At 50.0% G+C, this 69,792-nt stretch overlaps 2 protein-coding genes across 2 annotated transcripts; one reads left to right on the forward strand and one right to left on the reverse strand.

Moving 5' to 3' along the window:
* Positions 1 to 9,286: 9,286 nt before the first annotated feature.
* LOC147412860 (acrosin-like) lies at positions 9,287 to 11,757 on the reverse strand. Its single transcript, XM_086480966.1, has 5 exons — positions 11,675 to 11,757; positions 11,162 to 11,362; positions 10,558 to 10,823; positions 10,126 to 10,271; positions 9,287 to 9,634 (listed from the first exon to the last, which is right to left on the reverse strand). The coding sequence occupies exons 1-5, from the start codon at positions 11,743 to 11,745 to the stop codon at positions 9,287 to 9,289; spliced, it is 1,032 nt and encodes a 343-aa protein (XP_086337092.1). The 5' UTR covers positions 11,746 to 11,757.
* Positions 11,758 to 42,494: 30,737 nt separating this feature from the next.
* On the forward strand, positions 42,495 to 55,554 carry LOC147412861 (coiled-coil domain-containing protein 40-like). Its single transcript, XM_086480967.1, has 19 exons — positions 42,495 to 42,513; positions 43,061 to 43,086; positions 43,986 to 44,154; positions 44,337 to 44,527; positions 45,050 to 45,133; positions 45,222 to 45,441; positions 46,275 to 46,429; positions 47,254 to 47,376; positions 47,779 to 47,900; positions 48,623 to 48,866; positions 48,974 to 49,156; positions 50,397 to 50,642; positions 51,380 to 51,593; positions 52,140 to 52,309; positions 52,434 to 52,525; positions 53,128 to 53,248; positions 53,912 to 54,100; positions 54,312 to 54,470; positions 55,231 to 55,554. The coding sequence occupies exons 1-19, from the start codon at positions 42,495 to 42,497 to the stop codon at positions 55,474 to 55,476; spliced, it is 2,973 nt and encodes a 990-aa protein (XP_086337093.1). The 3' UTR covers positions 55,477 to 55,554.
* Positions 55,555 to 69,792: the final 14,238 nt, after the last annotated feature.

The following is a 69,792-nucleotide window of genomic DNA, read 5'->3' on the forward strand; positions in this document are numbered from 1 at the left end:
TTAAAGAAAGAAAATATTTAGAAAGAAAAACGAAGATAACAGCAATTTATTGGCACGGATTAACCCGAATGCCGTGCCCAAGGCTACTGCAGTTTGCCAGAGCAAGCTATCTCTTACGAGAAAGGCAAAGGATAATTTGACTCCTTAGCCGCCAGCATCATCCCACGTTCAAAACAGATCACAGACTTTGCAGGGTACAGATACCCATTGTCTGGGCAGCACAGCACGCTCCGGTCTGTCGTCTTCTAGACCCTCATATTGTACAGGTTCAGCTCTATGTGCCGTGCGCTCACTTGGCTCAGGACAAAATCAACCTTGGCACATTCCATTATGCCTTTAAAGTAAGGATGGATAGCACATAGCTCAGCTGGACCATAGCTCCGGGGTACAGCTCCTGTCCTCTCTCGTACTTTAATGTCATACGTAACAAAAGGCACAATTTCTCTGAAATAATTTATTTTTCACACATCTACTTCCGCCCAAAACAAAAAGTGGAAGCAATCAGATACCGATAACTGCAAAATAAAACAGCTTAAAAAACCCAACAAACCCATCTTGATAAATACCGGTAAAGAAAGGACATCTAACTAGATCACAGACACACACAAAGTGCCAGATTTCTGCCAAACCACCAGGAATATTGTGACGGGCCACCTGACTGCACCTGGCTCTGAAGATTCCTCTGAAATTCCTGCTTGTTCCCAACAGAGCACTGCACATCGCCCAGCCGGGCACCTTGGTCACCTCTCGTGCGCGTCTTTGAAAGAAAAACTGCCCTCGCAGCTCTGCTGTTGTGTTACCAGCCCTTCCTCGCTGCCAGCAGGGTGCTTACTGCCAGATCTGCCACACCGGGGCGTGGACAGCCCAGTTGCAAACACTGACCCTAAAAAGGTGTCCTGCCAAGACCTCTCAAGGAGCTACCCATTTCAAACGGCTGTCCCTCTGCCTTTCCGCCTTTGTGCCTGTTCTTGAAACACCAGAAAAGGCCTCACATTCCTTAATGCATCTTTGAAGCCACAGCCAAAACCCTGAATGTTTAATAGATAATTCACACATCACCTAACACTGCACACTTAATAAGGCAACACAGGAGCACTTTTCAGCAGGAAAAGGAATTCAATCCAAAGAAAGCAAAGGGCAGGCTGCAGGGCAGCGTGTCACCTCGTACCTCCTTCACCACACGCAAAGCTTTGGCCATGAGCAGCCTACATGAGCCCAGCCAGTAGGCTGAGGCATTAAAGACGTCTTTAGGGTGAGGAAGATCGAAGTGACAGTCCGTCAAGTCTCAGATTCTGTACTTCCCCGACACAGACAGGGTACCGTAGACTTCCCTCTCCTGTTGACAAAAGGAAAGCAGAAAGGGCTTTCTACCCAGGTGTTTGCAGAACGCCTTTCCACTGGACTTGTTGCGAACATCAGCCACAGAACAGGTCTTCTTGGTGTCACAGATGGCGGGACCCACGACCCACACAGCTGGCCTTCAGCATACGGCCACAGTCACGTGACAGCCCCGTCCTTCATCCAGGCCTGGCCTGATAAATTTCTAACAAGGAAACAACAGCTCAGGGGATCGGGCAGGTCTTTCAGCTGTACAGATCACCGGTTCCAGAGGGAATTAACTGCCTGTGTAAAAGTGGGGAACAGGGACAGGAGGAATAAGCCTTCCTGCAAGCCGCAGGGCCCAACCACCTCGCAGTCCCAGTGCTGGGATCTGCAACGCTGCCGGCAGTGCTGCAACACCAACTGCAGCATCTGCTCTCCTACCGTGGAAGCCCACGTGGAATCAGAGGAGAAGGAACCAGCCCTTCGCACGCTGCTGCTTCTGCCTAAAGGGTTCTCCCTCTGCCTGAGGAGACGCTGGTCCCTCCTAGAACGGCTGGTGGCTGAACAGCTCCTGGTGAGGCTGGAAGCGCTCAGACGACTACAAGTCAGTCCCATCACAAACGGCTGTGCGTCAAGTCTGTTCAGCACGGCCTTGGCTGTCATTCAGAAGGCAGGGGCTCACTGAATGAACGTGCCCAGGGTGTCAACAGCAGTTTGAAGCACAGCTCTCCTCCGACCCGAGCTGACGGACTGTTCCAAAAGCCAGCATTGCCATTTCCAGGGGCAGATTACAAGGGACCAGGCTGGCCAAGGGCTCGCTCAGATCATGAGCTTAAAACCTGCAGACCTCAAGTACCTCCCTACGGAGGGGCTGACAAGCAGCGCGGTTAAATACAAAAACAGGCCGTAGGAGGAACTGGGGACTTATTTTGGCTCAGACGCTTGGAAAGGGTTTGTCGTCAACTGCTGTAGAAAAAGTAATTCTAGAAATGACGGTTAGTTAAACCTCAGCTCAGAACAAAGAGATTAAAAACTCGTCTGTCAAATGAAGCAAGGTCACAGTCCCCCAGGCCTGAATCTAGGAGCACAAGGCAGCACCTGTACCTACACGTATGCACATGAAGACACGTTCATGTGCACACATTCACCCAGAACGAGACGAGACTCGCTGCCGTGAGCTCACCACGCCCAGGGTTCTGGGGTGCTCTCCAACACCCTACTGCCTGCCAGGGAATCTCCTGGCTAATGACTAAGCTGGGATGGTGCTACGGTAACAAAGACCAGCTCCTGAACTCGCCTGTCAGCTCAGCAGAAGCGCATCTCGCAGACAGGAACACACTCTGAAGCAAGACACCGGTGTAGCGGGCTCTGCATAAGCAGCTCATTACCACTGTTAACAGCACGACAACACTCCCAGAACAGACCACAGTCCTTACCAGGTTACTTACCCGAAAACACGCATGTGAAGCAAGGAAGTAAAGTTACTATAAAATAATAACATGGGTAATGGCTGTACTTTACATAGTAACGGTATCCTTCAGCCAACGCAGCGTAGCAGCTGGCTTGTGAGGATGGAGGGCTGCTGAGCCTCTCTGCAGCTAAACCCAGAGCTGATCGCGGCTGAACGTTCTCAGAACTGCAGGCTTCCCCCTTCTGCTGTTCCCGAGGCTCGGCTCCCGGAGCCAGCTCGAGCTCTGGACGCCTTGCTCCTTTTCTGGTCCACAAATGAACACCTCCAACACTTATTTTCTTACACATTCTTCTGAACCGCTTATTTCTGGATCGGGTCTGCTTAATGCTACATGCCTTGCGGAGAGCATTCCGGGCTTTCCGAACGCTCCTTGCTTACAACCGCCTTATGCAGCTTGGTGGCTGTTTTCCAAATTTCATTTTTGTTCTAAGGGTACAATCCCATTTCAAGACAGTTTGCAGAAAGTCGCGTGTCACGTGCTGACTTTACCAAAACGCAACAAGAGACTGATTCACCATTGGGGTTTCACCGTTACTCAGTTCTAACACACGCTGAGAGATTCTTCTAACTGCATCACTGCCATGCACACCACGATTACATCAGCAGTGACAGCAGCGTCCTCTGAAGGGGAAAACGATCCTCTGAAGCAGAGACGAGCAACTGAGCAGTCTTTTTAATGTCAGAGGGACAGCAGCAAGAGACACACCTACACACACAAAAAAGCTCACCAGCTTTGTTATGTCCTGACCCTCTTCAGCAACACAGAACTTCTGACGTGCCATGGAGGAAGAAAGCGACGTTCCACCAAAACACAGGCTGACGGACAATTTGCCCCACGGGTTATCTGGTAATTCCTACTTAGACAGGACAAAATAAGATTAGAACAGGCACAGTGTGACTGAGGTTTTAGAAACAGCGACCCAGAAGTTCCAACCTGTCAGTCCTATGCGCGCCCCACTCATTCGCCAACAGGACGAAACCCCCAAGGATGGTCGTTAATGTCAGGTAACGACACAAATGGGAACGTGCCCGTCCCTGGAACGGCAGCCCCGACCACTCGGTCCAACACCGAAACACCATCCCACGTTCGCTCACTCAGCGATAAACCCTTCTCTTCCACAATATACCATTAGAAATTAAATTATCTGAAATTGCAGGTTTTCAGACAATACAGATTATCTGTTTCCCTGTAGTGTCATACATTAATTTAAGCATGTCCATACTCGATTACGCCCAATTTTAATAACTTAAAATTGAATTTACAAGAATTTATGCTGTGGTAGGTAGGATGCTTGTCAGAACGACAACACAGAATACAAACAGCACCATAAAGCATTTTTGACCTCTAAAGGACGCATTTCGGGCCTGAAAATTATAACAAAGGTAAAGTCACGGGAGAAAACTTTAGTTTGGGATTTTGATCTTTCTACGCAACACATTTACTGCTGTACTCCTTCACCTATTATTCCTGATGCAAGTTAAAAGGAAATTAAAGCAAGATAACAGAAAGTAAGCCTCATTCCACACCCGTGAATACATTAAGCTACCTGAACATGGATTTCAACCTCCTCATGTGTAAGTAGTTCTTGAAGGCAATCCACTGCACCTTGCTGCCAAAAACTGCCGATCTGTTGGGTGAAAGCAAGAAATTGCCACACGTTAAGACGCTGACACTAAGCCCCACACCATCCTCAACACAGGGGCATGAAAATAGGTGACTACCATTGAAAAACTTGGTTGAAAACACCCATCACTGCTTTGATTTGTCTACAACAGTTTAAACGTTACCTGCTCTTTGGGACACTAAAACTTTCCGTGTGACAAAGCCCACCAGCCAGTTCAGACGTTGAAGTGGCTTAGAAAGAGACGCTGCTTGCCAAGGCTGACCTTTACCCCAGGCCTAACAAGGTCTGTGTGCACAATCACCCAAAGCAGAACCCAAAGACACAGAATTACACTCGGAGATAACAGACAACAGGAAACACAGGACACTTTAAAGACTTCTGTGTTTCCCTGCAATATCTGTCTGCGTCCCAATCCCCAGGCCGATAAGCCTGTCTGTCTGAATCTATCAGTTGAACTGCTCCCAGCAATAAAAAGGTTTTCTTTAAGAACAAGTTCAAAAGTGAGCCAGTCGTTTCAGTAATTCACCTTTACTAAATGCACCATTCAAATGGGACTAAGGTGTGATGACACCCGAGAACGTTGTTTACATACCAATTACCGACTAACAAAACCCCTAAACCACTCACTCCCATGAGTTGAGCAGCGGTAACAGAGGGTTTCCCTCACAGCTACCTGCAGAATGACAGAAACTTTTGCAGGACTTGAAGACTGACAATTTTCTGGCTATTTTGCATTAAGAAATCCAGGCCCCCCTTCTTCTCGCTGCTACTGCAAAACAAACTACCACTCCTGAGTATCATCCTGCCAACTACCGCAGCGTCCCCTCTCACAAAGATTTAATTCCAAGGACAGCTGCTTCTGAAGCATGGTCACTTCATAAAGCAATCCGGCGGCTCCTGGTAAAAGCCTGCCTTGCTGAAACCATCCTCCAGCTGTTCTCCCCATCCTTGCAGGCAAGAAAACACGCCAGCAACTAGCCTCAACCTTGGTGGGACTCAACAGCGTACCAGTTTGAGTAACTATCAGCTAAAACCTCTTCCAAGTCACCGTTGCTCACCGGTACTGTCTTGTGGAGCTCACAGGGTATGCAAAACGCAGGAACACCAGCATACAGCGCGGCTGGATACAGAAGACACGGAATAACCCTCTCCATGTAACCATGGTCTATGTACTGTACCTATAGGAAAAGAAAAGCTTTCCTGAAATAATTCAGTCAAGTTTACTCAGAGAACGCGTTCATTGACAGCATTCACTTCTCTGGGGGAAAAAATAACGGTCTGCTGAGAGCAGGTGATGTGATGAGGTGGAAATGAAGGAAAGGATTAAAAAACTGCTATGGCAGGTCAGAAGTTCGCTTTCCAAACTTGTCTTGCAAGAGACCCCACGTGTTGTGCAATAACCCACAGCAGTTTAGAAGTGAAAGACATAAAGAATGCGTGAACCAGGCTGGAGTCAGACTTGCAAATCTACGTTGAAAGAGGGCAAGCAGACTCAAGAGTTTAGGTAGGATTAACTGCTCATTCGAAAAAGGAGCTCTGTACCTGTGCAGCAGAAAGCATTCAAAACACACAGCCAGCCCCGACTCTCTGGGTGGGGGGAAGCTAAACCCAAGTATTTTCAAAGCGTTCCACACATGGTAACACCAACAGCAAAAGAAGAAAAAATCTGCAAGGGATTACTTACAGGGGATCAAGGGGAGCTTTTTACTTAAGAACATTTATCATCACCAGGAAAACAACGGGAAAGATTGTGACAACTGAGATAGGTACGTAGAATTCATCTTTAACAGAAACGTTAACATCCGGACAGTTACCACACTTTTAAGCAGAATGAGCATCTGGATAGTCAGGTCAGCTGAATGAAAAAAAAGGTGTGATCATAAACTGACGGTAGATGACTGGATTATTTGCCTTTTTTTTTTTTTTTTTTTTTTTTTTAACATACACGTGCGCCTGTTCATACACACATGCCCCCTCCCCCCATATAATCAAACTTACCTGGAGATAGGCACTGCTGAGTCCTACAACTCTACCTCGATACCACATGGCATCTGGTCCTCTTACAACACCAGCTTCTCCCTTTGCCCAGCAGTAGGGTTGCAGAAGACCAAGGCACTGGAAGTTACTTTGTATGTCAGTCATCAATTGGTTTAGTGCCGTTTCTGGGGGTGGGGGGAGGAATAAAAAAAAATCAATTCAAGATAGTCTATAACATAGTAGTGCAAATGATTTCAGTCACCAAACCCCAGCAGATTCAGGTGAAGACCTGTATAAACAGAAACCACACGTGCTGCTCCAAAGAATATTTTCCAACACTGATACAATCTGTATGTTCGACGTCCAGCATATGCAAACACGCTACTGCTCAAAACAAAAAGCAAACTGCATTTCCAATTGGGAAGCCATTAGTATTTCTGGACTCTCATCTCAGAGAAGGAGAGTCTGTAAATTTTGCAATCGACACCTTGACAGCACTAGTACAAGAGCCTCTCCATGAGCAATGTAACAGATTGCCAGAGACAGCAGCAGGACACCATGAACCACCACCAAACACACGTCCAGACGACCCCCTGGAGACCGGGAAACTGGGTACTGAGCTCACGCGGAAAGGGGAAAGTCCAGCAGTAGCTGAGAACCAGGCTAACTCCCAAGCATCTTTAGGCCTGCACCTTCCTCAACAGCGGCAAAACATACCACCAGCTCCGCGTTCCAAAGCCAAGCACTCGTGGCTGCACCCCAGACTGCCCAGAGAAACATTGTCAAACACATTTGACATTTTTGTCTGCTGCCTGAGCAGCAGTTGCTGATCCTGGGAAGGGAATGCCAGGCCTGTGAGGTCATTGTGCCCCGGACAGAGCAAGGACGAGAGCTGAGCAACTTGTTCATCTGGCAGAAAACAGCAAAAGGATAAGAGATGCTGGTATCTGCTTCTCCCTTCTAGAAACCTTGTGGGGGGAGATAACAGCCAAAGGAGGGAGCCTTGCCGGAGGCAAGAGGGCTCTGTTTTGTCTCACGAGTGCTGTGCTGTTCTCCGGTGCCAGGGACGAGCCTGAGAACCGTAATCAAGAAGGATCGATCAGCATCGATGGAGCCAAGAAGAGGCGGAGATATAGAGGAGGAGCAAGGGCTGCTGCTGGGCATAAAAAAGGGCTCCTCAGCACCCGAACTTTGGAAGCTCCCCCCACCAAGGATCATGATGATCGTTAGGACCGGCAGGATGCTGTCTGGACCTGGGACCATAGGGACGCCTTGGACCCGTGGTGGTAGCTATCCATCTCTGTCTTCTTTTCACTTTACTTTCTCCTTTTCTTTCACCCTCTTTCCCTATCACACACTACTTTATCGGCAAACAATAAAGTTTCGCTGTCTGATTGTAGCAAACCCCTTTGGCATGGTCACCTTAATTTTGGACTTTCAGATCACAGCAAACGAACCATCACGAGTCCACGGAGTGGACCGTGACACACCAATTGCAGCGAGAGAGAGGAGTGAGAATATGGGAGAGGAATAGCCCTGCAGGCACCAAGGTCAGTGCAGAAGGTGGGGGAGGAGATGCTGCAGGCGCCGGAGCAGCGATTCCCCTGTGGCCTGTGGTGAAGACCACGGTGAGGCAGGCTGTCCCCCTGCAGCCCGTGGGCGGTGGAGCAGATGACTGCCTACACCCCGTGGAGGGCCCCCACGCCGGAGTAGGTGGGTTCCTGAAGGAGGCTGTGACCCTGTGGGAAGCCTTTACCAGAGCAGGCTCCTGGCAGGACCTGTGGCCTGGGGAGAGAGAGAAGGCCACGCTGGAGCAGGTTTGCTGCTGGTGACCCCATGAGGGGGCTCACGCTGGAGCAGTCGGTTCCTGAAGGACGGCACCCCATGGAGGAGACCCACGTTGGAGCAGTTCGTGGAGAACTGCAGCCCCTGGGAAGGACTCACGCTGGAGAAGTCATGGAGGACTGTCTGCCGTTGAGAGGGGACCCCACACTGGAGCAGGGGAAGTGTGTGAGGAGTCCTCCCTCTGAGGAGGAAGGAGCAGCAGGAACAACAGTGATGAACTGACCACAACCCCCATTCCCTGTTCCCTCCCGCCCCGTGCCGCTGGGGGGGAGGAGGGAGAGAAATCGGGATCAAAGTTAAGCCCCGGAAAGAAGGGAGGGGTGGGGGGAAGGTGTTTTAAGATTTGGTTTTATTTCTCAGTGCTTCTCTCTGAGTTAATTGGTAATAAGTGACATTCATTCTCCCATGTCAAGTCTGTTTTGCGCATGAGGGTAAATGCCGAGTGATCTCCCTGTCCTGATCTCAACCCACAAACCTGTTGTTCTATTTTTCTCTCCCCTGTCCAGTTGAGGAAGGGGAGAGTGATAGTGGCTTTGGTGGGCACCTGCCATCTAACCAGGGTCAAACCACCCCAGCCAGGCCCCAAGCACGGGCTTGCGTGCCTTAACGCGTGCCCCCACAGCTGTCTGCGTGGCACGTTGTTGTCTCCTGTCCTCTTGCGAGCCTCGGTGACCCGTCTTCTCCATCCCATGGGGGCTCCCAGCCCCCTCCCCTCTGTCCAGGCACCGTTTCAGCCCTTTGGTGTGACGCTTCCCCTTTGTGCCCGACTTGTCTGCCCGCAGCCTCCTGCCGCAAGGGCCTGCCGTGGAAGTCCTTGCCTTGCACAGGAGACTGAACTGGACTGAAGCGTGGTCAACAGTGACAACTGGTGACTTTATTTCAAGAACTAAGTCGAGCGCAGCAAGTGTGTGCCCGGAGAGGAGCGTGGGCAGGACAGAGCAGGCCTCTGGCACTGCGGCTGCCTTTGGATCTCAGCAGGCTTTGCCCCGGGAGGAAAGGGTGGTGCTACCCTGCAGTCTGCACTGGCTCCTGTTCCTCCTGCTGCTCAAGCCTTTATCCCCCTTAGGACCTGCAGGAGCTCCTGCAGCAGGTTAAAGAATTCCAGCAGCTTCTGCCGTGGAAACTGACAGGGCCTAAACCTGCCCGACTGGGTTGGGATCGGCCTTGGCCTCTGCACGGGGGCTGAGGTGAAGACTGGCTGTGGCGTTGGAGAAGCCGTTCCTGCTGGGCGCAGTCCCATATGCGCCAGGATCCAGTCGTAGAAGTGCTGCGTGGAGGTGTAGACTCCGGGCCGCTTGGCTCTGGCGCAGCCTTTCCCCCAGCTGGTCACCCCCACGAGCCAGAAGTAGTCGGCGTGCTTGTCTTGGCAGACCAGAGGACCACCGCTGTCCCCCTGCAGCGGAGCGGAGGAGAGAGAGGGGGTTCCAGTGTTGTTGGGTGGCCCCGGCAGCACTGTGGCTGGCCCCTTCTCTCTCCCAGCACCTGCCAGAGCTGTACCCACTGCCCAGAAAGGCTCTGCTCAGGTGCTGGAGCCTGTAGGACCTTGTCTGGGAGGGGCTGGTGGGCCTGCAAGGTCGGGCGCTCTCCTGTCTGCCCCAGTGGATCCTGGAGGTGTGGAAGGGGGACGTTCCAGGACTGGGATCCGGAGCTCTGGGCTGGGGCAAGAGCACTGGGTGGCCTTTCTGGGCAGAGTGCCGGGGCTCTGGGACAAGGCGGGCGCTGGGCAAGGGCCTGCAAACGGGGAAGGGGAGGCAAGCCCCGACAGCGGTGGGGACCCAGCGGCGGGAGGGTGACTTGCCGAGCGCAGCACGCGCCAGGGGACGTTTGGGCGCTGGCGACAGGGCTGCCTGTGCTGCTGGGGGCTGGCGCGGACAACACTCCTACCTGGCAGGTGTCGATGCCGCCCTGCGGATAGCCGGCACACAGGTTGTGGGGGTGGATGGCCCCTCTGTACCAGCGGCTGCTGTTGCAGAGCTTGGCATCGATGAGGGGGACCTGGGCCTCCTGCAGGACAGCGGTCGATCCTCCAGCTGTGAGCACAGGAAGGAGTTAGCAGCCAGCAGCCCTTCTGTTCCCACTTCTCCTCCCCTGTGTGGGCAAAGCCATTCCCTAGGGCTCGCCTTTGCCGCTGCAGAGGCCTTGTGCCGGGCTTGCCCTTCTGTCTCGCCTTGGCTAATAGCTCGGGCCCATCTCTCCATGGCCGTACATCCCCACAGCCCAACTCTGGCTTTCGCCGCCACTGCTGCCATAAGCCCAGCCCATCTCCCCAGTGTGCCGAGCTTGCCCTCGGGACACGAGCACTGTTTGGGAACTCACATCTTGCCGTGGTGGCACCCCACCCGCTGACGTAGCAGTTTGTCAGCTCTGACACTCTCAGCGAGGCGTCGGGCACACAGGCCAGCTGTACGTAGTAGCCGCACTGGACAGGCTGGTCCAGTTCCAGCAAGGCGATGTCATTCCTCTCCGTGCCGTTACGGTAGTGTTCGTGAACCACCAGCCGCTTGATGTTGCGCACTTGGGTCTCAGGGCCCGGCTGAGCCAAGTGGGTGGCCCCGATCACCATGCGCCACATGGTGACGTGCCTGGAAGGCAGATGGAGAGAGCGGTGAGAGGGAGCGGAGCCACGTGCTGCAGCAGCCCCGCGGTTCCCTGCCTTCTGCTTCCCAAGGCAGGGAGGAAAGCAGCGCTGCGGAGGGTGCCACTGCCCTAGCACGCCTTGGGCACCAGGAACGTGGAGCTGGAGGCTGCTAGGAAGCGGTGGCATGAGCCCAGCCTTCTGCGGAGCAGTCTCTCAGCTGGGCTCACCAGTGCCCTGGCACTGGGCGTACTGCAAGGCACCGGGATGGTAGGAGCTCGTGGGGCTGCGGACAGGGCGCCTGCTGGTGCTGTGGGGACAGCCCCCTTCCCTGCTCCTCCTTACCTGGCCCCGACGAAGCAGTGGGCTGCTGTGAGGACCCACTGCGGGCTGATGATGGACCCGCCGCACACATGGCCCGTGCCCACTTTCCAGGGGTTCTGGATGCTGACGATCCAGGGCCAGGCCCCTGGCTGGGCACCCGTGCCACCCACGACGCGCGACGTGCCGGAGGGAGCCGCCATGGGCCGGAGCCCACAGGTCCCGCTGTAAGAAGAAACTCATGAGTGTGCTGCTGGATGGCTGTGCTGCTGTTGAGGCTGAAGGTCAGCCGTCTTCCCTCCCCCCGAGGGGCTGCACGGACGGCAGGGCCAGGGAACCCCATGGCTGTGCCTCCAGCCCTCTGTCCACTTCAGCCCCGTAGACGGCTTGTGCCAGCAGCCTGGGTGCTGGCAAGGAGCTGAGGCTCCCACAGGGGTTCGGGAAGCTGTGGGGTGGCCACAGGGGACACGCGGGCCCCCTCCAGTGAAGCCCGTCAAGGGCTGCCCGAGCTCCCTCCCAGAGCCTCGGCCCACTTACCCACAGCTGTCCCACATGCCGTGCGCAGGCCGGCACACGGCCAGCAGGATGAGGAGGGCGAGCACTTTCATCGCTGCCAGCGGCACGTGTCAGCGTCAGCTGCAAGAAGGAGGTCTGGTTGCCTCCAGCGCAGCCGCCGACGTACTGCCCGCAGCAGTCTCGCTGCCTCCGATGGCCTTGGCCCTGGGGCTGATGTCACAGAGCCGCCGTTTCTGGGTGTGGGGCACGGTGGCCTCTCGGGGGGGTGGAGGTGGGGGTGTCAGCAACATGGGGGGTTTCCAAGCAAGAGGGGAGGCAGAAGCTGGGATCGGACCCCCCTGACGGACCCCTGCTGAACACTCTGCCTGCGGGATGAGGGCATGCAGGCCCCGTGGCAGGCAGCGGCGCCTGCCTCCGAGCGCTGCCTGCTCACAGCCAGCAGGAAAAGAGCAAGCGTGGCAGCACGGCCTCTTTGGGAAGTTCACTGCCACCCTGCTCTCCGCAGCCGTTCGCCTCCAGGTCCTTCCCAAAACCCACACACCAGAGAACATAACTGCTCTGGGCAGGACGCACTTGTTGGGTGTTGAAGAGCCAGTCCAGCCATCGCCGCGGCGGGCAAGCAGCGATGTGCAGCCAAACAAGCCAAGCATCCCCAAGCAGGGACAGCTTCCCTGCACAAAGCCCAGTGAAACACAGATGCAGCACAGTCCACGCTGGCTAGGGCAGCCACAGCAACACCCTCTGGCAGGCTTCCTGTCCTCGCTGTCTAGGAGGTCTGTCGCCCTTCCGAGCCAACCCTGGCAAGGGCGATGGGGCGCCTGGTTCGTGCGGCCCAGGACGTGCAAGCTGAAGCTCCAGACAGAGAAGGATGCTCCTGCTCTCAGCCGCACATGTCATTCTCCACGGCTTTGGGAAGCCCTGCACCAGCCTCATCTCACCAGTCCGCCTTCTGCAGCTGTATGGCGGAGCCTTGCCTTGCTCACGTGCTGGAGCGCAGGGCAGTCACGGGAGCACAGCAGCAGCCAGCCACCGTGCGTGGCATTTGCTGAGCAGGGCCGGGTCCCTGGAGGGGAGAGAGCAGCGGCTTGAAGAACGGCAGCCTCCAAGCTCGTGAAAGGTGCGGGAGCTTCCTGCCGTCATCCTGGCTTGGGTGGACAGACAGAAGGCACTGTAACGGGCAAGGTTTTGGTAGCTGAGGGGCTACAGGGGTGGCTTCTGTACGAAGCTGCTAGAAGATTCCCCTATGTCAGATAGAGCCAATAACTAAGTGCAGGAGCTGCGTGAGGACACTGACACGATCAATGTGATCTAACAAGTGAACCTTTATTTCCGTGTTTTTCAGTGCAATATATAACCCTCGACCACACCCAATAAATACTGATTGGCTTCATCGCAAATAATCGGCCCATAGTCCAACCCGATTGGCCATATTGCGAGTCATGTTCAAGTCACGTTCACAGATGTTCACACCCATCTTCTTCAGGAATTAAAACTACGTCATTAATGGCGGCTGTCTCTTCTCCTGCACCTGCAAGATGTTGATGCCCCCTGCACCGGAAGTTGTTTATGCTTTCCGCAGTTCCGGTACGTCCCAGCCCAGGCTCTCTGAAAAGGCTGGATTGTTCACATGTCCCTTATTTCATAAATGTCCTCCCACAACTAAGAGATGGGATTTAGGCAAGAACAAATCAGTCAGTAAAAACATGGTTTTGAGGGAAAGATCCTTGTAAATCTCTAAGCTAACGGATGTAGTTTCTATTTTTTGTTTTAGAAAGCATAACACTTTTTTTCTTTGTTGTTGTTTTTTTTTTCCTTTGTTTTGTTTGGTTTGTTTTTTTTTAGGATAATCATGATTTCACCCAACACACTTGAAGCAAAGTATTTTCCTTTTACCTTTTCACATTTCAGTTCAACAGGTTTGGGGTTTGTTGCTGTTTCTGGACCGGTCTTAAAAGACTGCTCCTTCGTGGCTCCTGTCAAGAGTACGAACGTGCTGCGGGAAATCAGACCCAGGAAACAAGCACAAATCTGTTCCACATAGTTCCTGAAACTTATAAGCTATAGTTTCCTGGTGGCAAGGCAGGGATGTTGTTAGTAATTCTGTTCCCTTCCTTCAGCTGGAAAAGCCCAAAACCTCAGAAACTTCCGTTCAGCATGAGATCAGGAGTGCCAGAGGCACGACAAATGCTGTGATTCTCTGGGGAGGCAGAGACATGACTGCTCCCAGGCACTGCAAAACCTGAGTGCCCAGGAGACAACAACTAGAAAGAGCTCTTTTTTCCCACTACAGGCAGCAGCAGGATCTTACTTCCTTTCTCCAACAATTTTTTTTTGGTTGTTGAAGCTACTATGAACTTAGTATATTTGAAATTTCAAGTCTTTCAGGAAATCTGGCTGAACTCACTCACTGGATTCACAGGTTATTAAGGAAGGACAGCCAGACAGGCCTTGTTTCCCATGGCTGGAAACTTACCCAAGTCCAACACCAGAGATGGCCATGCCCAGAGTGTATCCTAGACTGAGAGATGGGAGATACTTATATGGATGTCTTTCAGGCCGCCTGATCATCTCGTTGTATGCTCTGGTGGTCGCTTCTGAATTGTGTCCACTTTTGAGGCTTAAAAACAGTGCCTTGCTCTGAGTATCAACATGCAACGCCTACTGGATCATAAATACTCTATTTTCCAAAATAAGAAAATCTCATCAGAAGCAGGCACAAAAATATTAATTCAATAAAGAAGACTTACATTAATTCACACCTGAAAAAAAAAATCCCCCTCTTTCTCTTCCACATAATTTTCAAAGGAAAGGAAACCCTCAAAGTTCTTTCTAAGAGTCCCAAAAGAAACTCCAAGGAAATAAATATTATTTACTTTGCGTATCCTGCAAGACAGTAAGCAACCTCCCAAAGAGGGTCCACAGACTCCTTTCAGTATCAAAAATTTCCCTTGCAGAGACAAAAGAAAAATAGATCTATGAAGAACTACTACGGTTTAAAACGCTGTGAGAGGCAGACCATTAATGCCTGTCCCTATCACCATACACAAGTGAGCACCCCGGGTTTTGTGTCCTTCACCAGTTTTATCGCGCGCTTCAGCGTTTCTCTGGCTTTGTGGACAGGGTTATCCCCAACCTACAAAATTAAAAATAAACTGAAAATCTTTACTGCTAAACCCAGTACTAGTTCTTGGTAAACACAGTCCAACTTTGCTTACGAAAATTACTATATTGAGACAATATATTTTATTTAAGGGTTTAAATGCATATAATAAATAAAAAGGTTGCTTACATTACCCCAAAATAGCACAAATTAAAGGAAGGGTGATCACAAATTCTTAAGAACTAAAATAAAGGAAAATTTGGTTTAAATGTCTTTAGGCATGGTAGCAGTGTAAGGAGCATGACAAGATTGCTTAGGATCATTTTATCTGGTTTTTGGATTCTTCTGATTCTTCCTTTTATGAAAACCATGAAACAGCCACTGTTTTATTTTATTTCCGCTCTTACAACTGTAATCTACTTTTGGAGAGAGTTCTACAGAAATGCCAACTCCAAATGCTCTTTTCATGGGAAGAATAAAAAATAAAAGACTTTTTTTTTAAAGAAAAGATTTCAAATAAATCCCAAGTTGCTGATTTTCAGTACTACAAATAAAACCAGCTTTTGTGAAGGTATTTACATTAAACATGTTTCAAATAATACTACTGTGTTATCTGACTATGCTTTATTAACAGTGTCTTTTCCACAGTTTTTCTGCATTTTTACCTGCAAGGCTCACCTCAGTGCAGGGCACTCTTCCAGAACAATTAGCAGCGGAGTCACGACATGTAACACCAGCTGTAAATTCCAGACCCGACTGCCGAGCTGCAGGCATTCCAGTCACAGCCTTGTCAGGCTCATAAGCCTTCACGGGCTGTTTCACCGCTGTCCTCGGCTCCAAGATCCCTCCCAGCACTCCCGCCAGCACACCCTTTCTTCTTGAAGGCTGCCACAAAGGGAACCAAGGAAAAAATCACGTTCAAAAGCCCAACCTAAAGAGTGAGCAGTAAAAGCAAACCCCAGAACTGTTAAGATAATCGCTGTTCAGAGGACAAATTAGTTTGCAAGGTGCCTCAGGCACCAACGGTTTGGCTCTTCCCATAACTACCACGAGCAACCCCGAATGCAGGCAAAGCTCTCAAGGGCAGGGTAAACAGCTGCTTCTTTGTTCTCCTCAGCCCCACTCACCCACTGGTTAGATACCCTTGTTAACTGAAACGGGACTTCAAGAGTTAACTGTTCATTCTCCAAATGGTAAATGCTAAAGGAACATTGTCATTTAAAAATCTTGCAAATATTCTTTACTTGAAGTTTGTGGTTTACGTTAAATAGGTGTATGCTGGTGACTGGCTAATTATTTGAAAGAGCTCCAGGCCATATTTATTACTTCCTTACCAAGCAGCCAGCAGACACCTCATATAAAACGAGAACAACAGAAAGCAGGTCAGGGAGTTTCATCTCCCGAACCACGACACTTTGTCTAGGAAAACATTCTGCTCTACAGGCAGAGGAAGAATGAAGTGTTACACACAGATAGTTACTGTTTGATCCCCAAACTGCACAAGTAAAACACAGTTGAATTATTGATGAAATGAGCCTTCAGTGTACATGAAAGCATAAAGTGTAAATATTTCCTGAACTGCCAGAAGTTCAGCCGTCTGACAAATATCAAAAAACATGGGGAAATGGGAGACTGAACCTCCCCCCCTTCTGTCTGCTCGTAATGCAGCAAAAGAGAAACCACAAGATCAAGTTGAAGTTCAGCTGCTCGGCCAACAGGAAGGGAAAGTGCCTGTCACAGAGCCCTGATATCGTCACCTTGACAAAAGCTCCTCCACTGGGTGACACTGGGGTATCATCTCTAATCTGGTACAGTCAGTCAAGAAGGGCTCTGAGAGATGCACGGCCAGATTGGAATGCATCCTGTCTGATAAAGAGGAAAATGAAATATGAAGACAATTCTTTCATTTACAGCCCGAGCAAGGAAACCCACCAACTCACATTAAATGCTGGTAACACTACCAAGGATACAGTCACAATTATAATCTCAGCCATAAACAAACATACTCTCATTCAAAATTTCTTAGCTACGTACAATTACAAATAACATGTTATAATGACCCATGAGATTTCGAATCAACAGAATCGCTGTTAAGCTCCATCAGAGAGGCCACACAGTAACTCATTGTATCTTTCCATTTTGCATAGTTAAGACCAGAATGAACTACAACTGTCAAAAGAGAACAACAATCATTTATTAACACACAGCCGAATAATACCAGTCCAGTGTTGAAAACAGGGAGTACATTTATGTGACATTCTAACTTATTCTGAAGCAATAGGAAAAACCGGCCTCACCACAAGAATGGGACAGCTGTACACACATGGACATACAGAGCTGATTTTTTTTTTTTTTTTTTAACAGAACAGAGTCTAATTCTCTGTTTAATTAAAAATAGATATTGATGTGCATAGGTATATGTGTGTGCATACCCTCCCCCCCCATTAGATTTTTATCATCTCTATTGTGTAGCAGAAAATGGTGCTATTCACACCTGCCCCTGGTTTCCAGTGACACCCAAGGGTTCTCAGTCCCTCTGAAAAGATGCTAAAGTCTCCAGGGAATTCAAGTTTGTGAGAAAAGATGAACCACTCACTTCCCTAAGCTTTCAACCTGTCCCAGGCAGGCTGAAAACCAGTAGCTGTGCGCTATCCCAGCGGAAGGCTCTAACGGCTGGAAGGCTCACATGAGAACAGCACTGCCGCAGGAGCGGGATTCTGGCTCCGGTACTGAGGGAGCACGTTGCAGGGCTTTCCCTTGAGCTCGCTGCTGGATGCTGGGTGTCCCAGGAACACAATTCGTTGGCTTTGCAATACGCAGCACCAGGGACTCCACACGATACTGCACAACAGGTTGGATACAGTCACTGTAATTTCAGAAATGCAGAGTAAACACGGCTGTATCCAACTGTGCGAGTACACACTAACATTTCCTGAATTTAAAGTACGGACAACCAGTTTTCCAAAATAAACAGCCACACTCTCGCTTTTAAGGTACATTTTCTATCACATACGGTGGAACTTTTCCATGTGTTTCCTCATCATTTAGCCCTAATAACTGAAAATCAAGTACTTCTAATTTTTACCTATGGAAAAATAAACACCCAACAGGCTGCAACAACATGTGCGGATGGCCATGCTGCAGTCAGGGAACAAGCGTTTACTAAACTGTATTTTTGCTGGACTTGCAGAACACTGAAGAAAACACAGTATAACATGCGGCTGGTGAGCATTTTCCCGGTCATCATTCCAGGAAAGAGGCACTGCATTATTATTTCAACATCTGGGAAAACAGAGAAATGACACGGGAGCTGTGTCAGCTGGTAATTGTGCCTCCAAGCTTTTAACCGTGAGGAGTAACTAGAACGTGCTTTGCAGCAAGAGAACTAAGGGGAGAATCCAAGTTAGCCCAGTTCAAAAGTCTGCTGCTTTGCTCTGGGTATCGTGCTTTCTGCCTGAGGATGCCACAAGTAGTACAGGAAGCATAAAACCCCAAAAGTTTAAGAACTGTCACCTTGTTCGAGACATCACAAAATGTTGCATGTGGAGGTAGCAACATGAGAAAAACCAGCCCTATTTATTTATTACTCAATGCTTTAGTAAGGCTTTAAAAGCGCTGATAGCCAGGTATTCACTGTGTCCATTCACAAGAAAAAACAAAGTAGCTGAAAATTACACACATGGGTGGCAAAGGACTGAAAATCCCAAAATATCAAAGAACAGCCCCATGTAATCCTGGTTCTGTTCTTTGTAAGCAACTCAATCACGGCTCAAAAGCCCTCTGCCTGACGCACTACACATTCAAGTATTGTACTGAATGGCTTCGGTCTAATTTCTTTAACTCTGACGTTATCAATGAACTCAGAGAACCAACAGCTTTAACCAGACCCTGCTACCTCACAAACAGGTTGGGGTTTGAAAGTGTAGCTCTGCAGCAGCATGAGCTGCTGCTGCTGCTGCCTTGCACTAAGCTGTGTCCAGTGCTGCGCTCAGGTGTGTGATGAGGTGCTCAGGGACTGGATCTGGCAAGAGCGAGGGGTTTGGGTTGGTTTTGTTTTCTTTTTTCTAGTGTTCAGCAAGTTCTTCAGTCATCTGACTAACAATCCCTAGGTCTATGACCATCTCCCTCTTAGATTTGTTTAGTCTACTATGGAATATTCAAGATAGCTTAATAAAATAAAAGAAAAAAACACCTTTAAAAAAGGTCTTGTAAAACTTTCAACACTGAGGAAGAGCTGAAAACTTGGTTTTAGTTTTGATTCCATTAATTTCTACTACGTGGAAATGACTCAGGTATTCCTTCTTGTCACTGAAGACAACAGAATGAGTTAAAAAATTTCAACAAAACAAGGAACAAAATCTGAAATACAAACTACTTGGATAAACCTATGTTAAGGCAGGTTTATTAAATGCAATTCTTCTGTCACAGAACAGATTGACAGAACAGTCGAGGTTGGAAGGAGCTTCTGGAGACCATCTAGTCCAACCTCCCTGCTCAAAGCCTATGACCTCGTCTAGTCTTTCAGTTGGCTTTGGATTTTTTAAATTTGACTCCAGTTTCTACACAAAGGTATGTTTCACAAATTCGTTTTCACAAACGTATGATTTTTGTGTATAGGAACTGATGTGTTTTGCTAACCCGTTGGAGCACGGGTGGAAGGAGCCATCCCCCGTGCTGCCCGGCACCGTAATACAGAATCCCTGCTTAATAACACTGAGTTGTCAGTGAGTTTTCTTTGAGTCAGTTACAGCACTGCTTCAGCAAATGCTTCCCAGGCTCTGGAGGTGAAGTGGCCTCAAGAAAAACTCACTTTGGGTAAACATCAAGATTTTAACTATGCAGAGGCAAATTAAGCCTCAAAACACACATTTAAAGAGATATACGGACGCACAAGTCAGCAGAGCGTGTGATTCTGTGATTTTTCTGAACACAAATGGCACTAAACACATGACTAAAACTTTCTTAAAACATATACTTAAACCAAAAAATGGCCCAAGTTTCAGATGCTCAAATGCCTACAACTTCTACAGCCTAAACTTAAGAACATAATAGGTGTAGAACAAGGCTTGAATTTTCCAAATTTGCCAGAAGTAGGGAGGTACTGAGAAGCTACTATAAGCTGTCTTAAAACAAGAATTTTCACCATAGTGAAAAAAAACCCCACTGAAACACAAAATCCAAACCAGTCTGTTTTTTTTTATGGGGTTCTTCTGGTTGGTTGGTCGGTTTTGGTTGTGGTTTTTGGGTTTGGTTCATTTGTTGGCTGCATTTTTAAATGACAATCAAGTTGAGGACATCAATACCAAGTACAAAAAAAACCCCGCAAACCACCCCCTCTCCCCACTCCCTCTCCCGTAAGTAGAAGTAGGATGAGTTGCCTCCTCTTGTTGTCCCACAAATCCAACTCTTCTACAATCCTTTCCTCCATGTATCTAAAGTATAAAACGAGCTCGATCTTGTTTAAAAAGCAGTGACCATCAAGACAGAACACAAAGGCTTACAGCACCGTCAAGACTCAATGGTTGAAACCGTTTCCTCAGTTGCAAGTCGTGCCATCCCCTTACCACTATGTACCTCACAGAAACAGTACTTTCCCCTTCTCTCACAGAGGAAAATAAATTCTAGATTGGAAGGTAAAAAAGAACGGGGGGGCGGGGGGGGTGTTTGAAGCGGGTAAGCAGAAGCCTCAGCTCTGACCACGGAGGCGAACATGAGGTTTATCACTCACGACGCTGCTCCTGGATCCCACGCTGCCACCGGGAAGGCGAACTCACCCGGGAAAGTCGAGTTTCAGATTGATTTCTGCCCGAGGGAAGGAACCGCAGGGAGATCCTGCCTACGTCAGCTCCCCAGCCACATCCCCCACGGCACCACACGAGCCTCCCCAGCTCGCGCGCTCCGTTTTGAGATGAAAAACAGCTAAAAAGGAGCTACAAGGCGCTGGCCCAAGGGCACCTCCTACCTGCCAGCTCTGCAGCCTCGTCAGAGGGGGGGGTCAGGCCCCAAGCCCCGGCCGTGGCCGATGACCCTGTGCCCGATCGCGGCTTTGTCTCGGAGCCGCGCGTGCCTCCCGCCCGCCGCCCCGCGAGCGCGTTCATCGCCGCAGCGGGGACCGAAGGCGGAAGCAACCGGCGGGACGCTCGCAGCCCCGGGACCGTTGTCCCGCAGGCGCCGGCACGGCGGGAGACGCGGCCCGGACGCGCCCGCCCTCCCCCGGGCAGCGGAGGGGCCGCCCCGGCCCCGCCCCCCGACCCCCCCCGCCCCGGGCCGCCCTCCCCGCGCCGCGCCGGCGCCTGCGCTCTTGCGCCGCTCGCACTTGCGGTGAGAGCCCGGGGGAAGAGGCGCTGCCGGGGCCGCCTCGCCGTCCGGCGGCGGGGCCGGCGCTGCGGCTGCCGCGACACCAGCCCCGGCCCGGGCCGAGGGAGCTGCAGCCCCGCGGCCGGGAGGCCTCTCCCGGCGGGAGCGCCGCTGCGGGGCCCCGGAGGGGAGCGAGGTAACGCGGCGTCCGCCCGCGGGGCCTCCGGTCCCGCTCTCTGCGTCCCTGCCGCCGGGCCCGCTCCCCTTCCCTGGCCGCCCCGTGCCTTCGGAGAGCCGCCTGCCGGGGACGGCCGCGGCGGGGTGGAGGTGAGAGGGTTTCATCTCGGCGCTGCCGGGGGGGGAGGCAGGGAGGGAGGGAGGGAGGGAAGTGCTTGACGGCCCTTGCCGTAACTGCAGACCGTGGGGGCTGGGAGCTGAACTGGGAAGCCGCAGCTTTCGGGACTTGTCACCTTGGCCGTGACGCCGTACTCGAGGTCACCTCGCCGGGAAGCGAGGGAGGGCAGAGCTGAATCGTTGGACTCGGAGATGCGGTTGTGTTTAACTGAAGCAAAATGACAATCAATGCCCCTGGTTGTGCTTTCTTACAGCACACAGTGGGTTTTCCTTAGGAGAACCCTCGCTGTTGAAAGCTGTGGGAACGGAGCCGATAGTTTTGAATTCAGGTCGCCTCTTAAGTGGCAAATAAGTATGTTCCATGGGAAGATAATGTTCTAGCTTTTGGCTTTGTAGGTGAGGTAAAAATTTCAGCTGTTGAGCTGCAGCAGGCACAGTTCTCTGTAGCTTCAGTAATGCCAGTGTCAGTAACCCTTGCTGCTTATCGGCGTGGGTTTTGAGGGGAGATGGTATTTTACTTGGTATGAAGGACTCAACACTGTTTTACTGTCTGCAGTCACAATTTGATGCTCTGTTGACCATTTGCAGTGTGTTCAGAAGCGTTCTTAGCCTCACCTTCCTTCAGAGAAGTCCTCTCTGATGTCTCTGGTGTACCTACTGTTCTACAGTTTCCCAAACCTCAACCCAAATAAAAAGGCAGTACCTAGGAATCGTTCCCTTTTGGGTGGAGTTTCTAAACAGTTTTGTGTAGGTACCTCCAGCAAAGAAGATAAAAATAGCCATTTCAGTTTCTAGGTGCTTTGCCTGAAGTTTCTGCAAAGCTTTAAGCTCGCTCACGTAAATCAGTGAGGCTTTAGAATTATCTCTTGTTTTATTTTGTTTTGTGGTTTTGTTTGGATTTTTTTAAACACAACTTTTTCTGTGTCCCTTGAAACAACTCTCCTGGTAGAGGTGGAGGGGGAAGGACTGGGAAGAGTCATGGCTCAGGGGTGACGTAGCCAGGCACGCTGCTGGATGCAAACTCTAACAGACTGAGGCCCATGGACTGCAGTTAGACAGCCCAAACTGCTACAGCCCCCCAAGGTGTTCCTGGTGCTTCTGAGTGTGGCTGTGCTCAAGGCAGGAGTGTTCGGCCTTCCTGTGAACCGCCAGTTGAGCCCTGTGTTTGAGGGTGCTGTAACACTGGGTAGTATGATGACTTGGGGAACTTTTCTGCCCAGTTAGAATCCCACAACTTTGCAAAGGCAGTAACTTTTGTAATTACGTCTTTTTTTACGAGGTGCTTGGTGGACGAGGAGAAGCTGAGCCTGGAAAGCTGTGGCTGAGCAACCCCGAGGCGATGCTTACGGACTGGTCCCACGTGTGGGATTGGAGAGACGGGAGCAGGTCAATTAACAAACACCTCCATCTCGGGGGGACATGAAACAAGCTTTTTTGGCAATGAAGGGGGAGGGGAATGGCTAGCTTCATCTAACTAGAGACAGGCTGATTCAAAGTGTGAAAGTCTCCTCGAAAACAAAGAACCCTGAAGTAGTGGAGAACTTGCTGTGCTTCAGAAGGTTTGGTTAAAATTTAGGCACTCACGAATAAGAACCTCTAAATACCTGTAGCCTGTGCACGTAAATACAATGTAGGCAGAGATGTTTCTTGGAAAAGCTTTACACCTCTACCGTGCTTTACCAGTTCGGCAGTGTCAGCAACTGGAGATTTTAAAAGCTCTGATTCTCAGATCAGAGTTCACGGTACAGGTTTCTGGGTGTGCGCTGTGTGTTTTATTCTGGCAGAAGAACAGGCCTGTATGCTGTGACCCCTGGGGTACCTTGTGGGTGTAGCTATCAGTACACCTTCAAGGTGAAGAGTGTGTGTATGTCCAGAGAACCCAGTTATTTCCAGGCCCACCCAGTTTCCTGGAGGATGGTGAGGACTGTGCAAGGACTGAGCTGTGAACGGAAGGAGTTTGCCATCAGCTGAAGTAAGGGTCTGCGGGGTTGTTTTGTGATTAGGAAAGATAATTGGCTGCTGGTCTTCCAGTTCCTCGAGCCCCTTGCTTCTGTCAGGAAAAAGGGCAGCTGTCTGGTACAAGACCAGTTGTGCTGGTGGGTTGCTGGGGAGGTGTTCAAACCAGGGCTCGCTTGCCAAGGGCAACGTCAGGTGGTGAAGAGGGAGACCCCCGGGTCCGAGTTGCCGGGGCCAGGAGCAGCAGTCGGTCTCTGCCCAGACTTCTGGAATGCCGTGGGGACAGGTTTGCTCGTGCCAGGCTGGGGTCTGTTAGATACAGCCTGCGCTCAGCCACAGGGAGTGGAATTTCGGGGTGGGATTACTGTGCAGCACAGGGGGGCACAAATTCTTGTGTTTTCATCTCCCCCTTTAGCGTAAGACTTAAGTTTTTATACGGTGCTGACTCAGCAGCCTATTTCAGCAGCTTAGAATTAGGAAAGGTTGTTTCACAATTAAAGCCACTGAATTTCGTGCTGCTAGTCAGAAGCTGGAGATGTGAAGTAATTCGAATTCAGATGTTTCATGTGGCTGTAAATGATTCCTGGGTTGTCACCTGGGGGGTCAGTCTGTGGGCGCGGGGGTGGAGGCGGCACAGCAGGAGGTGTGTTCCTGCGGGGCGGGTGGCGAAAGGGTGAGCGTGCGAGGGGAGACCTCTGGGCGTAGTCACAAGGGAGACTTGTGCAGGACGTGCAAAGTGGGGGTTTTATGGTGGTCCTACGCTAGCGTGGTACAAACTGCCTACAACGGCGGGCACCGGTGCTGCGCTGCAGAAGGGAACGTCCTAACCCCTGGCCCGTGTTGCCCCCGAGACTTCCTCATGTCACATCCCACTTCTTCGTTGCCCCTTCTCCATGGGCTCAGGGTTACAGTCTTCCTATGTCTGAAGTGTGTTTCTGACCGTCAGAACAAATTTCTAACGGGTTTAATATTTAGGAAAATGAATGTAATACTTATTGTAGTTTACTCATGCATTAATTACCGAGTTGGAAAAAAAGCCGTGTTCTTTGAGATGTGAGCCATGTTCAGCATCCTTGTTGTGATCCATTTTATACTCACGTTGTGTAATGCTGACCTTGGGGATGAAGGTATTTCTGCGTGTTTTATTGACTTACATCTTGAAAGTGAGGTGTTGATATGTACGTTAGATGTTAGGCAGGACAAAAACATAATAAAAAAGCACAGTAATGGTATCTTTCCTCTCACCCAGTTATTATGGTAGAGCAGTTTTTTTTGTTGGGGTTTTTGTTGTTGGTGGGTGGTTTGTTTTTTTTTTTTGTATTTAGAATGGTCTGTCTGTTCCCTGTTTAGACACAGAGGCATGTGAGATGTTAAAGCTGTTGTGACCTGATGCATCTACAGCTCCAAATTAAGTGGATGAGTGGGTTAATTGATACAATATTGAAACAGAGGAGCCTATTTTATTGTAGTTCTGATTTTGCATACATACAAGATATGATGTAATAATATTTATGCAATGCATGAGTAAATATTCATTATTAAAAACTGTAGAGCCTGAGGTTGTCTGGCAGGTATCAGGCTTTCTGTGTGTGTGAGGTTAACTCCTTCAGGCTCATTTTCTTTTAAGAAAATGTTTAGGCTCTGCCATATCACGAATGCGGCATCACAAAGTAAAGAGTGAAGTAGTTTAGTTGTCCAGCTGTTAGAAACACAGTAGGAAATCCCTGGCTTCTCAAGCCATAAACTGTGATATTAGTTTGCATAATACAGGCGTTTCTAATTTGTCTTGGTTAGAGAAGACCCTTCACTGTAGTCTGCAAAAGAAGTGTGATTTGGCCATTTTCTATCTGTTTCCATGTGAAACTTTTTAATGGCTTTTTTTGCTTTCTATACCTTTAGTGATGATTGCTAATAAGCTTCAAGAACTTCTTATTACATCTGTGTTATTTTTTTTTTTTTTAAAAAAAGGAGATAAATGTAATTCTGTCTCTTTTCAGAGGTGTTGGACCCACGCAGTCATTGTCAGAAGTCCTGTAGGTGACTTCAGAGAGGCACCTATCCAATTATTTGCTTGAGAGTTGAAATACAGAACGAAATCAAGTGTAATCGCCTGTGTCCATGCTGACATATTCTTTGAGGAGAAAGAAATAGCAGAAACAACTTCTAACCTGCTGTACAAGAGAGCGGAGTGTCCTTCCTGTTTGGCTCGCAGGCAGCGCGATGCTTGTCTTCCCTGGAGTTGGTAGGGATCAGAACGACCCTTTCTCACGGGGTCTGACGTGTGTGTCTTGCCTGCAGGAAGGCGCTCAGCTGCCGGGCTGCCTGCCTGCCAGCCACCCACCCTGCCTGTACAGGCTGCTGCTCCTCTGGCGTGGGGAGCTCTGCACCAGCCTCCGTCTGTGTCAGGCTGGGTGTCCAGGCTGGGCAGCTGCTGGGGAGTCAGGGTCAGTCCAGGCTCCTCGTTCCACCTGCGCAGTGAAGGGGCGGATGGGCACGTGGAAGCGGCTGATGCGGATGTTCAGAAGCCGAACGTCCAGCAGTGCTGCAGCTCGTGGCTAGTGCCAGCTGTGGGCGCTGGCTCTGAAGCTGCCTACCTAGTCTTTCTGCCTCTTCTTCTGGAGGGGTTGTGCTCAGCGAGGTGTATGAACAAGGCCTGCCAGTGTTCTTCTCTCTGAGGGCTTTTGTGTGCTCCTGTGCTCAGCCATCGGTTTGTAAAGGTTTGCTGGTACAATCTAGGAAGTTAAAGTGGTTTGTGCTGTGGTGGTTGGGGGAAGTGAAACCCTGACTTTTAATTGAAAATGGTGGAAGGATCAGCTCCTCGAATGGACTGTGCTGGCACTAAGGTTTGACAACTTCTGTAGGTCTTCTGAAGGAGAAATCTCGTTGCATTTGGCAAGACTATGGGCGTCATCTCTTGATGTCCTGCATCTTTACGTAGTAAGAGCTTGAAAGGCAAGGCATCAAACTTTTGTTTGAACCCAAAAATCCGCCTACGATTTTCTGTTGTTCTGTAAAATACAGAGAGTAAAATTTTGACTACAGTAGCAAAGTGAAGTGAAGCACCACTAGAATTCATGTTTGAATGCATCTTAGCTGGTTGAGCCGTTTTATTCCATTTTAGCCCTTCGGTGCTTGGAGCAGACTGGCTTGTCTGTTGACACAGTGACTTGGACAAAAGTGTAATTTCAGAAATGCTGTAACGCTGCCGTGGTGGTAATACAATGAAAGCAGAGTTAAATTCATGCTTTGAGGTGTAAGGTTGTCGGTATTATTTGATGCGGTAGTCTTTGTATCTCTAAAGGAGTCTCACAATGTTGCTGCTTATATATAGAAACAATAGCTTGTAATTCACTAGGCAATGCTGAACTATGAAACAAAATTTCGTTACCTTCTAAGGCAGTATTTCCTTTCAACACACAAAAAAAACCCTTTGAGAAATTGCAAGGCCTGTTTATTAGAGAAAAATCATAATGAAAATGGGGTTTTCTGTTTACATACGGCCTTTTGTTTAGTTGGTGATTCTTGAATTGTTCTTGTTGCTAACTTGTGGTGTATGGAGGTATCAAAGTTTTGATTTATTTCCTGCCAGCTCTTGGCCATTTCAAGCTCTTGAGTCTTTCCTCAAGATTTCCGTGACTGCTTCAAAATGAGTATGTGACTGTTCAGTTGGGCGTTTCTGTCAGGTGCTTATTCAACTGCAGGAAGACAGAACCAAGCTGTAAATCCAGCCGTAAAGAAATCAGGGGGAGACTAGATGTCATGTTAGGGGAGACATTAACAAATGAGCCGACGTTGCTAAATTACTGCTTTGCTTAACAAGCCTGAGTGCAAAGCATCTGAGGACACTGAGAGTAAACAGCATACAAGATACCTGTTGGGGTGTGATGAGTGTTGTAAAACAGATAGGTGAAGTGTTTTTAAAAATCAGAATTCTGATTTGAGGCTGCTACGTGACAAATTTTACAGAAATAGGTACACATTTTAAAATTGCATTTGAAGGGTGTTAGCCTGAGAAATGTGTGTTCAGTTGACAGGAGGGCCTTTGGAGAAGGCAGATTAGGAAGTTACCTAAAACAAAGCAACGTGTAATTTGAGGAATATTATAACTGCTGTCCTTAACTGCCACCTTATGTATTTGTTTCTTTTTGAAGGGTTTTGTATTTTACATTACGAAATCACTGATCCAAGAATGAATCTTACTTCAGGGCAGCACAAACACTCAGCCAAAGAGGAGGATATTCTGAAGTCACTCTTGTGTGCTTTTGATGGCGAGTTTTTCTGAGGCTAGGTGTGATTCAGAGTAGGGGTTTGCAGTCAGCAAAATCTGAATGCATTTCAGGTAGGTGTCTAAGTTTGGTGGTTTCTCCTTGGTTTTCTGAGAGGGGAAAAAAGCAGAGGCAAGTGCTCCAGCTCTAATCCGGCTCCCTTCTAGCAGCAGTAGCTCTGGTCTGGCTCAGTGAGGGGGCCTGCTTCTCTTCTTTCCTCTGTTCTTCCCTTCCCTCCCCTGGCTGGGCTGTGTATCTGATGCCATCCAAGTGTCTGTCTCTCCTCCACTGCTGCTCACTTGAGAAGGAACGAGCTCATGGCAGGAACTCGCTGCTTTCTACACTCAGCGCGGGAGTAACTTTTCGTTTCCCGCAGTGCTCCTGCCCCGTAGCCTCCTTGGTTCACTGTCCCAGTGCTCACGGCCCAGCATCGTTCCAGTTGCTGTCACTTCCCGTGTTCCGTTTTTCAGAAGTGGGCACTTCTTGTCCACAGCCTTCCAGTCCCTTCTGCGGTTTCATAGGGAGGGGCTGAGGCTGCAAAGCGGATACAGGCATTGTGGTGCGGCTTATGCCTCTGCCTTCCTTTCTCACACCCTCTCCCAAACTACCCCAGCGTCCAGCTCCGGACAGGGGGTTATTCTGCGGGCTGCAGCGTGGCCTCGCAGATTGTCGGCATCGTGCAGTGTAGCTCCGCTTCCAGCACACCATTTCTGCGCCTCGCACGGGCAGGCTTCTCGTGCTTCTGAAGAGCTCTTTGGAAAATAGCCTCCTGTCCTTTTGTTTCTTTTTTTTCCTCCAGAGGTTTATAGCTTCTGTGAGCTGTGAATAGGGCTGGAGTAGGACTGAGGAATTGGAGACCGTGTAGTTATTCTGAGATTGTTTTCAGTGTTGGAATTTTGTCAGTGATGAGATGGGAGGTCATTAGCCTCTACCTTCCCTGGTTCTTAAAAGGATGTGTTGTCTGGTGTGTCGTGGGGGTGTTTTTTGGAGAACCTTCTCCTTTTTTGAGGCGTTTGTTCCATACTTTGTATAGATTGCCTGCTGAGTTGTTTGAGCAATGAGAGGCTGCCTGAATAGACTGCGAGATTCAGCTCTGCTGGCATGAAACTCGTTCAGTAGCAAATTTAGTACCCATCTGTGGTACCGTATATACAGCTTGCTTTAGTTCTGTTTCTTGAATAAACCTTAAAATACTGTGAGAAAATCGATGTTCTAGAATGCAGATATTGCTTTCATAACCGTTCTTCGGTTTGCCACTGTGGGTCACCTCTTGATCAAGTCACTGAATATAGTTGTGCTTTTGTAATTCAACCAAAAAAACACATGTATAACTGACACTGCATGCTTAGAACTCCATCAGCTGCAGACTTCAAAGCGTTTCACAAAGTAGCTGCATCTATACTGGGTCTAACATATAACTTGGGACTGATGTTTATGATCAGTGCCCCTGGAAGCAGGCTAACAGCTTATGTCTCTCAGCTACAACTTCCAGTTCTGTCACATACTTCTTAAGGGTGCTCTTTGGCTGCTTGTTGAAACATCTTCTTTTTCAGGGTGTAAAGTGAACCTCCTCAAAATAACATGCTGGCCTGAAAACAGTTGTCTGTCTTATGTTGTCTCTCTCTGTACAGCCTGTTTGTGTGTCCGGGTGAACACAGTCGCATCCAAATGGTGTGGAAAGGTTGCCAAGTAGCTGTCTTGAAGTTGATGACCCTGCAGCTGTAAAAGTTACTGGCAGGTTTTGGCACTGTTAGTGAAAACTGATTTAGATTTGAAAAGCAGAAGAAAAGAAAGAGATTAACTCCAGAGCCCATGTCAGCTTGGGTTTGTTCCTCAGTGACAGGTTCTTTTCCTGAAACTTGCAGAGAAAGTAGGAGCAGACTCTGCTTATTTCCATCCCAGTTGTGCCTCTGTGCTGTTTGCTGCCTAAACCAGTGTGTGCTACAGCAAGGCTGTATGTCCTGTTTCAGGTGCAATATCAGTACGCGGTACCCAGTGGGAATGTTGAAAGGGCTGTGGGATGTTGCAGCTAATCCATAATGCTTGGCATTGCTCCTCAGGGGAGGTTTGCAATACAGGTTTTCTGAGTTGTGTATGATGAGATGTACAATGAGTCTTTCCTTTTGTGTTTGAAACTGCCGAGGTGGGTTTCTGTGTAGCACAGTTCTGGTTAAGCAGTGGGAACTGGAAACTGATTTGGGCCTCACTTCTGCGGGTCCTGCCTTCAGATCAGTAATGAACACGTTTTTATTGCTGCCACCCCTATTATATTTGTCATCCAGTGGAGGAGGTTGTTTTCTGGAGTTCTCGATACAGCAGCTTTTGTATTTCCTTTTAAAAAGCTGTATGTTTAACCTAGCTAAAATGTTACAAAAGACTTTCATCACAGGTGAATCTTCCTTCATGTTCTTGTGTGGTTTTATCCATCGACCGTTAAGCAAACGGTTTTGTGGCATTCACATTTGTAAGCAGTGAAACCTGGTGTGCTGTCTGTGGGAAACTGAGAGAGATTACAGGCAGTTTCTTACATTGAGGTAAAATGAAGCTGGTTTTATAAATACTTGGTATCAAATATTTGGATTTTTGAGCTGTTTGAATTAGCTTTGTAGTACTGAGGCTTAATCATCTTTACTGTTAGGTGTAAACAGCAGCAGGAAAACTAACCCAGTTCTGCTGCGAGTATTATCTGTTCCTCTGTTTCCTACCACAGAAGTGGGTTTTTTACCCTCAGGTTCAGGTTGGAAGGGACCTCTAGAGATCATTTAGTTGGTCCAGGCGCCCTGCTCCCATCAGGGTCACCTAGACCAGCTCCAGGGATGGAAACGCCACAACCTGTCTGGGTAAGTTCCAGTGTTTGACCACCCTCATAGAAAAACAAAACAAACAGCAAGGAGCGGGGGGGAAGAAAGAAACCAAACCCACCCAAAACTTCCTTTTTAAGTTTCTTGTGTTTCCAGTTGTGCCTGTTGCCTCTTGTCCATTCACTGGGCATCACTTGGGTGAGTCAGACCCACTCTTTTTTACTGCTTCCCATCAGGTTTTTATACGCATCGATAAGATTCTTTCCCGCCGCCCCCCGTCCTTCTTGAGGCTACAAAATCCTGGCTCACACAGCCTTCCCTTGTATGCCCGATGCTCCAAGCCCTTCATCGGGCTCCAGTATGTCCGTGTTTGCCTTGTACTGGGGAGCCTAGACCTGGGCCCAGCACTCCAGATGTGTCTCACCAGTGCTGAGCAGAGGGAAAGGGTCACGTCCCCCGACCTGCTGGTGCTCTTCCTAATGCAGCCCGGGACACTGTTGGCCGCCTTTGTGGCCGAGGCGCGTTGCTGGCTGCTTCACCCAGGACCCCGGGTCCTGTTCTGCAGAGCTGCTTTCCAGACAGTCTGCCTCCAGCCCGCAGTGAGGGACGGGGTTATTCCTCCCCGCGTGAGGACTTTGCATTTCCCCTTGTAGGGCTTCAGGAGATTCCTCTCTGCCCGTTTCTCCGGCCTGCCGAGGTCCTGCTGAATGTCAGCGCAACCCTCTGGTGTGTAAGGCACTCCTCCAAATGTTATCATCTGCAGACCTGCTGAGGGTACACCTGTTCGCTGTCCAGGCCGTTAATGAAGGTGTTCAGCAATATTGGCCTCAGTGTTGACCTCTGGAGCACCACTAGTGACTGGCCTCTGTGTTGCATTACCACAAGGCTGCTTCTCCTCGCTTCAGTTTCATTTCTCTCTCGGCTGCATAACAGCCAAATCTGGTTTAGAGCTCTCCAGGGTGTGTTTTGTTGTTACCTCTTCCCTTTTTTAACATGCCGTCCTCTGGGGTGAACGTGTACGCGCTGCATTTCATTTCTGATTACAGCAAGGCTTGTTTTGTAGCTTTTAGAAAACGTCTATGCAGATATCTTGGGTATGACTAAAGTAAAAGTGATAAATCCTGGGGCTGTATTTTCTGATTTTTGATGGTATGTATTACCTGAACAGAAAACACAGGAATGATCTAAAATAACTGAATATAAGTCGTCATTTGACTAAGAAGGTGTTCTGTACCAGAAATACAGTTTTAAATTGTCCCATGTTTTCTTTACTTCAGAAGAGTGGCATATGTTGTGCATAAAATAATTTAACTTGCCATGGTAATTCAGGTCATTCTTTATTATGTTCTTTTTTAGTGGATGGTTCTTAAGGAATTTGTGCATTCACATGTATGTTTGTGAACCTGCAATGCCCATGCAGAGATGGATTTAGTACCTTTACAGTCTAGATTTCTGGTTTGAGTCTGATGCCTGAAACACCCCCAAAACCCACCAACAAAACCGCCCACCATAGGATATGTGGGAAGAACAGACTAAAGCTCTGCTAAGCATTTAGAGGTTGTGCCAGCATGTCAGGTTTTGGTGAGCTTGTGTTCTTATGCCAGCAGTTGGAAACCTAATCAAGGAAATACATAGTCGTTTTTAACCACGGCTATATTAAAGATGAAAGACTTAAGAACAGAAATGAGTTGTTTTAGACAGTGTAATGGTGGATAGTCCTCACTCCAAAAGAATTCTGTTCTCTATAAAAGGAGGAGTTAAAAGGTGTAGGAAGAGTGATATGTTACGAAAACAGATGGCATGGCAATATTGTTAGTCGTCCTTTTGAAGTGGGATTTTGTAGGAGGGATTGCCCGAGTGGACAAACAGGAGGAGGGGAGGATGTGTTGAAAGGAAGGCTGGGAGCGGAAAGGGAGATGCAGAGCATGTGAGGTGAGCTGGGGGGGAGGGTGGGGGTGGCTGGAGGAAGAGAGTGCTGAGAGCCAGGACTGCAGAAAATGCTGACGTGGGAGTTGCAACAACAGGGACCAGTGATCCAAGGCTGCTCCCTTTTGGTTTCGCTTGCTTTGGTTCACGGGGCTGACTCATCCCCTGGAATTTCTTATCTCCAGACTTGTGGCTGGAAGTAGGTGAAGTGTTAGGTGAGGTTGATTGCTCTGTGCAGTGGGAGAGAAGGAGAACAAAGTCCCCCTGGCTGAGAAGTGTCCAAGAGGTGTTGAACATAGTGGAGAACTACAGTGTTCTCGTGAGCACTGTGCAGTTTGTGAGCACGTTTTGTGTTGCCTGCTTTCGTGAAAATTTGGGCGGTTATTTTTAGGTTAAGGGACGTGAAAATGTAAATAAAATGGATTCCAAATATCTAGTGTTCATCTTCCCCGTCTATCAGCAGAAATAAACTAAACCCAGCCAGACTTCAAGCCTGACTGCAGGGTGATGTGTGCACAAGAAAATACTTTTGCTGGCGGAGAAAGCTTGGTGGAGCTGCCTAATCTAGGTGCCTATGTGGCAGATTTAAAAAACAGAACAAAACACAAACACAGTGAGAAACAGGTCACTTCTTCAACTGATCATCTCTTCTTTAGGCTCAGGGGGCTTTCTGTAGCCTGTTTGTTTGTCATGTTCTTCAGTTGCTTCCATAAATACCTTACTTGTTTTGTGGGAGCTTGAGTTGTTGAAAGAAAACCTTAGCAACATCTGATTCTTTCCAAGATAGTCTTTGGCTTTTTCAGAATGTCATTCTCTTGTGGAAACCACTAGCAATGCGATATTTTAATTTTATTAATAATCTGGTTTCTGTCAATAGTCATCTGTCTCGTAGTAAACCATTTAATTTCACTGGATGTTTGAATTCTGTAGTTTTTAAAGGTTGAGCGGTTCCATTTTTTTACTTGTAGTACCCTCATGACCAGGAACTTGGTATTTTGATAGCAGAACATTGACGGCGAGAGGCCGAAGCTTATACATTTGACAATAAAGTTGTGGAGATAAAATGGTGATGGAAAAGTAACAGTAGATCAGAGTGGCGTTGGCCAAAGACCCTTTAGTAAGAAGTTGGTTTAGGAGAAACCTTGGCGACTAAGATTGCAGCGTAATGCTTTTATTATCTGAAGATAGATAATTTGGTGTAGAAGGGTCAGGAGAAGCACAAGTAATGCTTCAAACTGAGTAGTACAAAACTTTGGCCGTTTTTACAGCTGCTTTGCAGCAGCCATCAGTTGAAACTGGAAGCTTGGTCATACAGTTGAATCTGCACCTGCCTCGAAGGTGGATGGCTGAGTTTTCAAATCCAGTAGCTTGCATTATTTTTCTTTTATGTTTCGTTAATAATCCTAGATGTTTCGTGGTGTGCAATAGTGAACAGGAGTTTCCTAGTGCGAGGGTTTGATGCAGCAGCCGTCACACGGCGTAAATGTTGCTTTCTGAAGCCGTCTGATTTCATTGGGCTTGTTTGGACAAAGGCACGGTGTGGCTATTTGTGAGTGCCTTTAGACTAGAAAGTCACTTAGAATTGTGGGGCAGGGGGAAGCAGAGGGGAAAGCCTGATGCGATTTATTTGCTGAGCTGAGGAGGGCTGGGGGGTGTTTTGGTTCGGGTTTTTTCTTCGGGAGGTCGACTCAGTGTGTTGTCCTCAAATGACTGAGTTCTTTGTTAGCCCTAATGGAGGTTTGAGCTGTTCTGGAGCTGAAAGTAGTTTACTGTTTCAGAGTATTTTGTGAGCTGCCTGTGGATGCTGCGATGAGTAACTAAAGAAGGGCAGGGGATTTTCTACCAGTTGTGTGTCCTGAAATACTGCACACACTGAAGCTCTGCAGAGGAATTCTGCTGTTTCAGCTCCTCAAACCAGGGTACTGCTAGCACTAGAGGTAGTGTATTCATGTGAGGATTATGTTCTGGAGTTGTCTGTGTTAACAGAGACCTTGATCCCTGGCTATTGACCAGTAGCAGCCACAATAACAGGATGAATGTGTCCAAAATGTCACCTTTAAATATTTTTGTTAGCTTGCCGTTGTTGTGGGAAATCATGTATTAGATCTATCTTTTTGTTTTAAGACAGTTTCTTAATAGTTGAGACATGATTAAAATTTCAAGGGGCAATCCTTCCGTTGGGTGCAAGGAAGTTTGTCAGGAGATGATCTGCCTGGTCTGGCTCCATAACATCGAGAACGTGGTTTTTCAAAAGTATAGAATGATCACAATTCCTATAAAATCAGTGTATGTCTGGCTGCCTCCAGGAGTTCCACCCTTAATCCTTTTTTCCTAGAAATACGCTACAAATGTTTTTAGTTAGAAACAATAATTGGAGCCCTGCATTTTTCTAATGCATAATTGTCAAGGAGAGTTACTTATTTGTAGGAGAGAAGCAGCAGAACCCACGGTCTCATTTGTGAGTCGTGTATGGGCTTAAGTTTTTAGTTCTTCAGGATGGTAACTTTTAAGTGATTGCTGTTGTTCGTGCAGTCATAACTTCAGGGTTTTGTCTCCCCCACAACTCCCCAGTTCATGTCCTGAACAGAGTTTTGTACCTGAAGACCTGAAAACCTCCTAATAGCAAGAGTAATGAAAAGGCTTGCCGTGTCAAACCACTGCCCTTTTAAGCAATATCTCTGTTGTTGGGTGCTTTTACTGGAGTTATTTGAAATTGGATTAAACTCTCGCCAGAGGATGATTCATTCACGTTGGCCTTTCCAGACTATGTTCAGATTGAAAGCTGAGAATTGTGTGCAGAACCTTTGCAAAGGCTCTTGATTTTTTTCTTGCTTTTAATTCTACTCCTGCAAAGAAATTGTTTTCAGTGTTTATCGCACATACAGACTGCCTGACTGCATTTGTGTCTGAGTGCCACGTATGCAGTTAGCAAATGATTTTAAAAAATTTAAAATATTTGAGCAATTCTTAATTTGGTATTTTAGATGTGGAATATAGAGCGAGGGATTGGATGACCTGTACAGGGTTGCGAGGGATTTGAAGGGGGGTTCGTCCTCCTTTTCTTGCCTTTAGGTGCCTTAATCGCAAGACCATCATTTAAGATAACAGTGTGCAGCAGTGCTTCTAAGAAACCCTCACCAGATCTGTGCCTTTGTGCTGTAACGCTGTGTGCAGATTTGTACAGCTAAACTGATGGGCAATAGACTGGAAACAGGCGCTGTAGAATTGCATTGAAAAGTCATCAAACCAAAGGTGTTATTAAAAGGTTGTGTTTTGAGGGGAGCCAAAGATGTCTGTGTTCATCAATTTCAGCTTGATTTCATTAAAGTTTATGCTTTTTTCATCATGTGTTAAGAACAACTTTGAGTATTCTGTACTGGTAAATGATTTCCAAGACTCACAGCATAGCATTTTGGTTTTTGAAGACTAAAGTTTTGACTGTGCTGTGTCTTGTAATGGTTTTGAACCATATTCAGATACAAGTCTGCATACGTGCTGGTGCACTTCCACTTTCTGCAAGAACTGTTGGAAGGAGAGTCCCTGACACAGCTTAGCTCACACAGTTCCTTTCTTTTTTTTTTAAAAAAAAAGCGCCAAACAAAGCCAAGCCAAACCCTGGACAGGGAAACTTGGCAGACAGTCATATTGGAAAATAATAAACAGGCCTCTGCCAGGAGTGTTTGAATTTGTTACGTTTGTCTGGTCGGGACTCGTAGCTGCTTAGAAATCTCTGAATAGCAACAGAGGAGGCAGAGGAACAATTTTTCTACAGGCATAGGGTTGAAATGATTCTTATTTGGAAGTCTGCCTTTGTCATCAAAGAGCTAGAAATATAGTGGGTTTTTCTCTTAAAGGTTGGTTTTTGTTTTGTTTTGGGTTTTTTTTCTGAAGAAATGAATATGAAGTTTGCTGGAGCATTCATTTTAGAACAGGACAGTGCAGAAACACCCCGGTGACACTGATGAATGAGTTTCTGACCAAAGCCACGACAAAATAAATAGCCTGACCTGTGGTTTTAGATCTCAAGGTCTTCTGGTGGTTTCAATGGCAATTCTTTTCTGCTTTTCCTAGAAATAAAGGAATTCTTTGTCTCTTCAAGGGCTAGAGCCCCAGGGATTTGAATGGCCAGCTTCTCTGTAGAGTTGCACAAGCCTTAGTCTTACTTTCCGTCAATAGGAGGTTTTCAGGTGGTTGTCCCAGCCCCAGCCATCGCTATTAATACTATGCTGTGGCGGTCACCTGTGTGAGAAGTTCCCGTTGGTTTGTGCTTTGCTCTCAATGCACTTTGTGTTTATTTTACTTTTGATATACTCAAGTTAATTGGCCAGGACTTGCAATAATCAGTCAAGTGTTGGCCTTAACTATGCAAAATACTTTTAAAGCACAGATTTTTATTCCTGGTTACAGTCTGTTTATTTCAGTTGTCCCAAGTGTTGGAATGACCACTGGAAGAGTAAGTGTTGACTGAAGAGCAGTCTGATGGTTAGGGTGTGAGAGTTCAGATTTTGGTTTTTCCATCAATTTCTACTGAGGCTTTGGAAAATGCTTCTAATATCGATACAAATGTCAAATGAAGTAAAGTCCTAATTTATAATTTGGCACAGTGCTGCACTGGTAATCTGATCTAAATGATTTGAATCTACTTTATAGCATTTTCCCTTCTTGGTCTAATTACAAATGAAAAATAGATCCTTTTCTTCATCGTCCTGAACTTTGCTCTCAACACTTCCAGGTTCTTTTGTTCTGGATGCCTGAACAAGTTTGTGTGTGTCAGTTCTTTCTTAAACTCATTGTTAGTAACCTCATCGTTATTGTTCAAAGGATTGAATGAAACCTTTCTCTCAAAAGGACCGGGAGCCAGGACAGCAAAGTAATAAAATTGGCTAGAACAAAAGTGATGCCTTTAGTACTGGAAATAAAATGCAAATACTTCCAAATCTGAAACACGAGAACGGGAATAGTTGTGTTCTGTGATACTGGTGTTCACAGAGAGTTTTCCAGTCTCAAACTAGAGCCTCTAGTTAAGTAGTACTCTGACTGCTTTACAAAACTGAGTGCGTCCTGACAACCTTTTTATTTTGAGTGAGAGACAGTTGCAACTTTATAGTTCAACAGCCCCAAAACATTTTACTAGTTAGTGATCTTTGTGGACTGTGAGTTCACTGCAGCGATAACTCTCCAACCGACCTCGGGGACAAAAAACTTGGAGGTATGATTTGTCAGTGTACTTCTGAACTCGTACAACTTCTTGATCTGTCTCCTGACACTGGATGATTAGCATGAAGTTGTTGCACGGCTTCAGAAAGACAGCCTGTCTTTTCAGTTCTTGGAAATGTCAGTGATAGTTTCTGAGGAAGACTTAAGTGCTCTTTTGAGGTGTGTCTTCACTAAGCAATGAGCAGTAGGGCTGTTGCAAAGTGTATCACACCATTGACGTTAACACCCTGCGTGCTTTCGGATCTGGTCACGTCCAGTGACTTTAGGAAAAGTCATAGCTTGGCGTTCAAGTGCATTCCTTACTCAAGCTTGTCATGACGGGGCACGTAAGCTGACATAATGTGCCGGTAAAAGCTCTTAGAGCATCTCACTACAAAAAGTAGAATATACCACTAGAGGCACATGGCTGAACAAAACCAGTATGGAAGGTGCAGAATCACTGAATGGTGTTTTACAAGGTTCACCTGGGTCTTCAGATTTGGTTGTTAATCTTTGGAGTTCTCCATAGGGTAACCAGCTGCAAGGGTATCTAAACACATGGATATAAAGCAAAGTCTGTTTTGAAAGAGATCGAGACAATCACTTCTCTGACAATGAACAGGAAAATATATTCAGTAGCTTCTAGTCCTCTCTTTTTTTCTTTTAGGGCTAGCTTCTACTATGCCAGTAGCTGTAGCATGGGAAAACAATGGTTTGGGCAGATTACCATGTGTGTATTCTGCCATCAGCGGAAAAAAAAAGACCTAATTAATGCTTATTTCTGTAAGCCCTTGGGTAAAAAGCAATAAAACCACTACAGAAAACCAACTAGTAGGGAATAAACTGGCTTCAAATGTTTACTTTGTAATAGCTTCATCAAAAGTTATATTCATATGCATAAAATGCATAAAACTACCTCTCATGGCTAATCTATAGTGTTATCCCCAAGTTTTACCTGTTACTGTGATAAGGAGACTTTGTCCTGTTCACTTACAAAGTGTAGAGTGTCCTGGGAGTTAAACGGATTGTATTTTGTTTAGTTTTATCCCCTCTCCATTGCACCTTCCTTTGGCGACTATTTAGTCCAAAAAGTCTCCAGTGTGCTTTATGGGTTTTGGTTTTATCCAGATCTGTACTACCCCGGCTTTTGTACAGAAACCCTTAGTCCCCATGGACCTTTGAGTAACGCAGTGAGATGTCTGTGTTTTGTTTGGATGTTGATATTTCAGGTGTCAGGTTGTACTGAGGAGCTTAAGGAAGTCCTGTGGGTATCTTAAATGTGGGAAGTCCTCTGTTCTTTATTAAAGCTCTGTTATTAAATATGGAGCCTTTAAACAGATAACAGATAAAAAGCGAGGACTTACTTTGATCCGACTAAATGATGATGATGGTGGTTATTATTTTTTTTCTCAGTGCATTGGAAATGCAAGTTCTCTTCCATTCTTTAAGCAGTCCTGTTGCTTTTGATGATCCATTCCACTCAAAGGCTTAATACAGTAAGATTTGAAATATTTGTAGTGAACTTGTGTAGCTATTTGATTCCTTTTTCTGAACATGGTGATCAGTAGCCATAAATTTTCACAACCTGAATCAATGAAGTTCTGTTGGTGGAACTTTGTGTGCAGATTTGTGTAATATATGCTGTTCCTTGCCATCTTCAATTTAAGCAGGATTTTGTGTAAAGCCAAACTTCTTAGAATAATAGCAGCAATCCCAGGGGACATAAAAGAAAGTATCTTGGGAACAGAGGTAGACCTGTGTTTTTGATTTTGTTTTCAAATGAGAACCAGTTCTGTAGTTGTAGTTGCCAGGAAACATTCAACACCAAAACCAAGTCAATCCAGTAACACACTGTCTGCTTGAGCTGTCAGAGAGCTTAAAACAATAGCTCTGAGGTATGAACTGACCCATTCTTAAAACTGTGCCAGTAGTGATCATAGAATCATGGAATCATTAGGCTGGAGTAGACCTCTAAGATCATCAAGTCCAACCGTTGACCTAACACCACCATGCGCACTAAACCATGTCTAGAAGCACTACATCAACACGTTTTTTGAACACCTCCAAGGCTGGTGACTCCACCACTTCCCTCGGCAGCCTGTCCCAATGCTGGATAACCCTTTTGGTAAAGAAATTTATCCTGATGTCCAATCTAAACCTCCCTGGCGCAACATAGAAGAATCATTTTGGTTGGAAAAGACCTTTAAGATCATCAGGTCCAACCGTTATCCTAACACTACCAAGCCCACCACTAAACCAGGACCCTGAGCACCACATGGGTGCGTCTTTGAACACCTCCAGGGATAGTGACTCCACCACCTCCCTGGGCAGCCTGTTCCAATGTCTGACCACTCTTTCAGTAAAGAAAATTTTCCTCATGTCCAACCTAAACCTCCCCTGGCACAACTTGAGGACATTTCCTCTTGTCCTATGGCTTGTCACTTGGGACAAGAGACCGACCCCACTTCACTCCAGCCTCCTTTCAGGCAGTTGCAGAGAACAGTAAGGTCTCCCCTCAGCCTCCTCTTCTCCAGACTAAACCACCCCAGCTCCCTCAGCTGCTCCCCATCAGACCTGTTCTCCAGAGCCCTCACCAGCTTCGCTGCCCTTCTCTGGACACGCTCCAGCACCTCCGTGTCTGTCTTGTCCTGAGGGGCCCAAAACCGCACCCAGCATTCGAGGGGCGGCCTCACCAGTGCCCAGTACAGGGGCACGATCACCTCCCTGCTCCTGCTGGCCACCCCATGGCTGACACAGGCCAGGATGCTGTTGGCCGCCTTGCCCACCTGGGCACACTGCCGGCTCACGTTCAGCCGCCTGTCGACCAGCACCCCCAGGTCCCTCTCTGCCGGGCAGCTTCCCAGCCACTCCTCCCCAGCCTGTAGCGCTGCTGGGGGTTGTTGTGGCCGAAGTGCAGGACCCGGCACTTGACCTTGTTGCAACTCGTGGAACTGGCCTTGGCCCAGCGATCCAGCCTGTCCAGATCCCTCTGTAGAGCTTCCCTGCCCTCCAGCAGATCGACACTCCCACCCAACATGGTGTCATCTGCAAGCTCCCTGCAGGAGCACTCGATCCCCTCATCCAGCTCATTGATCAAGATGTGACACCAGAGCGGTCCCAATGCTGAGCCCTGGGGGACACCCCTTGTGACCGGCCGCCAGCTGGATTGAACTCCCTTCACCACCACTCTCTGTGCTTGGCCATCCAGCCAGTTTTTAGCCCAGCTTGGAGTGATGATCAGAAATGTCCGAGTACTTTACTGTGTCACTGTTCATTGAGATAGAAAGTAGGACCATATCTATATACATCTTGCATTCTGAAAAATGTAGAGCCCTGACAGGCTGATAGAGTCAATAAAATGAGTAAAAGAACAGGTGTAGGTGGATATTAAACTAAACAGCTGCAAAGTCTTAGATTTGGAATTGTTTTTTCTGAAGTATTGTAAAACTTTAGACTTACTGCTATAATTATTGTCAATTCAGGATGCTTCAGTTGCAGGGCGTACACATGTTAATTGGTGATGTTTAATAATATTTATTGCCTTGAAGAAAAACTACCTTCACTTACCTTTTCTTTTGCTTCTTTGTTGTTGGGCTTAAGGTTAACTGTGATTGGATGGCTTGAACACTTGTCAGAATACCTTTGTGTAGAAACTGAAGTCAAATAAAAAAATCCAAAGCCAACTGAAAGACTAGACGAGGTCATAGGCTTTGAGCAGGGAGGTTGGACTAGATGGTCTCCAGAAGTTCCTTCCAACCTCGACTGTTCTGTCAATCTGTTCTGTGACAGAATAACTGCATTTAATAAACCTGCCTTAACATAGGTTTATCCCAGTAATTTGTATTTCAGACTTTGTTCCTTGTTTTGTTGAAATTTTTTAACTCATTCTGTTTGTGATAAGTAGAGACACGGACAATTTAAAGTGTCAAAATCCAATGCGAATTTTATTATATTAGCAAGCGAACAAGAGCAAAGGCAGCGCTGGGCGGCCGGGGAGTCTGCGCTCCGCCAACGGCTCGCGCCTTCCCGCCTTGTGTAAGCACATTATATACAGTCTCATTTCCTGCATTCGCGATGTCGCAATCAGGGCGATACTCTGCGCATGTTCCTTCTGTTGCTGGGGGGTCTTTCTCTGCCTCCTGGTGGTCGTAAGGATGAAGGCTGAAGGTCTTCCTCGTTGCCCTGTGGGTGAACTTATGCAAGAATGTGACTACTCAACCCCCTCAGCTGCGGGTCCTGTTTACTTTGCCAGATGTCCTTCGGTTGGGCTATCAAGCCTTGCGGGCACATAAATCTTCCATCCATACCTTCCCATACAGGTTTAATGAACAAAGCACAATATGTTACTTATTACACCGACCATCCACCTTCAGGTCTCTGCTGATAACAGCAAAGGAAGAGGTAGATACTGGGGCAATTTGAGAGAGGACCCCCTCCCCAAAAGGAAGGCAGTCCTAAATACACCCCAAGCTTTAGGGAGCCAGCCCAGAACAGCAGAACATAAAGTTAAAATGAACTATTTCGCATTCCGCCAGCCCCCAGCCGGCAGCACACCGAGCGCCTCGGGGCTCCGGTGGGAAGGGAAGACAAAGAGCGGGATAAAAGAAAATGGATGCATCCCCGGGGTGCTGGGCAGCGTCCCGGGTGCCTCGTCCCCGCAGCTCCCCCCGCCCGGACTCCAGCCCTCGGCGCCGTTACCTGCTGCCCCGCACCGGGGCTGGCGCCGCCAGGGCGGCCGGGACGCCGCGGGCCCCCCCCGGGCCCGGCGGGCTGAGGTAGTGCGGGCCGAGCGCCCCCCCCACAGCCCCCCCCATCTCCACGAGCCGAGGTGGTGCGGCCCGCGTTCCCCCCCCCCCCCCCCCCCCTCCATGGGCTGAGGTGGTGCGGCCCGGAGCGCTCACGTGACCGGGTGTTGATGCGTCGCCTGGCAACGGGAACACGGGAACATGGCGCAGACGGCGGCGGGTGAGTGCGGGGCTGGGCCGCGGCCGGGCCTTGAACCGCCCGGCCCTCGGCCGCCCGGCCTCCCCGGCCCCGCGGGTGCCCGTGCCCAGCCCCGCGGCGGCCTGCAGCTGGCGGGCCCCGGGGAGCCGGGCTGGTTCTCACTCTTCCCTCCGCTCTGGTTGCAGGCACAGGCCATCCCCAGCCCAGCAATATGGAGGAGGCCGCCGGTGCCGCAGCAGAGGGCTCTGGGGTGGAATCCGGCTCCGCTGCGCGGGATATCGTCCGAGTTCCGTCGCCTCTTGCTATGGAGGTGATTTCCTTCAGAACGTTCGCGGGCAGCATGATGTTCCTACGCTCTCTTTGCAGAGTGATGGCTTCGTGGAAGCAGTTTCAATAGGGAGAAGTAAAACAAGGGAGCGGTTGTTGAAGTCTTGCCCTGCCTATTAAAAAAACAAAGTTAAATGTAGTTGTAGTTCTGTGTGTCAGCAGCGTCCTGAAGCATGTGCTTCTCACTCAGCTCCCAGATGGCTGTAGGCATGTTAAACGGGAGGTTGCCCCCATCTCACAGACACACGTATGGGGGCTGTGTTCGAGGTTGGTGGTGATAAGTTTTTTTTGTCTGTTGGTACTGCACCATATTTGAATTTGGCAAATGATGGTACAGGATAAAACAGTGTCTCTTTAAAAAGAAGATAATAGTTTGGCTACGTGTAGCACCAGCTGGAGGACTAAAATCCCTAAGGGCATTTTTTTAAAAAATAGACGTGAGCCAGAGACACATCTGAAATTAAAAGTGGTGTGTAGAATTTTTGTCAGGATCTTTACCGTCTTCATGCTGCCTGGGTGACTGTTTTTGTGAACGAGATTAAACTTCAAAATTAAACTCCCATGACAAAAAGCAGTTGTTACAGCACCGTAGCATGAGCATTAAACCAAATGCACAACCTGCTGTAACGCTGCTATTCTGCTTTTTGCCTGTGTGTGTGCTAGGCAGTAGAGGCGGAGAATGGGAGCGACAATGAAGAGGAAGGGTCCATTCCTCTGCAGGACCAAAAAGAGACATTTCCACCAGCAGAAAGAGGAGCTACAGAGCTGTTTGTTAGTTCTGCAGAGGTGAGACACTAACAACACACACAATCTTATTCACAGAAGGCATGGCCGGTATTTGTAACTTCAAATTCTCCTGGGGCGGTTTTGTTGCTGCCAACACAAACCCGACCAGAACTGAACAGAGAGAAGCTAACTGGTCAGGCACAAAGTCTACAAAAGCTGTGTCAGACCTGGAGAGGTTCCTCTGTTGTGCTGCATGTGGGTAAAGGTGATTTTTTGATCGGCAGAGGCACAGCTTTGCCAGTGTATCTGTGGGCTGAGTTTAGAACAAGGCCCTCTTGCCGATTCTGTGTCTGCATCGTTCTTGTCTCGTGATGACAGAAATAAGCAGATTGTCAGGGCAGACTGAAAAGCTGTTTCAGGTGGTGGATTTTACGTTTCAGAAAAAATCCCCTGAGACTTTCTTGGACAAAGTCGAATTAGACAGTTGTCCTCCTGCGTTGAGTGACATGGAGCAGCCAGTAACCGAGAGAGAAAACCCTCCCCTTCCTTCAGGAGCTCCTCAGCAGGTGTCTGCGTGGTCAGCGGAGCGGAACAGCTGCACAGAGTCAGGTATCCTTCAGTCCCTTGCTAACAGTACAACACTCCATACCACCCGTCAAGCACAGTTTCTAGTTTTCTCCCTTTCTCATCATTGTTAGTCCAACTGGAGGCACAACGCTTTGAAATCTAAGCATTTTCTTTGTCTTCTTCTCTTTTTTTTTTTTTTTTTTTTCTTGGGGGGTGGGGTCCAGGTGACATTGGAGAACCCATTTCTCTCTGCTCAGAGACTGCCTTTGAGCAGTTGGATCAGCTCACCAGTGAGCATGGTGACCAAAGGCGGGAACAGGCATGCCAGCAGCGTGGAGCTGAGGGGCACAAAATGAGTGGAAGAAGTGAAGAAACCGTAGAAGAAACAGAGCTGGTTGTCTTGGATCTAGAACATGTGAGAAGTCCTCAAATCTTGTCGTTCTTCTTCGCAGACCTGCTGTTTTTATTTGTATGAAATACACAAGGTAGATTGTCAGCAGCGGCTCAGCCATAGGCTGAAACCACGTGTTTAAAACAGGCTTTTGCAGAAGTACTGACTCCTGAGCGTGTCTGCTCCCTCAGGGTTAACCCCAAACGGGAGGCTCAGGAGGGAGCCGTGTAGTGGGTAAATCTGATACTCCTCAGTGCTCCTGAAAGAGAAGTACTGTCAGCAAGAGCGAGGGGATGGGCTCTCAGAGGCAGCTCTTCTGATGTGTTTCTGACTTTCAGATATCCTCAGTAGTGGCTTTCTGCTGTCAACAAATAGCCACTATGTAACTCCTCTCACTCATTACAGTGAGCGTAGCTAAAGTAAGAATGCAAGGGTCTGTGGCAGAAAATACGCTGTGTTATTTAACAGCGGGGGTAGCAGTAAGGTTTCTTCATAATTTCTTTACACAAGTACGTTGACTTGTATCAATGTCATACTTCTTGACAGCCTCTGATGAGAAGATTCCAGGCTGCCCTGAAGAGTCACCTCACTAAGCAGATGGAAAAAGTGAGCCTAGAGCTTCAGGAACTGGTACGTGGCATTCTTACTTTGCCGTCCCGCAGCAGCCCACCCCTGCCCAAGCTGAAGCCAGGTAACTGGTTTCCTCTTGTGTTTGCAGAGGGCAGCAGCGAAGAAGGGGCAAGCAGAGAGGGAAGAGCTTGGGCTGGTTCTTTACGGAGCGCAGCAGCAGCTGGCCCGCCTGCAGCTGGAACTGGAGAAGAGCCACGACCGCCGTTCTCAGGTGGCCACAGCACGTCAGCAGCTGGAGGAGGAGCTGGAGGGCCTCAGGCTTACTTACAAGCAAATGTGTCAGAACACACACGATGAACGCCAGAAAGGTGACCGAGGCAGCCCTTGCCAGGTTTCCTGGCTCTAGTACTGTGTGGAGAAAGGGATTTATTTGAATCCAAGTCAAGCATTGGATTGAAAAATACAGTAACATTGATCAGGAATCAGGCACTCGCTGAAACCTTTCACAGGTATTCCTGGTTGTTTCTAAGACCGTGTGGCTACCTTGTACTTCTGAGAAGGTCTTTAGGACTAAAACTGTTCTGGGCAGATGGGCTGCTCTGTGACTTAGAAGGAGGAAGATCTGTCGCTCTGTTACGTTTGCCTGTGTCTCTGTAAGGGTGTGACGAGATCGCAAAGGTCGTGGGTTGTGAGGGGCACCCGGGAGCCTGAGAGTGCCATCCGTGTGGGAACCCGTCCCAGCCAAAGAAATGGACTTGACTCATGCTGGTTGTGCTGCAGGCCTGTGGGTAGGGGACAGGAAAACAACTGTGATGGCGAGGGTAGCTCAGCGTAGGATAAACTGCCTAGAAAGGTTTGGCAGGTTGCTGAAAAAAATAGAGAAGCGTTCAACAGACTGAGAAAGAGACAGTTCTGTTTTGGGGCAGAGGAGTGGAGTCACAGCCTCCTGAGGCCGCCCCTTCTTTGATCTCCTGGGCTTCTGAGTGCTGGGAAGCAATGAATTGCTTACCAAGATATTAGCTGTGCTTGTGGAGCTGTACTCCAAAGCCGATGCAAATTCACATTTCAGGGGGGCTGATTTGGCTGGTCAGTGTGTGAATTTGGCTTTGGGTGCTTCTGTGTTTCTTTCCCTTTTACCTCTGTTTAAAGTGTGTCTTACAAACATACTTTCCTGTAAATATTTTTCCCCCTGCCTCCCCAGTCTCTGCAATGCAGACCCAGCTTGAAAATCTGGCCTTGCCCCTCTTCTACGTGCAGAACATGGCCCATATGCACCATAATATTTTACTAATGAAACGGTCGACAAAGAGGGCTGAGCTGGAGAAGGCCCAAGCTGACGTGGAAAAGAAAAAACAGGTATCAAGTAAAACTCTCTTCTTTCAAATAAATAAATGAATTCAGATGACAGCTAGCGGCGAGTCTCGGAGGACGTGCTGCCTTGGCAGAAGGAAGGCTGTAGTGAATATACAGACACCATGGAAGGTGCGTGGGGATATTTTCCCCAAATAATTGAAAATGAGAAGAATCCCCACCACCAAGATAGTGGCATGTACTGAACAGAATTCTTTTATGAGCCTTATAATAGGAAGTAATAATCAGTAGTGATCACTCTTCACGCAGGCAACGGGGGTGTGGGGGCAGAAAGATATTTAGCAAAGAAGTATCGTATGTTGAAGTCTGGAGAATTGCTCTGAGTCCCAAGGAAGAGCGAACTTGGAAGGTGAACTGAGCGGTCGGTGTGCTGGAGCTCCCTCTGCTGCCTCCTGCTTGCAGCAGGACACCAACTAATTACTGTTGATGCAGAATTGCGGGCAAACGGTTGAGATCGAATGGGTTTAGATGGTTTTTAACAAAGGATTTTAAACCATAAATTATCAAGATTCCCAGCTGCTGGAGAGGTGGCGCAATGTAACCCATGCTGGCAGGGATGAATGCTGCTTCAGATCTGAAGGACCAATTTCCTACTGTGGGTGGAACGATAAAAACCAGCAAAGAAGGTTTTGTTCTCTTCAAAATCGTCACTGCTGCATTCAGGAGTCATTTGGATAGGAATGGAAGAGTTTCAGTAGGAATCAAAGCTAACTGAATTCATTTTCAGCCCAAGTTATTGCTGTAGAATTTAGTTGGTTAAGCCTGAGATTATGTTACTCATCCTGAGCTGTTTGGCTCTGCCTCTCTAGGATCTTCTGGTAGACCGCTTGACCCGGAAAGCCTACGAGCTGCAGGAACAGATTGCTCTGTTCGAAGCTCAGTTTGTGGCTCAGGCAGAGGACACAAAAGTAACTCGGCAAGCAGCAAATGAGGTAGGAGAATGCTTTTTTTTCGCTTCTGGTTAATATTTCCCTCTGGAAGGACCGACCCCGTTGGCTCATGCTCATGTGGTAGCTACAGTGTAGGACAGAGTTGTATGATCAGTTCCTGTTTGGAGGAATGGAGACTTTTTTGTTTTGTTTTGTTTTGTTTTGTTTTTCCCTTTGTCCTTAAGAATTGCCTATAAATCACTTCCTCCCCCACCCTCTCTGCATTTTTTTCCTTGCAGACCTATGCTCTGTGGTCGGGGGTGACCATAAACCAGAGGCACGTTAGCTGAAGCTGTTCCTGCCCAGTGTATTATGAACACGCACCAAAAAAAAGGCATTGTAACGTGAATTTGGTTTCCCAGCCTAGTATAGATTTATCCTGTCTACAAATCCTCTCTCCCCCAGGCTTGTATGGAGGTTCAGGCTATTAACATGGAGAAAAAGCGACTGATGAACCACTGGAATAGCAGCTTGGCGGGAATGAAGCAGAGAGATGAGGCCTATATCGCCACCCAAGCGCTGCTGAGGTACGGTATCTGAGAACAGTCCCAGGAGAGACCTCACACGGGCTGGACGGGAGGGATGCTGAAAGGGGCAGTGCGTCTCCAGTTTATTGCTGCGCGTGCAGGATATGTCAAGCAGAACAAGTTTGCTGCTCTGAAGCACGTAGTAAGGTTAAAGGATAGGAAGCACAGTTCTTCGTCACTATTCTGTATCCAAAACACAACTCTCCCCCAAAATGTGTGGGGTTTTTAAAGCTGTTTAGAGTTTTTCTGTTCATATTTTAGTCCTTTAGAAGAGTTCCTTCACCTTTGCAACATCTCTCAATCCAAAGAGCTAGACTTCAAGAGGGATTTTACCTGTCGCTCTCAGTTAGGGTTTTGTGATGCCTTCAGAAATCATCAGGAAAACCGTCCTGTTGTTGCCAAAGGAAGCGCTTATTTGCTCTGGAGTCAGCCTGGCTGATTCCCTGCAATGTGCTTTTATGGTGGCATCCTGGTAAGAGTGGGGGGTGGGGACAGGACTGAAAGCGGGAATTAATTTTCCTACGTACGTTTGCTTTTCAGTCTTCTGTCTCCATCCATCTTCTGATGACTCTGCACTGTCACAGCAGGGTGGCCTTTGTAAAGATCTTCCTCCTTGGTCTGTTGTCGCTGCAGTAGCGTGTTTGAAAAGAGGAATTTGTAGATGACTGTTCAGTGCGTGAGTCTACCCCTGTGGTGATTTTCCATCCTCTTTGCCTCTCCAGCAAGTACAGACATGACCTCAAGTCCCTAGAAACGGACATCCATGGCTGTAGGAAGTCAATCAGGAAGGAGGAGGAGAAGAATGAGTTGCTTGTCGCCATCCTGAGCCGTTCACAGAACGATGCCAACATGACAAAGAAGCTGATTGCCCAGTGCCTTTCCAGGCAGGAGGCCTTGAAGGTGGAATCTGGCACCTACGCTCGCGTTCTCCACGAGACAGAGCAGACCCTCAACAGGACCAGGATGGTGAGGAGAGTTACTTGGAAGAAGAACCTTTCAAATCAGACACAGATGTTTAATCCCCTTCCCCAAACAGTTGTAGTGACCCTGTCTCCTGTCTTTCCTGCGTTTAGGATCAAGCTGCTTGTCTGAATCAGTTGCTGTCCGTCAGTAAGGACATAGAGAAAGGAACTGATGCCAAAGTGCAGATGGAGAACGAAATCATGGCAAAGCTTCAGGACCAGATGGTGTCCAGCAAAGCCACAAAGCACTTCTCGCAGCTGGCTGCAAAGCTCCGTAGGAGAAAAACAGACCTGGTGTGTTATCTCTTCCGTTTGGGAGGGCGGGGGAAGGAAACCGCCCTGAGCGGTGTTTCTCAAGTGTGTTTCGTCCGCGCCTTCGTTCTGCTTTTCAGACCTGAAGTTGAAGGTCTGCTGAGTTTGTGACTTCAGTTTGGTTCTTCCAGTGATCTTAGTGCGGGATTCTGGTGTACGCGAGAGGGTTTGGCCAAAAAGGCCTTGACACATAATGTATTATTCTTTCTTTGCTTAAAAAACGGGACAGAACGATGAATTCTGTGAGTTTTTACCATAAAGTAATACCAGTTCTTATGTATTGGAGGAAGACAGTGGATATGTAGTACTGCTGTACTCCACATTGAACTAACCTGTATCTCTGTCCGGCATCATGGAATGCGATACAGGCCTGCTCTCGTTCCTGAGTGAGGATTACAGCCCAAGGAACAATCGAACCAGACCCACAGTTCTTTGTGGCACGATCAGTTGCTCTCTTTGGGAGTGTGTAACTGGAACAGATAGAAAAACTAGAAGATCCAGCGTAGTGTTTGTGGTGTTGAGTTGTGTGGGCTGGCACTAACAAGGCACCCACACCTCTGTATTTCTGCGGGTTACTTCAGCCTGGCCCTGGGATTTTTAAATCGGGGGCATTATCTTGAGCAACAGGAAGAGTTCCAGGGCTGGCTTCCGTTGTGAGAGAGGGGCCCCCCGCCCCCTTCCCACAGGCACACCAACAAGCGGACACTCGCGTTGTCTCCCATCAGCACCTGCGGTGCACGGCTGGATGTAGCCAGAGAGTCGTGGCCGCTGGCGGCGCGGGGGCAGCAGAAGTCACCCGGCTGCATTCGCGCTGCGCTCAACAGGCACCCGCCTTTCTGGCTGCTGCGGTGGTGGTTCGGTGAGGGACGTGTTTGTCGGGTGTGGTGGAGAATGTCCTGCTCCGGTGAGCCGGGCAGCTGGAGACACCCAGGCAGGGCAGGTAACTGCAGAGGTCATGAGCGCGGCCTCTTAAAGGCTTTGGGATGTTTGGGCTCCTTCATGCTCTTCAGCAGCCTTATGGCAGAGGTAAATGTTGGTATCTCCGTCAGGAGATGGAGAAACAAAGGTACAGAGCGGGTAAGTGGCTGGCTTGCAGCTTGTGGCACAGACCTGGGAGGAGAATCTAAATCCCCTGACTCCTGTGCCTCGGGAAGCGGGCGTTCCAAATCAATGGGCTGCTGCTGGTGACAGTAATTTGTTTTCTGTGTGTTGGCGTTCCTAGGAGCTGCATTTTTCCAAGGTTGAGAATGATGTGGCCCAGGTTATTCTGAATGCAACTCATACCAGCTGCAGGCTGACAGTTCTCCAAAACACGCTTTGTCGGCTGGACAAGGAAGTAAAAAATACCCGTGACCTGATCAGCTGCAGGGAAAGCGAGATTGCAAGGTGCAGTCTCCTGACCGAGAACAGGCAAGCGGTGCTCAGCCAGTACAACAAGAGGTTGGAGAAGATTCTTGCGCGGCAGGGGGTATGTACATTCCCATTTCAGTCCCAGGCTTGATTTTATTCTTTGTGGTGACCACAGGTGCCCCTGATAAATGTAACTGTGTAAATGCTGAGTAGTTAAAACTTTCAGGCATCAGTATAGAGGTTTAAAAGCTGCACTAGTTAATGTAAATGTTTACGTCTGTCAAACAGCTCTTAGTGCACGGGGGGGAGGAGCTGGCATGAGGGAATTGTGAAATGAGGGTGTGCCCAGCACAGATTTCTGCAGGGAGTTGTCTGCGCCCGATGAAAACGTTGAATGACATCAATACTCTGGGAGTAACTAGGGTCTCATCAGAAAACCTGCAAATACTGACAAGGGGCGAATGGAGCAGGCGGGGTGATGTAGATCACTTGGTGCTTGGCCCCATTCAGCTGATACCCAGGTCTGCCCCTGGCACCGTGAGCTGCAAGACCTTTATAGAGCCCAATGCAAGAATGAGTGCTGTGGCAGACTCTTGGACACCCAGATGTGCCTGTTGTAGGAGCTTAGGAGGCCCCTCTCGCCCCAGAGCCTGAGAGCTGTTTGGGCTTCCCTTGCATTTGTTCCCGTGAGGTCAGGAATGATTGGTCCCATCCAGCTCCTGGGAAATAGAGGCACAAAGGAAGTAACAGTATAGCGGAAGTATTCGGTAGGCATCTCAGCAGCTGGACCGGCCTTCTGCAAAAAGTGCTTCAGCAGCTTCTGCCTGATTAATCCCCAACCTTGCCCTCATCCAGGGTCAAGAACTGGGGCCACTGGAAATGGAGATCAACAAGCTGTCCAAGCAGATAGAAGAATATCACTCTGAGGTGATGACGCTACAAAAGCACTGGCTCAATCAGCAGCAAGAGCTGGTCAAGTTAACACACCAACGGGAGGAACAAGTAGCCTCCCTGGATATGTTAAAGAAACGGATCACAGTAATGCAGCAGAAGAAAGTGCGCAGGGAAAGTAGGTCATTCCCCAACTCTTTTTAAAACGTTCAGCTGTGAATGGAGGAAAAAGGGAGCGAGGGCTTACGGACGGGTGAGCCAGACCTTCACCAGAGAATGCGCCGTGCTCCTACGTCCGTGTGAGCAGTAACGCAGGCGGCCCCAGCACTGCTCTGGGGCTACGAGCCAGGCACCTCTGCTGCTCTGCCTGGCGTTATTCCCTGTCCCGACTGATCCCGCTGCCTTAACGGGCACAACCGAACCGAAGTGGCCGTGTCACGTGCTACACTTCTTAAATAACATTTGCAAGTAGTTGGTGGGTAAATGTCCCCACCACGATGGCGCTTCCCTTGGCTCAAACCAGCTCTTTTCCACAGCAGTCTCCTTCAAAACCGTATTTGGGTTTTGGGCTTGTGGAAAAACGGTTTGGCTGGGTACGTGGGACGCAGGTGGCTCTGCAGGCAGCGTTGTCTGGTCTGATGGCAGTCTGTCACGCCTTGCCTGTGTTCCACCTGCTGCTTGTGGGAATTTTAAGACTTTTTTTTTTTTTTCTGTTCACCTGTAGATGAAATTCAGCAGGAAACAAAAGAGCAGAAGGACATCGAACGTCACATGAGGAACATGTCCAATGACTTGATAAAGCTGAATGTGTTGATCCACAAGAACAGCAGCAGCTTCGAGGAGCTGCAATATGGCAACACGATCACCGAGAACGAGTTTGTGCGCTCTCTCAAGGTACAGACATCTCATTTCCAGGTCTCAGCCTCCCGTGCAGATCGGAGGCAGACAGTGACCGTGTAAATCTTTCTTAGTCTGACCACGTTGTGTTGTCTGACAATGTTATGCTTCCCAAACCTAGGCAGCAGAAAAAGAGTCGGTTGAGATGCAGGAGAAGCACAGTCAGCTGACTGAGGAGAAGGAAAGACTCCTAAGCAGCCTGGTGGAAGCAGAGTAGGTACCAGAGAGGTTCTTGCTTTGTGCCACCCTCTTTGAATGTAGGTGTCCATGTCACCTTTCCTCTCTGCTCATCGAACTGAACCTGCAACAGCAAATGTGCTTCTGTCCTTCTCGGAGAAGATGAAAGGAGTTTCATGGATTTTTGGGCGCAGAAGCTGAAAGGTGCTTTAGCTGTCTCTGCAAGCAGCGAGAGCCGTGAGGATGTCGGCTTTAACAGTTCCAGCAGGCTCGTGCTGGACGTTGCTGAGATCTGTATGGGGTGACTCTGCCTGCGCTCTCCTCCGCCAGTAACTCGGAGCGAGCGTGCTGCGCTGGGCAGCTCACTGGGGTCCACCAGCCCCCGGCAGCCTGGGCACGCTTGTTGTTAGTCACCGTGCCACCACCGTGCCACGTTGTGGATGGCGGAGCTCCCTGTCTGGTTCCACGTTGCTCCTGGCTGCCCTTTTACGTGTCCCACGTGCAAACCCTCAGGTTCTGCTGAACCTTCAGCTCCATGTTCAGGACTGAGCTCGGGAGCGTGCTGCCACGCGTGCACAGGGAGCGAGCGTCCTCTCGGGCACTGACAAAGGTGCCGCTTTCCCTTTCTGTCACTGAAGGCATCAAATCCTGCTGTGGGAGAAGAAGATCCAGCTGACGAGAGAGATGCGTGCGGCGGTGGAGTCTGAGTCAGGGCACGGCGAGATCCACGCCATGAGAACAGAGATTCACAGGATGCAGGTGAGCCCCGGGGGAGGAGCACTGGGGAGGGGAAGCTGCACACGATGGATTCAGCTTCGGCGTTGCTGAAGGCAGGAGATGAGAAACGGGCTGGGGAAGCAGCATTGCCAGGCCACAGCAATGTTGGAAATCGTACACCCTCCAGCTGGGCTGAATGAAATACATCCAGCGTGCGTGCTCTTCGTGCCTTCCTTGCGCCTGCCGTGTAACGGGCTGCAGCAGAGTCTAGAGACACCTGAGAAATCTATTTAAAACATAATATGTTTGCCACCTTATGCCGTGACCCCAATTTATAAGCAAAGGAATGTTGATGACTAAATATTGCATCATCTTAATCACTGGTTAGGGAAGCCTTCTGTCTTCTGGCAAAGCAACTCTTCCCTTTTGTTCCCAGGTTACTTTACTCTTCTGCTTTTCCTATTGCTAAGGAGTTCCAGTGAAACCTTTTGAAGATTACTTTAGATGAGTTGATAATCCAGCCCTTTGCTTTCCAGATCCACACAGGGCAAGCCAGGTTTGGGTTTAGAGCAAATTTGGCTTGCCAACGCTCACGTGTCACGTATGTCTGGTTTATGTGGAGGGGATGTGCCGCACAGAATCGGTTCGGTGCCGTTTGTGAACATTTGTTACTTTCAGCCTATTTCATATCTTGACACACGGCAGGTCCGCTATGGCCAGCTGATGAAGCAGCAGGAGAAGATGATTCGTGATATGGAGGCATCTGTTTCTCGCAGAGAGGTGATAGCGCTTCGTGGAGAGGGTCAGAACAAAAGAGACAAGAAGCTTGTCCCCAAGAGCGTCTTCCACTGCAAGAAACAGGAGCTGAGAAAGAAGATCAGCAAAGCCCAGAAGGTGAGCGAGCAGAGCAGGGCTGCAGGAGTTCACCGAGGCTGTAAGGAGCACCAGGGTGGGCTGAGCGCAGACACGCGGGGTGTCGGGACACAGACGGGACAGGCTTTGGAGGCTCCTTAAAAAACCCCACAGGAGAGTTCTGGGGAGATGGCTGGGAGTGCAGCTGGACGAAGAACCACACTCTGCCCTTTCCTTCTCTTCCGTTTGCCAGAACGTTCAGGACTGCAACGCAACCCTCCTGGAGCTGGAGAGCGCCCAGGCGTCCCTCGGTGCCGCCTTCTCAGAAAAGCAGCGAGAACTGCGCAGGCTGGAGGCTGAGTGCGACGGCCTTGATGCAGACGCAGAAGCTCGTCGGAACAGGAAGCGACGAGTGAGCGGCTCCGCTCCCTGGAGCTCGCAAGCCCAATGGGACCGGCTGCTTTCTCCTGGTGCCAGCTCCCCGTCTCCTGTCTCGCCACCATCCTGAACTGAGTGTGCTTGGCATTTTAGCAGCACTTTAAGTTAACTGAGCACACCTTGAGGGCTCATGGGGGTCCTGAATTGGGGCTGCAGTTGTACTCTTAGCGAGGCAGCATTCACCTGGAGACATCAGCCTGCAGGACATGGTTTGTGTCTTGAAAATACCCGGTCACAGCTCTCCTCTGTGAGCACTTTCTGGCTGCTCATATGTTACAGATTTGAGAGCCAGCTGAAGGTCTTGAATGGCCTCCTGCAAAAGTTGTAAGTTGGTCAAACTCTGTCCTGGCGAGGGTTGCCCTGTGCATGCAGGTATTTCTCTGGTTTATGGAATTCTGTGATGAACATTTAATTATTTTTTTTTTTTTCCTATTGGCTGACGTGTAGATGTGGTGCTTAGGGACACGGTTTAATGGTGGACTTGGCAGCGTTAGGTTCATGGTTGGACTCAATGATCTTAAAGGTCTCTTCCAACCTAACCACTTCTCTGGCTGTACCCGTTAGCAGCTGTTCTGCCGGTACAAGAGGGACTTCATAGCCCTGTCCCTCTTCAGAAGCCCTTCCCTTTCAGAATGTGATGGTTCCAGTACCAGTGACAAAAGTCACCTGCCTTTCTTAGTGCTTTTCTCTCTGCGGCCTGCTGTCAAAGCAATTTCTGTTGTTGCTTTCCTCAGAACCTTTTGGAGATCGTGTCCTACCAGACTCGCCGGAAGCACCTGCAGGCGCTGAAGGAAGGGACGTACACTCCCCTGTGCCGCACGGAGCAAGCCTGGAGAAATGAGCACCAGAAACTGCGCCACCGGCTCCAGACCATCAATGCCATCATCCAGCAGATCCAGCAGGACCATCCCCAGCACTACCGGACTCTCCAGTGGCTCAGACAGTGCTTGGGCTCCAGGCTGGGCTCGCAGGAAGCCTGACTGCCACGAACCCCATCCATGTAACCCTCAGCTCTTGTTCTGCTGGAGCCTGCAGGCTTTGTAAATAAACAAATATCTAAAAAATAAGTCTGTGTAGCAGGTAGTGGTCACCAAAGCTGTAGCAGTGCAAATGATTTTTGTTTCCTTGGCTGCACAAGGGTGGCTTCATCCCTCCCCCTGGCCTGGGGCGCTGGGGGCAGCCGCCCCCTTCCCCTCCGGGCCCCCCCTCTCTCACCGCCTTTCCCTGCAGCTCCGGGAGGCGGAAGGCCCCGGCCCCGGCGGGGGAAGGCGCCCGCCCGCTCCCGGGGCCGGTCCCGCCCCGCAGACGCCTCCGTGATGTGAGGCCGGTCCCGCTGCGCCTGCTGGGAGGCCGGGCCGGGCCGGCGGGGCCATGGCGGGGCCGGGGCTCCCGGCCGCGCTGCTGCTGCTGGCGCTGCTGGGCTCCGCCGCGGCGGGCAGCCCCGGGGCCGCCGGCTGCCAGGTGCCCCCGGGTGAACGCTTTGACTGCGGCCCCGAGCGGCTGCTGTCGTGGGCGGACTGCGAGGAGCGGGGCTGCTGCTATGCACCTGCCGGCTCCGGCTCCAGCCCCGGCTCCAGCCCTGGCTCCAGCACCGGCCCGCCCTGGTGCTTCTTCCCCAGCGGCTACCGGAGCTACCGGGCGGAGAACCTGACGGCCACCGCCACCGGCTCCGCCACCCGGCTCCCCCGCGTCGCCGCCAGCTTCCTGCCGGGGGCCATGGGCAGTTTGCGGCTGGACGTGGCGCTGGAGACCCCCACCCGCCTCCGCTTCACGGTGCGAGCCGGCCCCGGGACCAGTGCCCCGGTGCTCCGGACCCCCCCGCTGACATCCCCCCCCTCCCTTCTGTCCCCGCAGCTGCGGGACCCGGCCCAGCAGCGGTACGAGGTGCCCCTGGCCACGCCGCGGGCGAGCGGCCGAGCCGCCTCCCCGCTCTACGGGCTGCAGATCAACCAGGATCCCTTCGGCCTCGTCGTCTGCCGGCAGCGCGACGGGCAGGTCCTGTAAGTGCCCGTCCTGCCCCGAGCCTTCCCGAAGGGATTCGGTCTGGAAGCGGGTCCTGGCCCCAACCCCAGCGGTGCGTGGGACGGAGCAGGGATGCGGCAGGGTATGGCGGTGACAGCAGCGGGGTGGCGGTCAGCGGCTGCGGGGGCTTTGCTTTGAGCCCCTCTGCGGTTCGGTGCCTGGGAAGGGAAGCAGGAGTCCCAGAGATCAGTCGAAACCCGGCTGCTGGGCACCGCTGGGGCTGTTTGACGGAGTCTCCCTTTCTCTCCGGCAGGCTGAACACCACCGTCGCGCCCCTCTTCTTCGCAGACCAGTTCCTGCAGATCTCCACCTCTTTGCCCTCCCATTTCATTTCTGGGCTGGGGGAGCACCAGACGCCGCTGGTCCTCGACACGGCGTGGACCAGGGTCACCCTCTGGAATCGGGATATGGCGCCTGTGGTACGGAGCGGGGCTGAGGGAGAGGGAGGTGGCTCATCTGCGCCTGTGGGGGTGGCCCTGCAACCTCTGACATCTTGTTTGGGGCTGGGGAAAGGCATCCATGGCTGTGGAGCTCTGGGACCTGGCCTCAGCCCTGGGCAAGCCCGGGGGACCGTTGTCCCCAAGTCAGGCTTTGTCCCCCCTGGGGCTCTTGTTTGGCTCAGAAGCCGCTTTCCCTGACACGGTCCAGGGCTCTTGTTTGGGGCAGAGCTCTGCTGACTCAGGCAGTGTCTGGGGCTGCAAGCCCTGGCTTTGCACCCCGAGCCGTGACGGTGCTTCTGGCCAGTGGCAGGCAGGTGGGTGGGTGGGTGCTGTGCTGGGGCCTCCAACGGAGCCTCACCCGCACTGCGCTGTGCTCTACTCCAGCCCCAGGTCAACCTCTACGGCTCCCACCCTTTCTACCTGGTGATGGAGGACAGCGGTTCGGCTCACGGCGTCTTTCTGCTGAACAGCAACGTGATGGGTGAGTCCCACGGAGGTGCTGGGCATGGGCTTGGCCCACGTCCCCATCCTCAGCTTGTTCCTCCGGCGCTCGTGCTTCGCCAGATGTGCTCCTGCAGCCCAGCCCGGCCCTGACCTGGTGCACGACGGGCGGGATCCTGGACTTCTACGTCTTCCTGGGCCCTGACCCCAAGAGCGTGGTGCGGCAGTACCTGGACGTCATCGGTAGGGCCGAGCCACAGGCGGGGGGCACGGGTGCTCCTGGGATGGCTCTGCCGGGATGCTGCGTGGCCCGTCTGAGGTGAGGGCTGGGGCTGCCCCTGAGGTGAGTGAGGCCCTTGGGTGGGTGACGGGGTGTCTTCTGCCTGCTGGCTGCCTGGGGGTGGTGGGTGGGAGCTCCAAGCCGGAGCCGGGCTGGCTGGGGCATCCCCGGGAGTGACCTGAGAGCTGGGCAGGGGAAGCAGAAGGAGACAGACCCCCCAGCACAGGCACTGGGCACCCCGACTCCCAGAGCCCCCCTGATCCCCCCCAGCCCCGTTCCGCCCCTGCAGCTGCCCCGTCCCCAGCCCCTCCCCTGAGGCCAGTCCCGCAGCCCCAGGCTGCCCCACGGCCTGTCCTGGCAGCGGCGAGCGGTGCCTCGGGCAGGCCCAGGGCTCTGTTAACCCAGGGGCCTTCAGCAGCAGTGCGGGGAAGGAGCGGGGTCTGCAGGAGCGGCTGCAGCAGGAGGGGCTCCGGCCTGGGGCCGGCTGAGACAGTCAGGGTTCTTTCCCTCTGCCAGAGGCCGTGCCAGGGGCTCGGTTGTCTGTTCCTGCCCTGGGGATGTCATCAGCTGCATCCAGCTCAGGCTGGAGCTGAAGAGATGGGCAAAAGGAAAAGCGGCTGGAGAAGGACACGAAGGGGATCTGGCTGCGAGCTGCCCCCAGCTGCAGACAAGAGACAGCCGGCCTCTCCGCGTGAGCAAGGGTCCCCGTGAGTAGTCCTCAGCAGAGCTGGTCAGCAACATGCACCGCGGGGTCTGTGTGCGTAACCAAAGCACGGTACAGCCATGTAGTGTGTGTGTGTGTGCACGCGAGGCTGTGTATGTAGGAAGCCTCATATTGTAAGAGCTGAGAGAGGCAGAGACAGAAGTGTCTGAACAGTAAGATCCTCCCAGCAGCACCAAGAGCGGGAACTGCAGTGAGTCCTGGGCCCTTGGGGCCGTGTCACCCCTCTTCTGCATCCGGGTCCCTCCCTGTGCCTGTGCCCTCCCTCCTTCCATCACTGGCGTCGCTCTTTTGCTTCCCTGTACCTTTCTTCTTCTGTCTGTTCTCGTACCCTGCTCCCTGTTCGTCCCTCTCTGGTTTCCAAGCCCCTCTCTTGTTCTGCTGTTCTACCTGCCCCTTTGGTTTTTCTTGCTCTCCCTCTGTCCTGCTCCCTGCCCCTCTTTGTTCCTTCCTCTGTCTCTGTCCTGCAGCACATGGCTGCTTTTTCGTTCACTGCCTCTTTGTCCTGATCTGCATCCCTCCTTGTTTTTCACAATCTCTCTGGCTTCTTGCCTGACCTGTCTTTCCTTTCTCTGCCTGTATGTCCCACTCCCTGCCCCTGTCCTCCTCTCTCTCCTTCATAGAATCCTAGAATGTATTGGGTTGGAAGGGACCTCTAAAGGCCATCTAGTCCAAGCCCCCTACAACAAGCAGGGACATCTCTAACGAGGTCGGGTTGCTTAGAGCCCCGTCAGGCCTGACCTTGAATGTTTGCAGGGATGGGGCTTCCGGTACCTCTCTGGGCAGCCTGTTCCAGTGACCCACCACCCTCATATTAAAGAACTTTTTCCTAATGTCCAACCTAAATCTACCCTTTTGTAGCTCAAAACCATTACCTCTCGTCCTATCGCTACAAACCCTCGCAAATTGTTCTTCCCCTGCCTTCTTAGAGTGTGGGAGCGTAGCTCGCTGAAAACAGGCATGGAATGCTAGAGGGCCTGCACAGGGAAAACTCTGTTGAACAGTTTGTCTAAACTAATATAGTAGGCCTCAAGGACGCTTCGACCTTGAGGGTCAGAATAGAAGAATTAGAAGCTAACATCCGTATGAGGCGGAACGCATCAGTATTAATAGTAAAGTGATAGGTAGAAGTAGATGACTGATGTATGTATAGCACAACTAGAGTTTATGAAAAACTGCAAGTCATGATGACTTTGGAAAATTATGCTATATAAGAAAGTGCATCTGCACAATAAAACGAGTTTCCTGATATAACTCATACTGAGTCTTTTGTGGATTCTCCAACTCCCGTCTCCGCAAGTGGCGCCCGAACAGGGACCCGAAGAATGAGCAGGACTCACGTTTGGGGAAATTAAGGAAAAAGCTCACCTCTGCAGCAGAGTTGGAGCTCGGCGGAGAAAAGGAAAAAAGAAAACAGGCGGCCCATCAGGGAAAGCTGGAGAAAACAGGCGGCCCGTCACGGAAAGCTGGAGAAAACAGGCGGCCCATCAGGGAAAGCCGGAAAAAAGAAAACAGGCGGCCCGTCACGGAAAGCTGGGAGAAAAAAAAAAAAAAAAAGAAACTTGACACCGCGGTAAGATAATGGAAAAAGAAGTAACTTTATCACTATTGGAAAGCTTTCTGGGAAAGCTGGGTGTAAATATTGGAAAAAAGACTTTAATATCTCTTTATACTTTGGGATATGTAAAAGGACATTTCTCGGACTCAAGCACATTGTTTGATGTGTCCGAGTGGCGTAGATGTGGGGACTCGTTATGGGATGCGGTTATTGATAAGGACCGAACGGCAGAAAGGCTGGGGGCGCCGTGGCGGGAAGTAACTAACTGTTTGAAAAAGTATAAAATGGAACTATTGGTGGCGGCTGCTGCCGTGAGACGACTTAATGCGGTCGAGAGTTCGTCGGTATTTACAAAACCCCAGATGTCTCCCGGGTCTGAGGTCTTCCCGCTTGCGCCGCCATTTCCACCCCCCCCCCCCCCGCGATGGGCAGTACCCTGCAGGGGGGTCGAGCACACCGCCGGAGGAAAAGTGAGGACTCACATGGTTACCAGGCAGGAGGAGAGAAAAGGAAGGTGCGCGCCTCGTCGTGAAACGACTACGGAATCTCACCCCGATCAGACACAGAGCGCGAGTTCGGGGGCTAGTGGGGCCTCCGCGGGGACTGCACCCTCGGAGGAGGAGGTGCGCCATAACGGTGCCGACCTGATCGCAGTAACAAGGGACTCGGCAGAGAACGCAGAAAAACTACAAGAGGGCGTGGGCAAAGGAAAGGGACAAGTACGTGAACGGGTAGAATCCCGCCTTTATCCCGACGTCACAACGACCCGCCTAGAATCCTGCCTTTATCCCCGATGTCACAACGACCCGCCTACAGGAAGACTCTTTTTCTCCAGGGATCATGTCAAAACAAAAGCAGAAAGAGGAACTGTTTGATGAAGTCCTACAGCAACTCATAAACAAACTATCGGAACTCAATACCGCAGCGGACAGCAACAAGAAGAATCCAGAAAACGCTGCGACTCATAATCCTTTTGCTGTACCGTCATCACTATCAGTGCCTTTGTCGCAAATGCCTGTGCCAACTACTTCATTGTCAAATACACTATTAAATGAACAAGAAGCAGGACGAAGATGGAAAGGAGTTATTCGTGATGCCCTAATTGAAGGAAATTTTCTTCCTTCTGCCTTTCCTATCGTTACAGATCAGGCAGGAGGTAGAAAATGGGAACCATTTGACTGGAAAATCCTTGAAAAAGCGCGTTTAGCAGTATCACAATATGGGCTTCAATCTAATTATACTCAGCAATTATTACAATCTATTTTTACAGCAGGTGTTTTGTTACCACTTGATTCACAACAGATTGCTAACATTCTTTTGTCCCCTTCTCAGCAGCTTATGTTCTCCAAGGCCTGGCAACAACTCTGTGACCAGGAGGCTGCATGACCAAGGCAGCAAGGGGATCCATTGTATGGGGTACAAGCACAAATGCTAACAGGCCAAGGTCCTTTTGAGAGCGTGGTTTTACAACAAGGTTTTATAGGAGAGGTATTACAATTGTCACAGCGGTTAGCTTACCAAGCAATAATTTCAGTCAGGGAACCAAGAAAGGTATATTCCTTTGCCACTATTAAGCAGGGTCCACAAGAAAGTTTTCCTTCTTTTATTGATTGTTTATATCAGGTTATTAGAAGTCATCCAGATTTGGATGAGGGAATAAAGGAAAAGGTTTTTAAAATGTTTGCCTTTGAGAATGCTAATGATACAACAAAAAGAGCTTTAAGTACCCTACCCAGAGATGCACAAGTAGCTGATATGCTTAAAGTTATAGAACGCATCAATGGTATCGCGTTCTTACTTGCTGCTGCTGTATACAGTGCTGTTCAACTCCTCATAGATAGAAAGGAGAGAGGCAAGCAAAAGAGATGCTTCAATTACGGGACAATGGGTCACTTTATGAGCCAATGTAAACTCATTTCAGTCCCTCTGTAAATCAAACCTCCGCAGTTACACGGCATACCAAATTCTAATCGCGCTGTAGGAGCCAAGCAGTCCATGCCAAATAAAAACTGAGATCTCAAACACCCTAGCAGCCTTCTTCCACTGGATTCCCAGAGGAGCTTTTCCCACCACTGGAGTTCCAGAGGACAAGAGCTACCTACCTACCACTGGACCTTCAGAGGAAGACCAGACTCTTTTACCTGATTGCTGCTTCCACAGAACTACATCCATCACTTCAGGAGGACTGCAGCCAGCATCTTATCGGACTGCTACTGCCACCCTAACAGGGTGTCAGGTTGTATTCCTGACTCTGTCAGTGTAAACCAGTGGGTTGTTTGTTTTTTCCCTGCCTTGTGTTATATATATATATATATATATATACATATATATATATATATATATAAAAATTAGTAAAGAACTGTTATTCCTATTCCCCATATCTTTGCCTGAACGCCCGTTAATTTCAAAATATAATAATTTGGAGGGAAGGGGGTTGCACTTTCCATTTCAAGGGAGGCTACTGCCTTCCTCCACAGACACCTGTCTTTCAAACCAAGACAGATTTTGGCGCCCAACGTGGGGCCCGAGGGCATCGAGAGAAAAAGGAATAACAGTTCTTGTGCGTTGGATATAGATTCCTCGTTAGGTGGCATCATGTGAGCTAGCTTATCCTGGTTCGTGTGGCATGTGGTGGTGGCTGTATTTCTCCCATTTGCAGGCCCTTGTCTAAACATGGGTCCTATAACTAAGGCTACTGTGACTGTTATCCAGTTTGTTTTATGGATTAATAAGGTGAGGAATTCATGGCTTATTAACATCCTCTGGAAGGCGGGCACATGGATTCAGAGCTATCACACACTGACTATATGTTTTTGGGGTTACTGCTGCCTTCGGAGGCGTGGCGACCTGGCTCAGGAACGGCACGGCGGCCTTCCCCGGGCCGCTTGGGCCATCAGCTCACTCACACCAATGTGGTGGACGGTAAATGGCGTTTATTGCTGGGTGACACGGCGTTATATAGCTTAGGTTTATGACCTCATTTACGTCTGCTTACATCATAAACTAGGCACTATTGGCTGTCAGGAGGGGGGGCCCCTATGTTTCCGTACAGCACGATATCTTCCGGCCGCCAGATCCTAACTATCTACATTTCCCCCCTCCCTATGGATAATTAAATTCGTTAAATATAACAACCATTAAAGAATAAAAACCATCTTAAGATATATATCAATAACTTGGATAGAAAATATAAGGCAATCTAGAAAAGAAGTAATTGGGGGATAATCGGGGGTAACGGGGTGTAATTGGGAATAGCAAAAAAAAACATTCTTAAAGGAGTTGTTGGCGTTCTATCAACATGATGTTAACATTCTCTAGCCGGCTCTTAACGAACGACGTTGCTTACGGGGTTTAGCGTAACGGGGTTTGGCGTTGGGGTCAGAAGAATCAAACGCGTTGGGGTTTGGTGTTGGGGTCAGAAGAAGCAAATGTGTTGGGGTTTGGCGTTGGGGTTTGGCGTTGGGGTCAGAAGAAGCAAACGCGTTGGGGTTTGGCGTTGGGTTTGGCTTTGGGGTTTGGCGTTGGGGTCAGAAGAAGCAAGCGCGTTGGAGATTAGTGTTGGGGTTTGGGGTTGGGGCAGAAGAAGCAAACGCGTTGGGGTTTGGCGTTGGGGTTAGGTGTTGGGGTTTGGCGTTGGGGTTTGGCGTTGGGGTCAGAAGACGCAAACTTGTTGGAGTTTGGCGGTGGAGTTTGGCGTTGGGGTTTGGCGCTGGCGTTTGGCATTGGGGTCAAAAGAAAGAGACGTGTTGGGGTTTGGCGTTGGGGACAGAACACGCAAACGCGGTGGGGTTTGGCGTTGGGGTTTGGCGTTTGAGTATGGCGTTGGGTTTTGGCGTTGAGGTTTATCGTTGGGTTTTGGCGTTGGGGTCAGAAGAAGCAAACGCGTTAGGATTTGGAGTTGGGGTTTGGCGTTGGGGTTTGGCAATGGGTTTTGGCGTTGGTGTTTGGTGTTGGGGTTTGGCGTTGGAGTCAGAAGAAGCAAACACTTTGTGGTTTAGCTTTGGAGTTTGGCGTTGTATTTTGGCATTGAGATTTGGCGTTGGGTTCAGAAGACGCAAACTCTTTGGGGTTTTGCGTTGTGATTTGGCGTTGGGGTCAGAAGAAGCAAACGCGTTAAGGTTTGGTGTTGGAGATTGGCGTTGGGATTTGGCGTTGGGATCAGAAGACGCAAACGCGTTGGGGTTTGGCGTTGGGGTTTGGCGTTGGGGTTTGGCGCTGGGGTTTGGCGTTGGGGTTTGGCGTTGTGGTCAGAAGACACAAACGCGTTGGGGTTTGGCCTTGGGGTTTGGCGTTGGGGTCAGAAGAAGCAAACGTGTTGGGATTTGGTGTTGGGGTCAGAAGACGCTAACGCGTTGGGGTTTGGCTTTGGGGTTTGGCGTTGGGGTCAGAAGACGCAGAGACGTTGGGGTTTGGCGTTGGGGTTTTGCGTTGGGGTCAGAAGAGGGAAACGCGTTGGGGTTTGGCGTTGGGGGTTGGCGCTGGGTTTTGGCGCTGGGGTTTGGCGTTGGGTTCAGAAGACGCAAACGCGTTGGGTTTGGCGTTGGGTTCAGAAGACACAAACGTGTTGGGGTTTGGCGTTGGGGTGAGAAGACGCAAACGCGTTGGGGTTTGGCGTTGGGGTTTGGCGTTGGGGTTTGGCGCTGGGGTTTGGCGTTGGGGTCAGAAGACGCAAACGCATTGTGGTTTGGCGTTGGGGTTTGGCGTTGGGATTTGGCGTTGGGGTCAGAAGACACAAACGCGTTGGGGTTTGGTGTTGGGGTCAGAAAACGCAAACGCGTTGGGGTTTGGCGCGGGGGTTTGGCGTTGGGTTCAGAAGACGCAAACGCGTTGGGTTTGGCGTTGGGTTCAGAAGACACAAACGTGTTGGTGTTTGGCGTTGGGGTCAGAAGACGCAAACGGGTTGGGTTTGGCGTTGAGGTCAGAAGAACTCATCTGTCCAGCTTGTCCACGCGTTAGACCTTGGTTCCAAGTGAACCGCCCTGGATAAAGCTCGCCCGATGTTTTGCAAAATTACGTTCTAATTCCTTGGCATGAGGTCTGTCAGGAAGACTTGCTGATCTGGAATTTGGAGACTGCTGAAAGACAGAGCTGCGGGTGGCTCCTGTCTGCCTAGTTATGTGTTATCTTCATAATATATTTGTGCACGCAGCTAACATGTCTGTGTTGAAAATGAGGCTCCAAATGTTTCCGTTTAGCCAAGGAATAAGCTGATGGTTCTACTTTTTTTTCCTCTAGTTACCATTTTTATCTAAAACAGAGCGAAAATCGGGACTACCTGTCTTTTAAGGAAGCTGTACTTTAGGGAGCAGTGAGCACTGCAGGGATGCATTTTATGTCAGAATCATTTGAAATAACACAGCTGGACCAAGTTCACTCTTTAAAATAGCCGGTAAAGCTGGTGTTGATGCACAAAGAAGCCAAATGTGCTTTTGCTGATGGACTTCCTACTCACTAGGTCAGCCACTGCAATCAGCTGTCGAGACAGGATCACGTTGATGTTGGAGTAGCTGTGGCTGCATCAGGGTTTTTTTGTAGGTATAGAAAAATCATCTCTAACCCTCTGCCAGGGAGGAAAGTGGCACTGGAGGCTGGGCCTTAAAAAATGGGCTCTCTGTGAGCAGTTCTGGGTAAGAAAGAAACAGGTGGAGTCTCGTGTTTCTTGTCTCTCTAGGCGATGGATCTGATAGCGACCAACGGGACACCAGAGCCGCAGAACCGCGAGCAACTGTCTGCTGAGTTTCGGGCCTTTTGGAGCTGCTGCCTGGAGGTGGACGTGGGCAGGCGAGGGTCTGCCAAGGACCTTCTGCAGGTAAAAGGCGAAGCGGCTGCAGGTGAAAGAGCTGCGCTGTGTCATGGTTTTGTCATCAGCTGAACTCAAAGGCATCAGATGGAGCCCCCTCGCGTTAGTCTCCAGTCTCGGTGCTTTTCAGGTGAAAAATCAGTGGAATCATACAGTGGTTTGGGCTGGAAGGGCCCATTAGAGGCCATCTAGTCCAGCCCCCCTGCAGTGAGCAGGGACATCTTTAGCTGCATCAGGTTGCTCAGAGCCGCATCCAGCCTGACCTTGGATGTCTCCAGGGATGGGGCTTCTGCCACCTCTCTGGGCAGCCTGTGCCAGTGTTTCACCACCCTCAGTGTAATAAATTTCTTCCTCATATCTAGTCCGAATCTGGCCTCTTTAGTTTAAAACCGTTAGCCCCTGTCCTATTGCGACAGGCCCTGCTAAAAAGTCTGTCCCCATCTTTCTTATAGGCCCCCTTTCAGCACTGGAAGGGCGCTAGAAAGTCTCCCCGGAGCCTTCTCTTCTCCAGGCTGAACAACCACAACTCGCTCAGCTTGTGCTCACAGGGGAGGTGTTCCATCCCTCCGGTCATTTTTGTGGCCCTATTTTGTGTTCTGGTAGGACGTTCCGTTTTACAGGGTGGCGAAATAACTGCAGTGGAACGATAGCAGGTGCAGAGGCCTGAGATGGCGTTGGGGACTGGTGTATGCCGAGAGATGAGCAGGGAGGAACGCAGTGAAGTCAGTCCCAGCCAAGCGGTCAGAGGTTTGGCAGTGGGAAGGAAGGGGCTGCGGGTGCTCCCTGTGAGCATCAGAGGGGCCCCGGCCCCGGCTTGTCCCTCCTGCCCCACTCTTAAAGGTTTCTGCTGCTGAGCCCCACTTTTAGAGGTTTCTGCCAGCGAAACGGGGACGGCTGAGCAGGACTTGTCACAGCTCCTTCTGTTGCCTGGCATAGTCGAGTAGATGAAAACTGCCGCAGGTTTGGTGCCAGGTTTTGTGGCAGGCAGGGAGTGGCACCATGTGCCCCTTGGCTGTCCCTGCTGTGAAGGTGCCAGATAGCGCAGGAGGGGCAGGGCATGGGGTGGTAGACACTGCTGTCCCTGCAACCCAGAGCTGAGTGCATCAGCGCTCTGACACTTGTCTCCCTGCTCTTCTCTCGACCTCAGAGGCCTTCAGAAGAACACATGGGCCTAAATATTGCTGGGATAAACATTTCCTAGAGGTACCGGAGTTCCTTGAGGAATGGCTTGTGCCCCTCATCTTTTCTGACCACTAGAAGAGCCCGTGTCTGTAGAAAACAGGAACCTAAGTGAGCATTTTGAGGTTCCTGAGAGGAACAAGGCCCTGGGACAGCAAGCAGCATTCCCAGAGCACTGGCAGGGCAAAATTGCCAGCAAGCTGAAGACACTTTGAGAAATGGATTAATCGAATGATGGGCCATGGTGGCCTGTGATAGCAAGGGACTGGACTTGCAGATGCAGGTGCAGGCGGTTCCCTCAGTCCCATTTCTGCATATGCCTGGTAACCAGCAGGATACTGCTTGAGCCTGTGAGTAACTGAGTTTGGAAAGTAATGGTTCATTTCTTTTTTTTTTTTTTCCTGTGGGCAGCATCCATTTTTAAAGAAAGCCCAGCCTCTGTCCAGCCTGACGCCTGTGTTCGTTGCAGCAAAGGAAGCGATTCGGAACAGCAGCTGCTAGCACTTCAGGGGGGCTTTCTCCCATGCCAGCTCAGCGCAGGAGTGAGAACCAAAACTCTAACTTAACCCCTAACCCTAACCCAACCCAGTCCCTTGAGTAAAAATGTATGGTTTGTCTTCTTCCTGCTTTCTGGCTCCTTCCTTCATTTTTAAGATGAATGACGGCTTAAGACAGAGAGGTAATGACCGAAAATGCTTTGCTGCCTCATCCGTTTCCAAGGTAACGCAAACTGAGTTGGAAGATTCTCTTCCTTCTCACCCTGTGAATAAGCTGTACATTCACTTTTAAATTGTCACTTGTTTCTTAGAGACGGAAAGTCCCTTTGACGGTTGGTTAATTTTTGGTGCGGTTTGGAATTGGAGAAGAGTCTCCTGCATTCCTAAGCTGCCGACTGCACTGCCTTTTCAGTACATACTCGCTGGTATGTGCCCAGTCGTGGTCCTTCTAGAGGAGGAAGAAAGTGAAACTGCATTTCCAACCAACAGGGAATGAGGGGTGGGACAGGCAAGAGCTCCTGTGGAGAGACAGGCTTTCAGCTGTGACCATACAGTGTTTCGTTCTTGACAGTGTGGTTTGTGTCACTAACTGCAATCTTTTTGCCTGGGTGAGAGTCTCCCTGAGCTGAAAGAGCAGAAAGATCAGTCCGTGTGCTCAGAAAGGGCTCGTCTGATGCAAAGCTGCCAGAGGAACGTGAAGTGAGAGCGGGCCCAGCCTTGCTTGGTGCTGAGCCCCAGCGGAGCCCTCGCAGAGCCCAGAGCAGCCTCAGCATCCGCAGAGCCAGGCGGGAAGAAGGCGCTCGGGGAGGCAAGCAGCAGCAGACCGGCCCTGAATGGGTGAGCTTGGCCTGGGAAGGGAGTCGCTGCCTCCCTTTGGTGCATAAGCTCCAAGAGCCCAGGGCCTGTCACCTGAAGTCCCTGCTTGCGCTGAGGGCTCCCGGGTACTTGGGGCTGGTGTGACACCATTGCAAACGTGAGGCAATAGTGGCAGGTTGTGTTTGGAAAGTCAGGCCCTTTTGCTGCTGCCCGTTGCGTGTGTCATTGGTCCAGCCCAGCCGTAGGCTCAGGGATCGGCTACAGGCACTGCTGCTGCTGCCACGGAGGTCGGGGAGAATTTGGTTGTTGGCCTCCACAGCAGCACAGCCGGTTGCTTAAGAAGCGGGTGCTGATAATGCCGTGGGTAGGGGTGCTGGGGGTTCCCTCGTCTGAGCGGGTGGAAGGGAGCTGCCCGCTGTCCTTCTTCTGAAAAAAACAGGACCAGGCTTTGAGAAAGGAACTCTTGCTGACAGACCACTTGGTCCATCAGACAGAACAATAGGCCCTGGATCTTGGGAAAACTCAAGGTTTGCAATTCCTATGAGAATTTTGTGAAAAACAAGGCCGAAAACCAAAGCCAAACACCAGGGCCAGACCTGGGAAAGCAAAGGAAGGAAAAACTCCATCACTAACGAGAGAAAAAGAAGGATAAACCACTTCCTTTGCTTGCCGTACATGAGCTGCGCGGGGAGGCCCCGGCTGCAGCCGCCGCCTCTGGAGCCCGCGCGGTCCCGGAGCTGCCCGCGCAGCTTGCCAACCGCGGCTGAGACCGGGTTGGCTCTTCTGCCCCCAAACAGGCGCGTACTGCCTATAGCGGTGATCTTCCCCGATGTACGTGTTTTGGGAAGGACCTGGTGGCAAACGGCTGTGGAGAGCAGGGTGGCAGTGAACTTCCCAAAGAGGCTGTGATGCCACGCTTGTTTTTTTCCTGCTGGCTGTGAGCAGGCAGCGCTCGGAGGCAGGCGCCGCTGCCTGCCACGGGGCCTGCACGCCCTCGTCCCGCAGGCAGAGTGTTCAGCAGGGGTTTGTCAGGGCTGTCTGATCCCAGCTTCCGCCACCGCTCCTGCTTGGAAAGCCCTCATGTGGCTGACACCCCCACCTCCACCCCCCCTTGAGAGGCCACCGTGCCCCACGCCCAGAAACGGCGGCTCTGTGACATCAGCCCCAGGGCCAAGGGCATCAGAGGCAGCGAGACTGCTGCGGGCAGTACGTCGGCGGCTGCGCTGGAGGCAACCAGACCTCCTTCTTGCAGCTGACGCTGACACGTGCCGCTGGCAGCAATGAAAGTGCTCGCCCTCCTCGTCCTGCTGGCCGTGTGCCGGCCCGCGCACGGCATGTGGGACAGCTGTGGGTAAGTGGGCCGAGGCTCTGGGAGGGAGCTCGGGCAGCCCTTGACGGGCTTCACTGGAGGGGGCCCGCGTGTCCCCTGTGGCCACCCCACAGCTTCCCAAACCCCCTGTGGGAGCCACAGCTCCTTGCCAGCACCCAGGCTGCTGGCACAACCCATCTACGGGGCTAAAGCGGACAGAGGGCTGGAGGCAC

The sequence above is a fragment of the Leptosomus discolor genome, unplaced genomic scaffold (genome assembly GCF_034619465.1).
Source record: "Leptosomus discolor isolate bLepDis1 unplaced genomic scaffold, bLepDis1.hap2 HAP2_SCAFFOLD_29, whole genome shotgun sequence".
NCBI classification, from domain to species: Eukaryota; Metazoa; Chordata; class Aves; order Leptosomiformes; family Leptosomidae; genus Leptosomus; species Leptosomus discolor.

What these genes read in the sequence shown, in the direction of transcription:
- LOC147412860 (XM_086480966.1), bottom strand. Translation starts at nt 11,745, where the DNA reads ATGAAAGTGCTCGCCCTCCTCATCCTGCTGGCCGTGTGCCGGCCTGCG. An exon ending in GGCATGTGGGACAGCTGTGG is followed by an intron (nt 11,363 to 11,674) that starts GTAAGTGGGCCG and finishes TTCTTCTTACAG; the next exon opens with CGGGACCTGTGGGCTCCGGC. An exon ending in GGGTGCCACCACGGCAAGAT is followed by an intron (nt 10,272 to 10,557) that starts GTGAGTTCCCAA and finishes CTGTGCTCACAG; the next exon opens with CTGGAGGATCGACCGCTGTC.
- LOC147412861 (XM_086480967.1), top strand. An exon ending in AGATCAGCAAAGCCCAGAAG is followed by an intron (nt 54,101 to 54,311) that starts GTGAGCGAGCAG and finishes TCCGTTTGCCAG; the next exon opens with AACGTTCAGGACTGCAACGC. An exon ending in GTCGGAACAGGAAGCGACGA is followed by an intron (nt 54,471 to 55,230) that starts GTGAGCGGCTCC and finishes TGCTTTCCTCAG; the next exon opens with AACCTTTTGGAGATCGTGTC.